The sequence below is a fragment of the Arachis ipaensis genome, chromosome B8 (assembly GCF_059453495.1).
Source record: "Arachis ipaensis isolate K30076 ecotype BB chromosome B8, ASM5945349v1, whole genome shotgun sequence".
In the NCBI taxonomy this organism is placed as follows: Eukaryota; Viridiplantae; Streptophyta; class Magnoliopsida; order Fabales; family Fabaceae; genus Arachis; species Arachis ipaensis.
The window spans coordinates 117,884,592-117,956,680 of NC_142443.1; the positions used below are offsets into that span (position 1 = coordinate 117,884,592).

The 72,089-nt window shown below is 37.7% G+C and overlaps 2 protein-coding genes, 1 non-coding gene and 1 pseudogene across 3 annotated transcripts; 1 reads left to right on the forward strand and 3 right to left on the reverse strand.

The window, feature by feature from the left end:
- Positions 1-3,936: 3,936 nt before the first annotated feature.
- On the reverse strand, positions 3,937-5,034 carry LOC148549387 (uncharacterized). Its single transcript, XM_088497644.1, has one exon. The coding sequence runs from the start codon at positions 4,918-4,920 to the stop codon at positions 3,937-3,939; it is 984 nt and encodes a 327-aa protein (XP_088353770.1). The 5' UTR covers positions 4,921-5,034.
- A 6,661-nt stretch (positions 5,035-11,695) lies between these two features.
- LOC148549388 (uncharacterized) lies at positions 11,696-12,592 on the forward strand (annotated as a pseudogene).
- A 394-nt stretch (positions 12,593-12,986) lies between these two features.
- On the reverse strand, positions 12,987-14,861 carry LOC107611346 (uncharacterized). The gene is made up of 2 exons (XM_016313283.2): positions 14,778-14,861; positions 12,987-14,729 (listed from the first exon to the last, which is right to left on the reverse strand). The coding sequence occupies exons 1-2, from the start codon at positions 14,859-14,861 to the stop codon at positions 12,987-12,989; spliced, it is 1,827 nt and encodes a 608-aa protein (XP_016168769.2).
- A 34,337-nt stretch (positions 14,862-49,198) lies between these two features.
- Positions 49,199-49,306, reverse strand: LOC148549389 (small nucleolar RNA R71). Its single transcript, XR_015897656.1, has one exon. It is a non-coding gene; the product is annotated as a small nucleolar RNA R71 (small nucleolar RNA).
- Between the last annotated feature and the right edge of the window lie 22,783 nt (positions 49,307-72,089).

Below are 72,089 nucleotides of genomic sequence, written 5' to 3' on the forward strand. Positions count from 1 at the left end.
CAACCTAGGGGAAACCCTAAGACAAGGGTTGACTAGGCTCCTAAGAGATAACTCCGATCTCTTCGCCTGGAAGGCCTCCGACATGCCTGGGATAGATCCCGAGCTCATGTCTCAAGCTCTCGGTCTACTCAGGGTCTCGACCTGTACAACAAAGAAGACGCAAGCTCGGCCCAGAGCGAGCCCTAGTAGTAGAAGAACAAGTGCAGGCGCTCCTAGAAGCCGGCTTCATCAGAGAAGTCAAATACCCAACATGGCTAGCCAATGTAGTGCTAGTCAAAAAACAAAATGGTAAATGGAGAATGTGCGTCGACTACACCGACTTAAATAAGGCATGTCCCAAGGACCCCTATCCACTACCAAGCATTGACGCCCTAGTGGACTCTAGCTCGGGGTATCAATACCTGTCATTCATGGACGCCTACTCAGGGTATAACCAAATCCCGATGTACGAACCAGACCAGGAAAAAACATCATTCATCACGCCCAGAGCCAACTATTGCTACGTGGTCATGCCATTTGGATTGAAAAATGCAGGGGCCACATATCAGAGGCTGATGAATAAGGTGTTTGCCCCCCACTTAGGGAGCTTAATGGAAGCCTATGTCGACGATATGCTGGTAAAAACCAAGGAAGAAGTGGACCTCCTATCCGACCTCTCACAAGTCTTTGATACCATAAGGTTGCACGGGATGAGACTAAACCCTGCAAAGTGCGCCTTCGCAGTGGAGGCAGGAAAATTTCTAGGATTCATGCTAACACAAAGAGGGATCGAAGCCAATCCCGACAAGTGAAGAGCTATCCTAGAGATGAAAAGCCCGACTTGTTTGAGAGAAGTCCAACAGCTGAATGGCCGACTAGCAGCTCTCTCCAGATTTTTGGCAGGATCAGCATTAAGATCCCTTCCACTGTTCTCCCTACTGAAAAAGGGGCACCAGTTTGAGTGGACTCCCGAATGCGAGGAGGCGTTCCAGGAGTTCAAAAAGTTTTTGAGCCAACCTCCTATCTTGACCCGACCTATAGCCGGAAAAGACCTCATCCTATACCTCTCCGTGGCAGACAGGGCTGTCTCAGCAGCCTTGATAAGAGAAGAGGAGGTCAGGCAACACCCAATCTACTTCATCAGTAAAGTTCTACAGGGCCCTGAGCTAAGGTACCACAAATTAGAAAAGTTTGCCTACTCCTTAGTAATAGCCTCTCGAAGGCTACGGCCTTACTTTCAGGCTCACACAATAAGAGTCCGCACGAACCAACCCATGAAGCAGATCCTCCAAAAAATGGATATTGCAGGAAGAATGGTACAATGGGTAATAGAGCTCTCCGAGTTCGACTTAAAGTATGAAACTCGGACGGCGATTAAAGCCCAGTGCCTCGCCGACTTCGTTGCTGAATATGCAGGGGATCAAGAGGACAAACCGACTACCTGGGAACTCTACGTGGATGGATCCTCCAATAAAACAGGAAGCGGCGCAGGCATAATATTGGTAGATGAAAGGGGAACCCAGATAGAAGTTTCCCTCAAGTTCGAATTCCCAGCTTCAAATAATCAGGCAGAATACGAAGCCTTGATCGCAGGATTGAAGCTGGCTGAAGAAGTCGGTGCTACGAAAGTGATGGTATACAGCGACTCCTAAGTGGTGACCTCTCAAATAAGTGGGGAGTACCAGGCAAAAGACCCAACTATGAAAAGGTACTTGGAGAAAGCCTCGGAACTCTTGGGGCGCTTTGCAGAAACCGAGGTGAAGCACATAACTCGGGATCTAAACAGCAGAGCAGACGCCCTATCCAAGCTAGCAAGTACCAAGCCAGGAGGAAATAACAGAAGCTTGATTCAAGAGACCCTCCAGGAACCCTCAGTGGTAAAAACGGAAGACACACTAGAAGTCTTTGAAGTGGTCGGATTAAACCTCGGATGGATGAACCCCTTAGTCGAATACCTAAAATTCGACATCCTCCCTAAGGAGGAAAAAGAAGCCCAGAAAATCCGAAGGGAAGCACAACATTATACTTTGGTGAAAAATGTTCTCTACAGAAGGGGGATATCAACACCATTGTTAAAGTGTGTACCGACCTTAAAAACCACCGAGGTGTTGGAGGAGGTACATAGCGGAATCTGCGGGAACCATCTCGGAGCCAGGTCATTGGCCAGGAAAGTAATCCGAGCTGGATTTTACTGGCCAACCTTACAGAAAGATGCCACAGAATTTGTGAAAAAGTGCCAGCCATGCCAAATGCATGCAAATTTCCACGTGGCTCCCCCAGAAGAGCTCATTAGTATCACTTCTCCATGGCCCTTTGCAAAATGGGGAATGGATTTGTTAGGTCCTTTTCCCCAAGCGCCAGGACAAGTTAAATACCTAATAGTGGGAATAGATTACTTCACAAAGTGGATAGAAGCAGAACCACTGGCCACCATCACTGCACAGAGGAGTCGGAGGTTCCTCTACAAAAATATAATCACAAGGTATGGGATACCTTATTCCATTACCACAGATAACGGAACCCAGTTCACCGACTCCACCTTTAGAAGCCTGGTAGCCAGTATGAAAATTAAACACCAGTTCACCTCGGTGGAACACCCACAAGCCAATGGGCAAGCCGAAGCAGCCAACAAAGTCATTCTGGCAGGGCTGAAGAAAAGGTTACAAGACGCGAAAGGGGCTTGGGCTGAAGAGCTCCAACAAGTACTATGGGCTTACAGAACAACTCCCCAATCCGCCACTGGAGAAACACCCTTCCGACTAGTCTATGGCGTAGAAGCCATGATCCCAATAGAGGTCAATGAGCAAAGCCCAAGAGTGATTTTCCACGATGAGATCAGGAATATACAGGGACATAAAGAAGAACTCGACTTGCTCCCGGAAGTCCGAGAAGAAGCTCAGATAAGAGAAGCAACATTGAAACAAAGGATGACTACAAGGTACAACAAAAAAGTCATTCGAAGGAGTTTCACCCCAGATGACTTAGTCTTAATCAGAAACGACATTGGGGTCAACAAATCTGGGGAGGGAAAGCTCGCCGCCAATTGGAAAGGACCATACAAAATCAAGGAGGTCTTAGGAAAAGGCTATTATAAGGTGACCGACTTAGGCGGCACCGAGTTACCAAGGTCATGGCATGCTTGTAATATGAAAAGGTACTACAGTTAAAAGCAAACCCTACTCCCTGATGTACTCTTTTCCCAGCTTCATGATTTTTTCCCAGAATCAAAGGGTTTTTTCTGAAGAAGGGTTTTTAACGAGGCATCACAGTAGGGACTAAGGGAAATAAATTAGCAAAAGCCCTTAGTAGCAATAAGGTACCTCCTCAATTAATAAAGAACTCTTTCATTTTAAATATCTCTTTCAAAATTCCCTTTTAAATTTTCTTTCTACGAAACGCGCCGATTTAAGCTCGACAAAACGTAAAAATCCCATGAACCGACCTAGATGGTCGTCAGGATAAAACGACGAGGTACATGTCGGTGTAAAGAGGCTATAGAAGTCGATCATGATAAACTCGGGAGCAGTCCGACCCACAGGGCGGAATGCGAAACCGAGTAAAATTAAAAATGAATCGCAAAAGTAGCCTAAGTCACGAAAAACTCAATAAAACAAAATTGAGTACTAGGAATACCAAAAGAGATAAGGAAAAACTAAGAAAAAGGCTGCCTTGAGAATCAAGGAAATTCAGAAAAGCAGGCAAATCCCAAAGAAAAGATTTTTTCCAGAAAAGATCAAAGAGTCAAAGGAACCACGAAAAGCATGCGCGCATAAGGTAACTCAAAACCCTTATCCAAAAAGGATATTTATCTAACGATAAATTAAACCCCTATTAAAAAGGGGCATTACTGTTTTGTTTACGACCTTAAAAGGCCAAAAAATTTTTCAAAACACCAACAAATAAATATAAAGAGTTCAAAAAAGAGGGGCCCACAAGCCGGGCCCCGATAGCCAAAAATCACTTTTTTAGATCACCACCAGCAGGATCAGGGGGAACGCCAGGAGTAGGAGTTGAAGAGGAAGTCGGAGGAACGGTAGAAGAACTCGAAGCGTCCTTAGAGCGAGGAGGGGACTCTACGATCCTCTGCCCCCGAGTCTTTAAATCAGACTCAGATTCCACTATGGGGGCAGGAGGATCCACGATGGCACCATCAATAACAATCTTATCAGGGTCCAAAGGAGAAAGGTCCAAGTCAGGAGCAATAACTCCGACCTGTTCCTTGAAAATCCTCCAGGCCTCATCAGCACCATCCGCAATAGAGTCCTCCAACTCGGTGTAGGCCTTCCGAGCGTTCAGTAAGTCGTTCTTTACAGACACAAGATCAGCAAATAAACTATTGTAGCTGGCTTGCGCTGCCTTCCTCAACTCCACCTCCATGTTGCATTGGGCTTGCAACTTTTGCCCCTTCTCTCGGAGGCTGTTCCTCTCCCCCTCCAGTTTGGCGACTTTTCCCTCCAACTCCTTCTCATGCTCCTGATATATACGAAGCCTACCCTCCAGCTCCTCGACCCTCGAGGTCGTCCCTAAAGAGCTGATGGGAGTCTTCTCAAATATATCCAAGAGTTTGCCACAAACCCCCGCCGTCTTGAGACTCTCCTCAACCACAGTAGTGAGGTAGTGCCGAACAGAAACATCATCCATACTCATACGAGCATGAGGATAGATGTTCTTTCGGACGAACGCAAGGGCGTCCGCCTCACCAGAAGCGCCAGACTCTAAGGTCTTGCGCTTCTTTGGCTCTGGTTCGGGAGTAGGTCGGACGGAAGGGGGTGGCAGAGAGGAAGCAGAGGAAGAAATTACAATAGGCTGAGAAGGAGTCCCAACGTTCCGAGGAGGAGGAGGAGGAGAGACAACCATCCTAACACCTCCAGACCTGGCTCGAGACTTTGCCTTGGCTTCCTGAACCCTCTGGTAAGACTCTTGAGCGTTTTTCTTTGCCATCTCTACAAAAAACAAATTGGTAGCCAAAATCAGACAAAGTCGGTAAAAGAAATTGCAAGTCGGAAACAAGCAAGAAACGCAAAAAGCTACCTAATTGTGACTGGACAAAGGACGGCGACCCCTGGAGAAATTTTTTAGTATCCAAGTATGGGGCCCTCCCCCACGCTTCTCGGAGGAACCCCACAATGGCTGCTTCTACCTCAGTTAAATCATCCAGACCATATTTCTCGCAAGGGGAGGCCTCCAGCCAATATAAAGGAAATCGGGGAGAAGAATGATCATCCAGGAAAAAGGGGTGGTGACCCTCTACAGCTTGCACTTTGAAAAAGTAGTTCTTGAAGTCATGAAAGGACTCGTCAAAAAGGGTAAAAAGTCTCCGACCTTGTATGGCTCGGAACGACACCCACTGTTGTTTATTGTTTAGCCCACTGAAGGGTTTTGTCATATGGAAAAGATGGAAGAAAATCTTTAAAGAAGTCGGGAACTCTAAAGCCTGGCTGACAAATTGATAAATTTTCAAAAAACCCCAAGAGTTGGGGTGAAGCTGGGTGGGAGCGACTCGACAGTGACGCAAAACAGATATCTCAAAATTCGAAAAAGGAAGAAAAACACCCAAACGGGTGATCATGCACTCATACATAAAGAAAAAATGAGGGGCCGCCTCATCGACTCTTCCAAAACAAACCCGGTCTTCAGGACCCGGGACTACCAATTCGTATTTTGGTTCGTCATCCTCAGAAGTACAAATTCTGTGATGAGTGCGAAGGTTGGTAATGAACTCAGAATCGACTGAGGGCTCCTCCCCTAAGACCGTGACATCAACCCAGTGAGAGAGAGCATCTACAGAAGCCATTTCTTTTTATAAAAAAGGGGGGTAACAAACCTACAAGGGGAAAAGAAATGTCACCAACACGGTCTCTAAAGGGAGGAGGATGCGAAACTAAAGTCTACAAATCAAATTTATCTACAAAGGCATATTAAAGAACTAACCTTTATCCGGAAATAAGGGTTGGAAGCAAAAAGCCTTTGAGGACGCAAGAACGCAGCACGAACGAAGGCAAGGAAAATTTGAAAGATCGCAGAAACGAAACAACGAAAGAGAGGGAAAATATTTATAAGAACGTTAGGGGCATAACGGTAAAATCGGGGCAATCATTAATGAGGATGCACCGTTACCAAGGCTATTAAATCCCTACGCACACTCCTAACGGACACGACGCTTGATTAGACGTAACTGTCAGAACCAAAAGGTCACGAAAAATCACGTCGGTTCTCAAACCATCACGTCGGTCCTCTCACAAATCGGCTACGACCCCGAGTTGAATACTCGAACCCAACTCTTAAAAATAAATTGGGCTCGAGTAGGGGCACTGTTCATACCCTGACCCAATAAATAGGACCCAGGATCCAAGCAAAGAAGCCCAACCCAGAGGGGTTGGCCCTCCCCCAGTACCGGCCTTCATCCCCAGAAGTCGGTACTGAACACGACCTACTCCAAAGAAGTCGGATACGAGGGTTAGCTGGCAGATAACACTCATTCGAATGAGTAACCGCCCCTAGAAACTCTCTAACCACTTCATAGAGCCATATCTTAACCTCCCTAAGATATGGGAACGGTTATCCACCTAAAAAGGTGGCACTACTTCAGCGGTGGTTATTGGTTCACCACTATAAATACCCTGACATCCCTCAGGTATCACTAAGTCCCAATACTTTCTCAACTTGCTCACACTCTTGCTAACTTAGGCATTGGAGTGTCATTGCAGGTACCACCCCCCATTCTTCCAGACGCACAAGTCGAACGGAGGAACACCGAGTTTCAGGTGCACCAGCTGGCCACCTCCCTCACACGTTTGGGTCAACCAACGTCATCCGGCCCACTAATCTCCGGTTACCCACCGTAACAACAATAATATTTTTATCTAAATAATGCATAAAAAAATAAATAATAATGGTTCTTCTATTTTTGATAATGTCATTTCACATATAATTTTTTATATTGTATATTTGTATTTTTTTAAATGATATTATTAAAATAAAAATGTTCATATTCATTTTTTTATAGAAAATATAGTTATATATATGAATACTTAAATTTAATATTCAATAAGTCTGATAAAAAATAAGGTTCTCAACTTTTTTTATTTCAATTTAACTAAAATTCGCAAATTTTATTTTTCAAAGAAAAACTAAAGAAAAAAATTATTTTTCCTTTTCTATTCATAGTAGATTTGATGATGAAATAGATTTTTTTTTCTTTTAAAAAAAATGTGGTGATAAAATAGATGAATTTAAAATTTTTCTCTCTCTCCGTCTCGCATAGCAGCTGCCCCTTATTGTCCTTTTCATTCACTTTCCAAGGACAAACTGGTCATTTCCTGCATCACTCTAAGACAAAATAAAACTTGCAACATAACCGTACTTGGCATACTGATCTTTAGAAAAACACCCTGGAGCACTTGAAACGTTTCCAATAGTAGTATATAATCAAGAAGGCCAATTATAGTGTACAGTTGCAATTGATAAAGAGAGGCTTTCTAAACCATCGTACTAATGACACATGATTGTGGTGACTTCATAGTGATGCATGCTTTTCTTTTTTAAAGCCCTAATAAGACATATATTTTAGACAGAAGTACATAACGGAATCTAAATATATTAGGGAAGGAAGTTAGAGAGAGATTCTTCAATGGTTCAAAGGATAACTGAAGAGGATGCTAATTCATAAGAAAAAAAAATTTATTATTATTATTATTAGATTTTAGATTTTAGATAAAAAAAAATAGGTAATACATGGCATAATAAGTATGTGCATATATATGCGGAGAAATTATATTTGACAAAAATATAAATTGTTTATTATATGAAATTTGTGGCATAAACAATATCATTTTAAAAAAATAGAATTTTAAGAACAAAATTCAACCTGGCATAAAAAAAATAGTTATAAGGTTATATTTTATAATTTAAATGTCACCAAACTATTATAAAAAATAAAACATTAATTTTAAAATAAATAAAATAGAATGATATAACAAAATTTAGAAAAGATGTTTTTTTCAAGAGATAATTTAATTCCATTCTTATTTTTTTATTTATAAAATATATTTTTTTATATCTATTATTTACTATTTTAGAAAAAAAAAAATCGAATGAAAAATTAACTCATTAAGGATCTAATAAAATTTTATTTTTCTTTAACAAAATATAGCGATTGTTTGTAATTTAGGATTTTGAAATAAATCTTAAATTATATCATAATAAAATTTTCGGTGATATTATATGATTAAATGATTTTAGTAATTAAGTTTAATTAATTGAGTTGATCAAATAATTTAACGATTAACAATAAAAAAATTTAGTTAAAGAAAAAAGAGAAAAAAAAAACACACAAAAAGATAAAAAAAAGGACTTAATTGAATTTAATTACAAAAATAATTGGTTTATTGACCAACATTTCTCTAAAGCTTTATTGGCTTTTGTATTCTTGCTATAAAGGTCATGAAGTAATAAAAGCCAATTTATTTTTTAACTTATATAAAACTATATTTTTATTAAAAAATAATATCTTTTATTTTAAAATATAAAAAATAATTAAACAAGTACGGATAATAATTTATGATATATATATATATATATATATATATATATATATATATATATATATATATGTCTCTGTGTGCAGAGACGGATCTATATACACTATAGTGGGATAAGTGCCCCACTACAATTTAATTTTTTTTGGGGCAAATCACTTAATTAAGCCATGGTGAAAAAAATTTTACACAAATATGCCAAACTAAAATTTGGTTCATGAATCAACCAATGCACGTTTATATGTAATATCCTAATAACTTATTACTTTTTTTTAATAATCTTTTTTTAAAAAATTATTAATTTTTTAACAGCATAATTCGAATTATACCATGAATAATTCGAATCAGTCAAATTCGAATTACTTGAAAACGCGTGCGTGGGTGTAGTTCGAATCACCCTTATTCGAATTACTGTGTGTAATTCGAATTAGGTTGATTCGAATTAGTGTGTGTGCGTGTGTGTATAATTCGAATCAAGGTGATTCAAATTATATGTAAATGGAGTTCGAATTGAGCGGGTTCGAACTATATATAAACGTGCATTGGTTGATTCATGAACCAGATTTTGGTTTGGCAGATTTGTGTAAAATTTTTCTCATCATGGCTTATTTGAGTTTTTTGCCCATTTTTTGAGTAGTATATGATAATAATAGGGTAAAAAACGTATATGTGCCAAGGGGGTTCAAAATTACCCAAATCAGCCAAATGAAATTCTGATACATGAATCCGCCAAAGAACAAGTATATGTAATTCGAATCAATACGATTCGAATTTGATTTCAACGTAGTTCGAATTAATATAATTCGAATTACTCGAAGCAATTCGCAACACGTAATTCGAATCAATATGTAACGAATTATAAACATATAATTCGAATTGAATCAATTCGAATTAGTAGGGAATGGAGCTTTTAAGGTAGTTCGAATCAAATTGATTCGAATTACTCAATGTTCCAAACTAGTAGTAATTCGAAACGATATAATTCGAATTACAAGGGAGTAACCTATATAAGGAGTTCGAATCAAGGTCATTCGAATCACTTTTCCATTCTCACAACCCACCAAATCCCAGAGAAAACGACCCAGAATCGGTTCGAGAAAGAGTGGAGCGGCAAAGTCAGGCGATGGGGGACGATCCGGGAAGGCTGTATCGACTGGATGGAGTTGCTCATATCGCCGGGGTGATCAACGACGAGGTTAGTGGTTTTTGATAGTGGTTTATGATATTGGTTTATGTCAGTGGTTTTTGATAGTGGTATTGATAGTGGTTTATTTTAGCTGATTTGCATGCGGTTTTATTGGCTGTTTATGTTAGTGGGTTGGGCTAGTGGTATTGCATGCGGTTTCTTCTAGTGGTTTTGTTTTCGGTTTTTTTGGTGGTTTATCTTAGCGGTTTATGTTAGCGGTTTAGGGTGGTTTATCTTAGCGGTTTATGTTAGCCGTTTAGGGTGGTGGTATTGGAGGTGGTTAATTGAGTGATTTTGCATGTGGTTTTCTTTAGTGGATTTGCATGTGGATTATGTTAGTTATTTTCTGTATGCAGTTTTAGTATGTGGTTTTGCCAGTGGTTTACCACCATTATTTTGTGCATGTGTTTTCCAGAAAAGGTCTATGTTTGCGGTTTTCATAAGAAATTCTGTTAGTGGTTGACTATATCTGTTATTGCCAGTGGTATATTTTAATTGTTTACGTCGTGAATTTTATCTGTTAGTGGTATTGTAATTCGTAATAATTATGTGGTCAATGTAATGTCTAGCCCCGGTGTTGCATATCGAGCATGCGGCGGCAGCAGGGGATGCGACTAGATGAGAGGTACGTTCCGTACTTGCAGATGGCCGGATTATACCATCTTGCGAGACTGAACGACAGATGGTTCAGATTGGACGAGCCCCTTATGAGTGCCTTCGTGGAGCGGTGGCGTCCGAAGACGCACACATTCAACATGCCGTTCGGAGAGTGCACCATCACACTTCAGGACGTCGCGTATCAGTTGGGGTTGCCAGTAGATGGACGTTACGTCAGTGGTTGCCTGACAGACTTCCACGTATACATAGAGGGTGGCAGGCCAGCTTGGCAGTGGTTCCATGAGTTGCTCGGTGTGTTACCTCCCACGAACCAGATACAGAAGTTCGCAGTGAACTGTACCTGGTTCCAGGAGACCTTTGGAGAGTGCCCCGAGGGGGCAGATGAGGAGACGGTCAGGCACTTTGCCCGTGCCTATATCATGATGTTGTTGGGCACCCAGCTGTTTGCCGACAAGTCCGGCAATCGTATTCACATCAAATGGTTACCGTTTGTGGCTCGGCTTGAGGAGATGGGTGGCTATAGCTGGGGGTCGGCGGCACTAGCATGGTTGTATCGGTGCATGTGCCGAGTGGCCAACAGACATGTCGTGAAGTTAGCTGGGCCGTTACAGTTACTTCAGTCTTTGATCTTTTGGCGGTTTCCTGGTTTTAGGCCTGCTGGGTATGATGCGTTTAGCTGGCCCCTTGCCTCGAGGTACCATTATCTTATTGTACTATTTATCCTTATTTTATGTATTTTCAATTTCGCATGCAATTTTATGCCTTTTAGAATCATTCATGAATGCAATACCATGTTTAATTTCCTATGCAGGTGGTCATGATACAATCCTGGGATTAGCGAGAAGGGACCTCGGGTGCAGATGGCTCGACTGAGGATCGACTTGTTACAGGCTCGGGATGTAAGTACGCTAAGCTCATATGTGTAGTTACTGCTTCTTTCAGTTTATATGGTTTAAGGAATTTGTTAAACGGATTTGATTTGCTTTTTTCAGTTCATATGGATGCCCTACAGCACACCCAACGTCCTCCAGGTTGTCCATCCGGAGGTCTTAGAGCCTCGGCATACGATGTTATGGCGGTGTGTGACGTCCCTGATATATTTTGCGGTGGTTGAGTGGCATCAGGTTGATAGAGTGTTACCGCAGTTCGGTAGCGTACAGCCTCCCCCACATCCGCCCTGAACATCGACTTCTTGATGTCAAAGGTCGGGAGAGGTGGTGACCGTTGGTTCCCGTCCCATTTACAACATTGGCATCTTCACTGGGAGACACGTGCAGATCACGTGTTACGGTTCGATGTTGTTGCTGACCCGGGACCCTCACATGAGTTCTTGGCCTGGTGGCATCAGCATAGAAAGAGGTTCTTGTCACCTGAGATGTACTTGGGGGATCCGAGAGGTATTCCTATTCCGGTTGAGGCGACGCAGAGGGGTGCCGGCCGAGTTCCAGATATGGACCGAGTTGACGACGTTCCTGACAGGCATCGGGTTGAGAGGAGAGCTCGAGTCGGGACACGTCGTAGCCAGCGTAAATGAAGATGGCTTGACCAGGCTATGGAGGAGGGTGATGAGGCCGGTAGGGGCGGTGGTCGACGACGAGGACGTGGAGGCAGGAGGAGGGGGGCTGCTCCTAGGCAGAATAGCCCTGATCGTGGTGATCATGCCGCTGGAGGAGGAGCTCCAGTGGGGGATGTTAGGCCCGCTCATGGCGGACATGGTGGAGAGTGGTATGGATCCGATATGGGAGATCCATCGAGCCATGCTGACACTGGGCTTGGAGAGGGGCCGCTCGGAGATTACTTCGTTGGTGTTCCCGCTGACGACCAGACACCTCAAGAGAATACGCCATGGGTGATTCCGGGATCCATGTTTTCAGAGTTTCTTGCCGGTGATGGGATTGACGTGGATTTTGGTGGATCACATTTCCTAGATGAGATCACCACCATCATGCAGGAGGATGAGGCAGCCTGTCGACGGGGACAGATGACTGGGACACAGGCAGCGCTAGATGTCGATCTGAATGAGCCTCCCTCGGTGGGCCCTATTCAGTCTTTCGCCTTGGGTGGGACCCCAGCATCAGCATGTATTGCTCTGTCACATTCAGTCGCTGGACCATCCTCCTCCAGACCCCTTCATGTCCAGTCTATGGTGCCTGCACAGCCACCCCCAGAGGACGAGGAGGACGAGATCGAGGATAAGAAGCCCATTATCCAGAGAGGTCATAGGACACGGGTCCCACGTCGTTGTGGGACGGGGTCGCACCTATTTAGATGATTTGTGATACGTGGTATATGTTAAATCGTCATCTTTGTTGTATGTTATATATTTCCGTCATCAATGTTCTATTTTATTTTGTTATCTTTGTTGTATGTTATATATTTTTGTTATCAGTGTTATATTTTATATCGTTAGTTCATCAGATCATGCAGCATTGACTTTGGTTTTGCGTTATTGTGTATCAGTGACGGTGATAACATGTGTATTTTTCTTATGTAACTTATTTTCATTATTAGTAACACATTTGACATACATATCTTCTACGAGACGAATTTTTCAGCACTGAAAACCGACTAGTTAGCAAACCTAGTACATCATTTTCTAAAAAAAAAAGTACAGATGATCAAACTAATACAGCAGCAGAACATAAAACCAGACATTACTATTTATTTCACCCTGCATGGCTGGGTCCTCCAGCCTGTGGACAACTCCGACGAGTGTGTCCGGGTTGCCTACAAAGCCCACATCTCTTGGGCCGGTTCGGATCTGCTTCATCCATATTGGTCCATATTCGAGTGGACCGCGGACAACCCTCCCTCGCACGCCTCATACTCGGGTCCGGTATAACGGTCGGCCCATCATAAGGTGGCCAGAATCCCTCCGGAATGGGAGGAGTGAATCCCATCTGATATACACTGAAAACCGAACTAAGTCGATACACCGGGTGGACGTATGGCTGCCAAGTAACACGTGAGTAGGCACAGCATGCCAATGCGTATGGACATGGGAAATGAAGTGCCTGGAAGTATCCACAATCACATGTCTGAGAACCCAGTGAGACCCTGTAGCTTCCTAGTGAGAACGAACCAGTCGGAGTCATCTCTGCCACGGTGTACTCTGAGTTATCTCTGTCGTATACAGTCACCGTGAAGCACCTAGCCGTTTTTAGATTTGCCTCGATACACTTTACCAGGTATTGACTGAATTGTTGTCCGGTACCCAGCTGGGCCTGTGCCTCCCTCCCCTTGCAGACGAATAGTTCAGCCAACCTGCCGTATGTGGCCTTCACCAGCGGGCACACAGGGAGGTTCCTGACACCCTTCAGGATTGAATTCACACACTCAGAGATATTGGTCGTCATGTGCCCGAATCTGCGCCCCTCGTCACAATACTGTGTCCACAACGAATACTCAATCTTGTTCGCCCAGTCACACATCGCCGGGTTCTCAGAGCGCAGAATGTTAAACCAGTAATCGAACTCCACTTCGGTCTTGGCATATGCGGTGTTCACAAGAAGCCTACGAGCATCTTTGCCCTTGAAGGTGAGGGCAAAATTCGCTGCTACGTGTCGAATGCAGAATGCACGGTATGCAGCCGGAGGTAGCCATCCCCCATCAGGAGACTCAAGCGCGGCCTTGATGCCGTTATGCCTATCCGAAATAACTAGCAGACCTGGCTGTGGTGTCACGTGCTGACGGAGGTGAGAGAGAAAGAAGGACCACGACTCAGCATTCTCACCCTCGACAAGTGCAAATGCCACGGGCAGTATGTTGGAGTTCCCGTCCCGTGCAATTGCGACAAGCAACGTTCCCCCATACTTGCCATATAGATGGGTCCCGTCAATACTCACCAACGGCTTGCAATGACGGAATGCCTCGATACAAGGTGGGAACGTCCAGAACAGCCTGTGAAAATAAGCTTGAGACTCGTCGAGCTGTCCCCCAACTCGAACAGGGCATGTCCGAAGGACTGCTACTGAACCAGGCATGGTCAACTGGACTCCTAACACCCACCTAGGGAGCTCGTTGTATGACTCATCCCAGTCACCATAGATGACGGCAACAGCCTTCTGCTTTGCCATCCAGACCCTCCTGTACGTCGGCCTGAATCCAAAGTGCGCGGCCGTGGCATTTTGGAGCACCTTGATGTTGACGGATGCATCAGCCCTCACCATTGGCATAATGAATGTCGATATGACATGATAATCCAAACTCCTATGGTCGCTGGAGATAGAGGTGGCAAGACACGTATGCGGTCCGTTGTACCGTTTCACTTCCCAGATGCCCTTGCGCTGCCGGAGACTCAACCGAATCAACCATGTGCACCCATTCCCAAACTCAGAACACTTTTCCACATACCGGCGATAGTCAGACTCAATTACCTTGTATTGTACCCCTCGGCGGATGCTGTAAGTCTTCACACTCAACAGGGCCTCATCTTTATCCTGGAACTGCTGACCAACCTGGAACTCTGTCATACCAGCAGACCCGTCTGCATCTCTAGCGCCAAATCCAGCGGCTTGCCCAGGAAGCCCATCCTGCCTCATGGCATCCAGGTCCAATGATGAAAAATGGGGTGGGTACTATTGTGTGCCAGAACTAGATCCACCTGCGGCCCCTCTCGGGTCACTCGCTCCGAGGTCATCGCCACTGTCATCGATAATCAGATCCGGCTCAACATCATCGTCATCTGGATCATCAAACAATCCGTCTCCAACACCAGCCGGTGTAGCACAATGTAATGAGGTCGGAAGATGTTCCCCTGTACCAACCTCATCGCCGACATTGCCCCTGAGGTCAACAGCAAACGAAGGGGAGGCGATAGGCTGGGTCGGTGGCTCGTACGCAGGGACAGATGAAGAAGCAACGGCAGGTCTCAAACTAGAACCGGCCACCGTGGCTAAAGTGTGCGTATTCCGGTTCGAACCCCCCGAGCTGGATACCACATCAACCAACTTTGCCAACAGCTCTGGTGTCCTCACCTCGGGAAACTGTCGGCGACAATGATACATGACCTGCAAGTCCTCATCACTCCCGATCGTGAAACAGTCATACTTCACGGTATCTTGGAGCACCGTCATTGGAATGCGATAGAAAAACTTCTTAACCCTTTTCAGACCATCCAAACCAAGCTTCAGCAGTACAGAGCTAACAAGGTCATCATAGCTCGTGGTAGGCCTCACGATAATACAGAGAGGATCCTTATCGGTGAACTTCACACCGAATCGAGTTTTTCTCTTAATCGATCCTATGTGGTGAACCAACACTAGAAAACTATCCTCACTAGCCATCTAACCCCTCTATTGAGAGCAACTCACGTACACATCATATATATAGAGCTCTGCTTCATAGTAATTCGAATCAAGTTCATTCGCACTATATATATATATATATAATTCGAATCATATCAATTCGAATTAGCCTTAGTTAGCAACCAGTAGTAATTCGAATAAAGTAGATTTGAACTCCCTATTTATGCATGTGATACTAGTAATTCGAATTGAGTCAATTCGAACTATGCTTCATTAAATCAATGCATATTGATTCGAATTACTTAGGCACGTTACTTGGGAATAATTCGAATTATATCAATTCGAACTACGTTGAAATCAAATTCGAATCGTATTGATTCGAATTACATATATTTGTTCTTTGGCGGATTGATGTATCCAAATTTCATTTGGCTGATTTGGGTAATTTCGAACCACCTTGGCACATTTGCGTTTTTTACCCTATATTTATTTGTCTCCATTAAATTATTGAATTTGACCCCACAATAATTTTTTACATTACTTTTGATACTTAATAATCAATTTAAGAATTTTATATTAGATATTTATTAGAAAGATTAATTCTCAATTTAAATAAGATTAGTGTTCTTTCTTAAAAATGAACTCAAAAGATATTATTTATCTTTTTTTAAAATTAGTTTTAGTTTTTTCTGTAGTAATTATATTAATTAAAAGAATTTTTTCAGCTATGAATATCACTGAGAGTTGGCTTTTGATTGTATGAGAAGTGAATTTGTAAATAATTGTTAAAAAAATTACTCAATTCTTTTAAAAATATGAAACCTAAAAAATAGAATTATAAATTATATATTATTATTTAAATTATTATTTAGTATTTTAATTTGTAAATTATATACTTTGAAGACTAATCATATTTTACAATAACAAAATATAATTATAACAATAATTATATTATATATACATAAAAAGTAACTATCCATATAAAATATATATTGAAATATAAAATACATATTAAAAATAAATTAAACAATAAAAATATTTATACACAAATACATAATGGTTAATGAACCATTTTATAGCTGATTTTTATGTAATATAATATTTTTATTATAAAAATTATTAGAGTTTACTTATCTTGTGTTCTAAAGGTACATATTAAAATTATAAATTGAGAATATTTTTTGTTGAAAATACAAAAAACTTAAGTTTTAATGTATTTATTTTACATTTATTAAATAAAAAAATTTAAAACCTTCCACTAATACTAAACTTGTCATGTGTCTTTAAGACACATATTAATTAAATCCAAATTATCATTATGTTATATATATTTTGCCTCTACTGTATATCAAAATTTTTTGAATCTGTCACTGTACATATGAATTAGGGAATTTTCTTTTATAGTCTCCAACTATTTTTTTCTTTAAATCCCCTTTTTCACATATAAAGAAAAAATATTCATTTTTTAAACTTAAACTCAAGACTACTGGTTAAAAAAAAAGTGCTTATCATCTTGGTGATCTTATAGATAGTTTTTAAAAAAAAAATTAAGAAATTATTTAAATTAATTTAAATAGTGTAGAAAGAATATATAATTGACGAAAACAATATTAATTTGATATCAATTGATTTTTTTTATATTATCTGTGAATTAATTTAGTTTTCTAAAAGTTATACTATAATATGCACTAGTATTCACACAAAAATCGATTTTAAGTTTTTAATATAGTCATATGTAACTTTTGTGGAGCTAACAGATTGATTTTAACATCATTATTAACATTGCATAATCACACACATGTAAATGTCACCGTTGTACACAACGATTTTATTTTCTCTCTTAATTGCTTCTTAGTTGTTTTTTTTGGTTAGTTCTTTTTTTTTTTTTTACCAAAGATATGAGACTCGAACCCGTAACTTTTTAATTGAGTATGGAGAGACTATGCCATTTGAGCTATTACTCATTGGTAAAAAATTTGGAAAGATATGTGACTCAAACCCACGACCTCTTAATTGAGTAAGGAGAGTCTATGCCATTTGAGCTATAACTCATTTGCTTTGGTTAGTTCTGTTATTAATAGAAGAAATAAATAATTTCATTGAAAATTTAAATAAATAAATATTACAAGATTGAATAAATTTTATTAGTGTACTTATTTATAAAATTTATCATTAAATTAAAATTTTGTTTATTGTTAATAAAAAAATGCAATGCGCACAAAAAATTTATGATTATATATTTATATATAAAATTTATGATTATATATTTATATATAAATATATGTAGTGTTTAACTTATTTTTAATGAGTATTTTATATTTTAATATATTTTTTATATAGATAATTGATTTTTAACATACATGTGTAATATAATTGATTGTTAATTATAGTGATAAAATTTTGTTATTCGAATAATATAGTTATTATGTATTTATATATATATATATATATACTTCACACAATTTTTTAATGAAGTAATCAATAACCAAATTTTTTTTATAACATGATTAAACTTTTTTATAACACCGAATGTGTACTTTTATATAATAGCTGATATATTGTGCATATGTAATATAATTGAAAATTATTTGAGATACCTGTTTTATATATCAAAATTAATAGCATTATAAATTTTAGGGTTAAGTACGATTTTGGTCGTTAAAATAGGGATTGAAAATTTTTTTCGTCTTTGACCTTTTTTTTATAAAATCGTCCCTAATATTTAACTTATTTTTAAAATAATCATTTTTATTAAAATTTTAATTTTTATTATTAAATTACTCCTAATTAAAAAATATAAAAAAGAGAAAAGAAAAACGGATTAAAGGAAAAGGGGGAAGGAATCACGCTGGGGGTGGGGGAGTTTTTCCAGGGAAGAAGAGGGGGAAGGTGGGGAAGAGAAGGGGAAGGAATCCGCCGCCGCTGCTGCTCGTCGTTCGGTCCTCGTCGCTGTTGCTGCTCCTCGTCGTTCGGTCCTCGCCGCCAAATCTCGCCGCTCCTCTTCCTCGCGTTCTACTCCACTGGCAGCGGCATTTACGTCGACGGCTTCAACCCACCGTGACGACGACAGTGGCCAGGCTCCCTTCCAGCGGCCGCGACATGCACGAACGGCGGTAGCAGTTTCTCCCTCTTTGGGTCGCATCGTCGTTTATTCCCAATTTTGCTTCTGTTTCTAGTTTTGTTAATCACAAGTTTCTGATTCTGATTCTGATTTTATTAATCACATTGTTTCCAATTTTGATTCTTTGTTCTTCTACTTCTGTTACTTCCACATCTGGTTCTGCTTCTGTTTCTAATTTTGATGCTTTTGATTTTGTTTCTGTTTCTAATTCTGCATTTGATTTTTTTGTTCTTTTAATTTTGATGCTTCTGTTACTTCAATTTCTGCTTCTATTTCTATTTCCAATTTTGGTTCAACTTTTGTTTTCAATTCTGCTTATGCTTCTGCTTCATTGTTGTTGCTGAAGAAGAAGAAAAAAAAGAAGAAGAAGAAATAGCTTCATTGTTTTTGCTTTTAATTCATTGTTCTTGTGCTCCTGATTCGGATTCAAATTCAGATTTATTGTTCTTGTGCTTCATTGTTTTTTCTTTTGATTCATTGTTATTGATTTCATTGTTGTTGTTGCTGGTGATTTTATTGTTGTTGTTGTTGTTGATGGAGAAGAACGAAAAAGAAGAATAGAAATGAGGTATTTTGGTGAAAAAGGAGAAGGGTATTTTGGTCCGAAAGACGGTTTTAAAAATAAGTTAAACTTTATGGATGATTTTGTAAGAAAAAAAGGTCGAGGACGAAAAAAGTTTTTAGCCCTTACTTCAGAGATCAAAATCGTACTTAACCCTAAATTTTATAACATACATACATTTAAGTTGGTAGGTTATAGTTTTATTAAAGTTCAATTTTAACAAAATTTGGTATAATTAATTTTAATAATGGTGATTATAGTTAAGTGGTTGGATAAATAAACATATTGTTTAAAGTTTAACTTAACTCCTTTTATAATCTCACTTTACAATTAAACTTTTATTACATTTTTTCATTTTATGTATACTTCATATTATAAAAATATTTTTTGAAACATAATCATAACATTTTCAATTAATATTTTAAATTATTTTAAAAATAAATTTATGTAAAAAGTATTTTTTTATTTGATTAAAGTATTTTCTTCACTTCACACATACTTATTTAATCTTAGCATTGTCTGTACTATTTTAATTTAGTTTTTATCTTTAGTAAATATTCTGTTAATAATGAATATTAATTATTGAAAATTATTTTCATACTAATTATATTTAAATACTTAATTCAAAAGTTATTATATAAAATTTGTTTACTATGCCATATTATATTTATAGAATATCCAAAAATATAGTATATAAATACTATTAAACATACAAAAGTTGTGAGAAAAAGAATAATTTCACATATTATTACTATAATGTAACACTCTCACTGCCAGAATATCACGCTTCCGGCTGCGCCACTCTGATAGAAAGAAATATTACGACTACTTTATATACTTAATATTAATATAGGAGCCTGTGACACAACACCGTATCGCTGATTTCTTTGAAAACCGGAAATAAATACTTTATCTTAAAAAAAAAATAAACAGGCATAGATTCATATACAAGACTCCTTACATAATATCTTATAATATAATATACATATAAAACATACAACTCCTATTCCACTTACAAACTTGTGATAACAAAGGCGAGGGAAGAAAATAATCCAATTAATACAACAACATACAAAACCAAACGCAGTTTAACTCTTCTTAATGCTTCTTCATCTGGTTCCTGAAAAAGTAAAGCTGTAGGGGGGTGAGAACCTAACCACACGGTCTCACCACGGAGTTTCAAAGTTGTCATAAGAAGATACTTAATAAGAAAACTGTTTTCAAGTTCAGTGATTATCATTGCCTTATGAATCTTTTAAAAACCAATAGGTAGTCGTTTAAAACCTTTTCGAAGAAACAATGTCTAATTTTTCAAAAATCTGAAACCTTTCCTTTCTTATAAAATAATTTCAATCAGAAACTAACTACGCAATCAAACAACACAATCATTAACTCAGCACCAAAGTTCATTCTCAAATATAGCATACCAGGACAAACACAGACAAGACAAACAAGGAAAGCACAAGTAGGTAGCAGTTACAGCAAATAGTTCAAGTAGCAGTACAAACAGTTTAGCAATTAGGCAAATCAAAATAAGGTCAAACCCAAGCAAAGCAAACAAATGCATATAATGCATGCTTGTCCTATGGCTGATGAGGCTCATCTGTCGATTATCCAGCCAACCCGACAAGTCTGAATTGTCCTTAGACTGTCCCCCGACGTGCATCCCCAAGAGTCTATGCATAGCTTTTTCTCAAATAATCAATATTACTCAATGGGGGTAACATTCCCGGGAATTTATATAGTGCCCGATCACACTTACGTTGTAGGGTCAACAGAGTATCGAGTTTTCAACCTGGTACACGTAGTGGCAAGCCACGACACTTAATCCAGGGAACCTCGTATCTCAGATATTTCAAATTCATAAGCCATATGAATAATTCAAAGATCATATTTCAACATTCTCAATATTATAATCATTCATCAATCCAAATCTCATTTCCAAATTTATTCAAAAACCATATTTCAAAGAAAATCCTCATCAATTTTCATCATCCTTCTTTCCATCACGTCCATTAACAATCCCAATTCAAAACATAATTCTTTCTTTGGTAAATAAATCAATCTTAAAACGTATAATGTTTAAAAACAAATCTTTTTAAGTAATTACTTCAAATAAAACTTAAAATTTCGGCAGCACCTCCTCTAAAACTCGGACACTGCCACCCTTTTCGGGTCCCAACCAAATCAAACCAAACGCTTGTTAATCTTTCAAATCACTTCCAATAACAATTTTTACAACAACCACACTCAACCCAAGAAAATTGCAAAATCCAGAATCCAATCAACCAATCCTATAAATTGCAATCTAAATCAACCTCATTCAACAGCATCAATCAATAATTAAGAACTATCGGTTTTCTCAAACAGTTTCAAACCAAACCGTTTCTCAAACCCTATTCAAACCATTTCCAAAATAGTAAATTATTCTCAATAAACAAACCGTTTTCAAATATCAAGTCCTTTCCAAATTTGTTTTAAAATCAAATTCCGATATCAAATCGGGTTCAATATCAAATTAAATTTTAATACTAAATCTTTTCTAAAATCAAATCATTTCCAAAATTAAACTAAATGCCAATAATAAATCTCTTCCAATAATTCAAGGAAAAACACTTTAACAACATCAATCAACTAATCAAAATACCCAACTTTCTCAATCGATCAATCTATCAATTAAACTAATAATCTCATTCTTCCAAAACAACTCAATTCAATTCATAAGACATACGAAATCACAAAAAATGTATCTCACGCATTAATATAGATTTATAAGAACTCTGGCAGCGCCATTTTCCAGCAACAGAGGCTCGGCCATCCTCCTCCAACAGCGGTGACGGAGCACGCAGCGGTGACGGCACGCAACTCGGCGACGGTGATGTGATGGCTCGCCTCCTTTCTCGCGTCGCACCGTCTCTGTCTCTCTCAATCTCAGCGTCGCTTTCACTTTCTTCTTCGAGCTCGACGACATCAGACCCATGGTGGCGACGGCAGTGAAGATGAACGGCGGTGCAAGTTTCCTCCTTCCTTCTCTGATCTGATAGCGACGAGCTCCACGGCAGTAACACAGGGCTTCGGCGACAGCAGCTTCTCCTTTCCGTGGTGCTTTTTCCCTCTCTGAACAGCGTCAATGGCGGCACGTGGATCTGATGGCGACGGCAACCGGCGGCGACGGTCCACAGACGGCGGGCTCGCGGCAAGGGTTCCTTCTCCCCTTCCTTAGTCGCAGCTTCCCCTCTCTTTTCTCTTTTTGATTTTCCGTGGGTGAGTGTGGCAGGGGCTTTGTGTGCTAGGAGTGAAGGTGGTGAAAGTGAGGAGTGGCGGTGGAGGGTTAGGTTAGAAGGGATTAGGGTTTTGTGTTTTATTTTTAGGATTAGGGTTTAATTTGAGACAAATGTGAAATTAGGAATTTTTGGACAAATTGGGATTTCGTTAAATTTTAATAAAATTAAGAGATATTATATTAAATTAAATATAAAATATCCATCTATAAAATACCTTTCAATTACAAATTTATAAATTAGTTTCGATTAAATGCTAATTAAATAAAAATTAGAGACAAATAAATTAATTCTTCTTCATTTATAAAATAAGGTTAAAAATATAAATATTTAAAATTAAGGCATATAAAATATTCACTATTTTTCAATTATAAGAACTTTAAATAAAAAATAAGAGTTTACTCAACTTTTATATAAAAATCTCCGAAATACAGTCTTAAATAAATATAATGCATTGTAAATAATTAATTAATAACTTTTAAAAATTTAGAGGTCTTACATCCTACCCCACTTATAAAAATTTTTGTCCTAAAAAATTAACTTAATACACAGCATTCTAAAATAGTTTTGAATACTTTAAAAAAGGAGAGATCTTGGCAGATATATGTATTAATTTTCCAAATATCAAATAATTTGTAAAACATAGGTGTAAGGAAAAAGTGTGGTCTAAAGCAAAAGTTACAAGGTGGTTTAAAACAAAAATGTCACATGGGTCTGAAGCAACAATACTTTACTTTCTAAATACGTTTTAGATAAGCAAAAAGGTTTAGCATATTTATACATATAGAGTTCAAATACTGAATAACTATAAGATTTAAATATAAGAGTAAAGTATGGTATAAGGCAGGAGATACAAGATAGGCGTTCACAAAGCAAAGTTATAGTTAATGTGGCAAAATGGCTACAAAGCAAGCTGGTATTTAAACAACGGGTAAAATGTTTGCTTACCAATGTCGTATCCACTTCAGAACTTCAATTTGCAACTCCATCAATCACTTCGCAACCCAAAAAAAAGTTGATCACAAGCCTATCATCTATAAATTTTCACATAGAAACAAAACTACCACAACCCCTTATAATGTCACACACTTACTGCTTCATCTTTTCACGCTCATGAGCAGCATTCTAAGGAGACTAACGTTTCATTCGCTATGCCCAAAGGTCATACGTGACTCTAAAGCAATCCCTGAGTTATTTAGAAGGTTACATGACATGAGATAAAGTCAGGTGACAAGGACGACGTTCACTAGAATTTAAGAGACAACCTTGAGGATTAGAAAACAATACAACGGTCTGAAACAAATTCAAGCTGAGTCAAGGAGTATGCGATTTATAGAAAAGAAAATCTAAGGCCAAAGACAATCCACAAGATTCGAGTATGAATGAAACTATTTTGAATGCATCGTTTACAAGAATCAGAACTTAAGAAAATCATTTTACATTCCAAAGGAAAAGTATACAACAACATATTTGTAAAAAAAAAAAAACGAAAACATAGATGTGATCTTACTTGAATACAATTTCAGGTTGTAAGAGATTATGTAAAGTTTGAAAAAGTATGAGTAAAAATATTTAAGCGCTTCACTAACCAAACGCATGTATAAAACTGGCATATAGTCAAAAGAAAAATCCAGTTATACTTCATCAAAACATTTTCCCAGTTTAAAAACGGAATGGAAGAGTTTCAAGAAGTGGAAGCCATAACCAATCCCCAGTATTCCAAGTCTAGTTCAATCTCAATCAAGGTTTTAAACTCATTCATTGTTATGCGGCAATCTAAACAATCGATCTTAGTTCGAAAACTTAGCAACCTGACACGTGCTCAAACATATCAGTGTAAAATCAAACGCCATAACCTGCGACATTTCAAACTCACCAAATTTACTTCTTGCATCAACAAGCTGTGTACTAAAAAACTAGCATATTGTTACCCATGTCTAGGGGTCTTATATGACACCGAAGCACTCAAGTTTACTTAGAGGGATAAAATACCTAGGAAGAGCAAATCAAATGATAAGGGCAACGTTCGCATAAAGTCAAAATGATGAATAGAGTCGCAATTTAACAGGAATGCACAATAACAATGAAATATTTCAGAAGGAGAGTCAATTTACATTTTTCTTAGGAGATCTGAATCGAAGAAAATAAGAAAAGTTAACATATTTAGCCGAAACAAATTTAGGCCGAATAAAGGACATACAAAGTTTGCAAAAGAGATGATAATATGATTCAAGACAATGTTTATAAGATGTTAAGCGGATGATATGGAACACACTTAATTAGGAGATCCATTAATAATGGACAAAACAAAGAAAATCATTCCACCTTCTTAAAGGAAGATACGAGATAAACGTTTCTTAAAGAAAATTTTAGAAACATAAGTGTTGCTTTATGCCAAGATAAGTTTGAGTCAAAATAAGGTATAAAAAGCTTGTTAATTTTAACTAGAGAAAATGAAAAATCTTGGAAGATACTCAAGTATATAATCAAGTAAGAATTTGCATAGAAGACTGTAGTATGGTTGGAAAAATTTAAGTTGTATTCAAACCACATAAAAGCTTTCAAAATCCACATAAGAAAGTGCATGCAAAGGTAAAGACAATCTTGTTGAGATTTTCAAAGAATAGTTGTGGGCTTAATCGAATAGAGAAAAATAAAAGTAAAATTCCTTTAAAAGATCCTAAGTAAAAATTCAAAAAGAATGCTATAAGACGCAAAGTATCACAACAGAACATAGAGCGAAAGGATCAAACCGCATAATTAGTTCGCTATGACAATAACTCTCAGAGTTCAAAACTATTTAAAATTAAAGGGTTGTGCATGTACTTCTTAAGAGAGATATTTCAAAAGATTCAAGCAAACTTACAGGAATACATTAAAACAGAAAACAAATCAAATCAAAACTTCTTTAGAAATGTCTGAAACAAAATTTCCGAGAGGATTAAATAAATTATTGTACATCGCAACGGTGCAGGTTCGAGTCACTACAAGGGTTTTCCTAGCTCATGTAAAGGAATTTAAAATCGATGACCACATTGTAAGAATCAAAAGAGAAAACTAAGAACCAATCAATTAGATTATGCGTAAGAAAATTTAAATTACCTTTCAAGATGTAGTCAAGCAAGTGATTCCAAAATGAAGAAAAGAGAAATAAATGATATGTCAGATAACATGGCACGATTCACAGCACATCCGTTGACACTATCCAGTTAAAAAGAAATACAAAGCTTACAAGTGAGGGTAGCTAAAATCAATCATTAATGTTTCCAGAGATCTATGAATCATTTGTGACACCAGAATAAATTCAAGATCAAGTTAAGGAGTACATAATTTATAAAGATGGCTATTAACAGTGATAAGGATAAATACCTCAAAAGTTTCAAGCAACAATCGAATACAAAACCAAGCAAAGACAATGTATGAATGGTAAGATAAGGTTGGCAGTTAAATCAATCACATTTCATGAAGGAAATAATGAATAAGGAATTCCAATGCAAATGATAGAGAAGGAGGTAATACTAGGCACGATTAAAGGATTATACGTCGATACGGAATTAACTTCAAAATTAATTGCTAATGCTCTCAAAGCCCATGAATCGTATCACTTATCAATCTTACTTTATCTATGATAACCCATTAACTTCTTCGTAGACATAACTTTTAACATTAAGTTGGCTAGACTTAACATCAGCAGTTATGCAACAATAAGCTAACAGCATTAATCAATAGACAGTCATGCTCATAAAACTTTAATTCTTGTTATTTGAACAAAACCTCCAACATGACAAACACTCAGAGTATTCAATGAAGCATAATCAGTCCATTCTCAAGGCTCTAATCAGGATGAACTGCTCTGATACCATAATGTAACACCCCACTACCAGAATGTCACGCTTCTGGCTGCACCACTCTGATAGAAAGAAGTATTACGACTACTTTATATACTTAATATTAATATAGGAGCCTGTGACACAACACCGTATCGCTGATTTCTTTGAAAACCGAAAAAATACTTTATCTTAAAAAAAACAAGCAGGCATAGATTCATATACAAGACTCCTTACATAATTTCTTATAATACAATATACATATAAAACATACAACTCCTATCCCTCTTACAAACTTGTGATAACAAAGGCGAGGGAAGGAAATAATCCAATTAATACAACAACATATAAAACCAAACGCAGTTTAACTCTTCTTAATGCTTCTTCATCTAGTTCCTGAAAAGGTAAAGCTGTATGGGGTGAGAACCTAACCACACAGTCTCACCACGGAGTTTCAAAGTTGTTATAAGAAGATACTTAATAAGAAAACTGTTTTCAAGTTCAGTGATTATCATTGCCTTATGAATCTTTTAAAAACCAATAGGTAGTCGTTTAAAACCTTTTCGAAGAAACAATGTCTAATTTTTCAAAAATCCGAAACCTTTTCTTTATTATAAATAATTTCAATCAGAAACTAACCACGCAATCAAACACAATCATTAACTCAGCACCAAAGTTCATTCTCAAATGTAGCACGCCAGGACAAACACAGGCAAGACAAACAAGGAAAGCACAAGTAGGCAGCAGTTACAGCAAATAGTTCAAGTAGCAGTTACAAACAGCATAGCAATTAGGCAAACCAAAATAAGTTCAAACCCAAGCAAAGCATACAAATTCATATGATGCATGCCTATCCTATGGATGATGAGGCTCATCTGTCAGTTATCCAGCAAACCCGATAAGTCTGAATTGTCCTTAGACTGTCCCCCGACGTGCATCCCCAAGAGTCTATGCATAGATTTTTCTCAAATAATCAATATTGCTCAATGGGGGTAACATTCCCGGGAATTTATATAATGCCCAGTCACACTTATGCCAAAGGGTTAATAGAGTATCGAGTTTTCAACCTGGTACACGTAGTGGCAAGCCACGGCACTTAATCCAGAGAACCTCGTATCTCGGATATTTCAAATTCATAAGCCATATGAATAATTCAAAGATCATATTTCAACATTCTCAACATCATAATAATTCATCAATCCAAATCTCATTTCCAAATTCATTCAAAAATCATATTTCAAAGAAAATCCTCATCATCCTTCTTTCCATCTCGTCCATTAACAATCTTAAAACGTATAATGTTTAAAAACAAATCTTTTTAAGTAATTACTTCAAATAAAACTTAAAATTTTGGCAGCACCTCTAAAACTCGGACACTGTCACACTTTTCGGGTCCCAACCAAATCAAACCAAACGCCTGTTAATCTTTCAAATCACTTCCAATAACAATTTTTACAACAACCACACCCAACCCAAGGAAATTGCAAAATCCAGAATCCAATCAACCAATCCTATAAATTGCAATCTAAATCAACCTCATTCAACAGCATCAATCAATAATTAAGAACTCTCGGTTTTCTCAAATAGTTTCAAACCAAACCGTTCCTCAAACCCTATTCGAACCATTTCCAAAATAGTAAATTATTCTCAATAAACAAACCGTTTTCAAATATCAAGTCCTTTCGAAATTTGTTTTAAAATCAAATTCCGATATCAAATCGAGTTCGATATCAAATTAAATTTTAATACTAAATATTTTCTAAAATCAAATCGTTTCCAAAATTAAACTAAATGCCAATAATAAATCTCTTCCAATAATTCAAGGAAAACCACTTTAACAACATCAATCAACTAATCAAAATACCCAACTTTCTCAATCGATCAATCTATCAATTAAACTAATAATCTCATTCTTCCAAAACAACTCAATTCAATTCATAAGACTTACGAAATCACAAAAAATGTATCTCACGCATTAATATAGATTTATAACAACTCTGGAAAGTAAAACAAGTTTAAGGAAAAGCGCCCCTACCTCGAATAATCAAAACCCATAGATCAAATACGTCAAAGAAACCTTTTCCCTCGACTTGCACTCAACGGTAGCTGCATCCGTCGCTCTGTTTACTTCCACAACGACAGAAACGACTTTAATTTCAGCCATGCAATTACCAGAACTCGACCCTAGAACATCAACATCACAAAATTCTTAAAAATCTATAGAAGAACAATAGCAGTAAGGGTTTCAAGGCTAGAATAACTCACTGTGTCTAAAATGAAATGAGGTAACGGAGCGGTAGCAGCTCTGGCGGCTACCTCAAGTGACGGCGGCGGCCCGAGTCTCTACTGATAGCAACTGAAATATCCAAGCAGCGACACTAATGTTTTCGGAATTCAAGAGAATAGAAACTAAACTCAAAAACCTTACCGGTAGTGGCCCTCAACTACGGCAGCGCCATTTTCCAGCAACAGAAGCTCGGCCATCCTCCTCCAACAGCGGCGACGGAGCACGCGGCGGTGACGGCGCAAAACTCGGCGATGGTGATGTGACGGCTCGCCTCCTTTCTCGCGTCGCACCGTCTCTGTCTCTCTCAATCTCAGCGTTGCTTTCCCTTTCTTCTTCGAGCTCGACGACATCAGACCCATGGTGGCGACGACAGTGAAGATGAATGGCGGCGCAAGTTTCCTCCTTCCTTCTCTGATCTGACAGCGACGAGCTCCACGGCTGTAACACAGGGCTTCGGCGACAGCAGCTTCTCCTTGCCGTGGTGCTTTTTTCCTCTCTCAACAGTGTCAATGGCGGCACGTGGATCTAATGGCGACGACGACATGCAGCTCGGCGACCGGCAGTGACGGTCCACAGACGGCGGGCTCGCGTCAAGGGCTCCTTCTCCCCTTCCTTAGTCGCAGCTTTCCCTCTCTTTTCTCTTTTTGATTTTCCGTGGGTGAGTGTGGCAGGGGCTTTGTGTGTTAGGAGTGAAGGTGGTGAATGTGAGGAGTGGTGGTGGAGGGTTAGGTTAGAAGGAATTAAGGTTTTGTGTTTTATTTTTAGGATTCGGGTTTAATTTGGGACAAATATGAAATTAGGAATTTTTGGACAAATTGAAGTTTTGTTAAATTTTAATAAAATTAAGAGATATTATATTAAATTAAATATAAAATATCCATATTTAAAATACCTTTTAATTACAAATTTATAAATTAGTTTTGATTAAATACTAATTAAATAAAAATTAGAGATAAATAAATTAATTCTCCTTTATTTATAAAATAAGATTAAAAATATAAATATTTAAAATTAAGGCATATAAAATATTCACTATTTTTCAATTATAAGAACTTTAAATAAAAAATAAAATTTACTCAACTTTTATATAAAAATATTCAAAATACAATCTTAAATAAATATAATGCATCGTAAATAATTAATTAATAACTTTTAAAAATTTAGAGATCTTACTGTCACGGCCTTGGATACACTCCAACGCTACCGTGCCGGCACTCGGACTTACTCAACCTCTTGAGTTAAGACCAAGTCAGCCACCCTCAATACTTAGCAAGAAAGCTAAGAATACAAGAGAACACAAGAGAAAGGAAGCTTTGGTGGAAGAACACTTTATTGCTCAAGTGTGGTTACAAATGATTCACACACCCAAACTCTAACTCTCACCCCTATTTATAGCCATCCACCTCCTCAATGGATGGTTAGGATTAAATCTAATCAACGGTCTAGATTAATCATCCAGAACCTTCTTTACAAATATCTATCCTACCACAACTCTCTAAATGTTTCTAGATTATTCCATACCACTCTTTATACTTCTATATACATCTACACTCTTCTAGAATACTCTATGACCTTCCAGAGTCTTCTAGAAACTTCTAGGATATTCCGGGACCTTCTAGGACATTCTAGAATGTTCCGAAACTATCTAGAGTATTCTCAAACACTCCAGAAAACTATACAAACACTGTTAAATCTAACCTTCTAAAATTTATCGTGACATTCTCCCCCACCTAATGCGCAGACGTCCTCGTCACGTTCTATTCATGATAGCGCTCTAGGTGTTCTTGGAATTGCCACAGATCTTCGCGAGTTTCCCACGGTCGCTCTGATGGAGGCAGAGATTCCAACAATCCGCTTGGTGTCTTGTTTTCAATCTTATCTTGTTGGCACACAAGACAAGTCTTCACATAGCTCTCCACTTCATCTCTCATTTGGGCCAATAATAAGAAGATTCAATGAGTGCCAAGGTCCTTCGCTGACCTTGGTGACCAGCCCACTTGGTGTCGTGGCATTCCCTCACTAATTTTCTTCTTAGATTTTCCGATTTAGGGATGTATAGTCTTCTCCCTTTAGTGTAGAGAAGGTCGTTTTCTAACCAAAATCTTTTGGTCTTACCTTCTCTAGCCAACTCCACCAACTTCTTAGCTAATGGATCGTGATGCAACCCTTCCTTGATGATATGCATAATATCTCCTTCAACCATAGAAATGGCTGCTAACTCAGCCTTGCGACTCAGCGCATCTGCTACCACATTAGTCTTGCCTGACTTTTATTCGAATTCGAAATCAAACTCAGCTAAGAAGTCTTGCCACCTAGCTTGTTTGGGGCTTAACTTCTTTTGAGTTTGGAAGTAGCTTGTAGCCACATTGTCTGTGTTGACGATGAAGTGTGAACCAAGCAAGTAGTGACGCCAAGTTCTCAGACAATGCACCACCGCGGTCATCTCCTTCTCTTGGACAGTGTATCGCCTCTCTGTATCATTCAACTTGCGACTCTCAAAGGCAATAGGATGTCTTTCTTGCATCAGAACTCCTCCAATAGCGTAGTCAGAAGCATCAGTGTGGACTTCAAACACCTTTGAGTAGTCGGGTAGTGCTAGTACTGGTCCTTCTGTGATAGCAGCCTTCAACTCATCAAAAGCCTTTTGACACTCCTATGACCATTCCCAAGAGTGGTTCTTCTTGAGAAGATCAGTTAATGGTGCAGCCTTGGCGGAGTATCCCTTGATAAACCTCCGATAGTAATTAGCCAACCCAAGGAATGACCTCAATTCAGATACCTTGTTTGGAGGTTCCCACTCTTTGATAGCCTTCACTTTTCCTTGATCCATGCAGAGAGTTCCATTTTTAATGATGTGTCCCAAGAAGTGGACTTCGTCCCTTGCAAAGGAACACTTTTCCTTCTTCACATATAGGTTATTCTCTCGCAAGATCTTGAACACGGTTCGTAAGTGTTCTACATGTTCCTCCAAAGTATTGCTATAGACAACAATGTCATCCAAGTAGACCACTACAAACCGATCAAGGTAAGGTCAAAAAATCTCATTCATCAAGGTACAGAAGGTCACAGGAGCATTGGTCAAGCCAAAAGGCATCACCAACCACTCATACGATCCATACCTCGTGACACACGTGGTCTTAGGTTCATCACCATCGGCAATTCTCACTTGGTGATATCCTGACCTCAAATCTAGCTTTGAGAACCACTTAGCTCTACCAAGTTGATCAAACAAATCGGCTATCAAAGGAATGTGGTATTTGTTCTTGATGGTTACCTTGTTAAGTGCTCGATAGTCGATGCATAGTCTCAATGAACCATCATGCTTCTTTTGGAACAAGACTGGTGCGCCATAAGGTGCCTTCGATGGACGGATGAACCCAGCATCTAGCAAATCCTTGAGTTGCTTCTTCAACTCATCGAGTTCTGGCGGTGCCATCCTATAAGGTGTTGAGGCGGGCGGCTTTGCTCCTAACTCCAATTCAATCTTGTGGTCCACCTTCCTCCTAGGTGGTAGTTGTTTTGGCAACTCGGGAGCCATCACATCTTTATTTTCTTCAGGGACTTCCTTGATTTTGGGAGGAACGTCTTCTCTTTCGGATGTTGACTCCTCTTGTAATAGAGCCAAATATGTAGTCTCTCCCTTCTTGAACCCTTTCTTGAGTTGCATGGCAGACAGTATCGGCGGTCCGCCAACTTTAGAGACTGTAGGGACCATGCATGGAGACCCTTTCTCCATGACACATACTACGTCGTAGTATGGCATAGGTATTATATTTGCTTTTCTTTGCAAATCGAGTCCGATGACTATTTTAAAATCGTCCATGGGTGCTACTGAGAAATCCACAAGGCCCTTCCAAGAACCAAGAGTCATCTCAACCCCTTTTGCTACTCCCTTAAGGGGTTCACCCTTGGTATTCACGGGTTTGAACCAGCCATTCTTTTCGGTGATCTTCAACCCAAGCCTCTTTGCTTCATCAGGCGTGATGAAGTTGTGTGTAGTACCAGTGTCGATCATAGCCATGACGGATTTTTCATTGATAAAGGCTTTGACATACATCAAGCCTTTCTTTTCTGTAGTGCTTGCCTCTTTGCCCTTCACAGCATTCATGTGTTGGATAAATCCAACACACTCAATTACTTGAGTTTGAGCTTCTCGTTCCTCGGCGATAGATGCCAAAGTCCCTAGCTTGGGACAATCCTTCATTTGGTGTGGTCCCTTGCACACGAAGCATCCTCCTTTGGGCACGAAAGCCTTTTTCTTTTCTTCGTACTCTTTCTTTGAAGAGTATTTTCCTTCCTTCTTGGTTGAGAAACTCTTTCCCTTGTCTCCCCCACCTTTAGTAGAACTAGGCTTGGAGGATGACTTGGGTTTAGAGTCTCCCCTATGATACTCAATGAGTGATTCGGCCACCACGATGGCCTCATCGACATCCTTAACATTCCTTCTTTGTAGTTCTTGCTTTGCCTAAGGTTGGAGTCCATCAATGAAGAAGAACAATGCATCCTCTGATGCTAAGTTGGGGATTTGAAGCGTGAGAGTAGTGAACTCCTTTACGTAGTCGCTAATCGTACTCTTGTGCTTCAACTCCCTCAACTTCTTCCTTGCTTCATAAACCACATTCTCAGGAAAGAATTGTCTTTTCAACTCCCTTTTGAAATCTTTCCATGTGGCTATGTTGCAAGTACCCTTTTTCATATCTACGCACTTTCTCCTCCACCACAAAGTAGCATTATCAGAAAGGTAGAGAGCTGCAGTGCGTACCTTTATTGCTTCTTCGACCACCCCTTGACCTTCGAAGTACCTCTCCATTTGCCATAGGAAGTTCTCCACCTCGCGAGCGTCCCTTGCGCCCTTGAACTCCTTTGGCTTGGGGAGATCAATCTTTGTCGTCTCCCTTATAATGGTTGGTCGAGATTTTACCTCCTCGAACCAAACTCGAACTTCCTCAAATAGCTTTAAGGAATTCTCAAGCTTCTCTTAGATTTGAAGCATGCTTTCTTTGAAAGCATCTAGTTCTCCTAACACGTGAGTCTCGAGGGTCACTGATGAGCGGATAATTTATACGCTTTTTGGCATTGTTTTTACTTAGTTTTTAGTATGATTTAATTGGTTTTTAGTATATTTTTATTAGTTTTTAATTAAAAATCACATTTCTAGACTTTACTATGAGTTTGTGTGTTTTTCTGTGATTTCAGGTATTTTCTGGCTGAAATTGAGAGAGCTGAGCAAAAATCTGATTCAGGCTGAAAAAGGACTGCTGATGTTGTTGGATTCTGACCTCCCTGCACTCAAAGTGGATTTTCTGGAGCTACAGAACTCCAAATGGCGCGCTCTCAATTGCGTTGGAAAATAGACATCCAGGGCTTTCCAGCAATATATAATAGTCCATACTTTGATCAAGAATAGACGATGTAAACTGGCGTTCAATGACAGTTTCATGTTGCAGTCTGGCGTCCAGCGCCAGAAACAAGTTACAAGTTGGAGTTCAACGCCAGAAACAGGTTACAACCTGGCGTTGAACGCCCAAAAACAGCCCAAGCACGTGAAAAGCTTAAATCTCAGCCCCAGCACACACCAAGTGGGCCCCAGAAGTGGATTTCTGCGCTATCTATCATAGTTTACTCATTTTTCTGTAAACCTAGGTTACTAGTTTAGTATTTAAACGACTTTTAGAGATTTATTTTGTACCTCGTAACATTTTTAGATCTGAATTTTGTACTCTTTGACGGCATGAGTCTCTAAACTCCATTGTTGGGGGTGAGGAGCTCTGCAGCGTCTTGATGAATTAATGCAATTATCTCTGTTTTCCATTCAAACACGCTTGTTCCTATCTAAGATGTTCATTCGCGCTTCACTATGAAGAAGGTGATGATCCGTGACACTCATCACCTTCCTCAATCCATGAACATGTGCCTGACAACCATCTCCGTTCTACATCAGATTGAATGAGTATCTCTTAGATTTCTTAATCAGAATCTTCGTGGTATAAGCTAGAATTGATGGCGGCATTCATGAGAATCCGGAAAGTCTAAACCTTGTCTGTGGTATTCCGAGTAGGATTCAAGGATTGAATGGTTGTGACGAGCTTCAAACTCGCGATTGTTGCGCGTAGTGACAGACGCAAAAGAATCAAGGGATTCTATTCCGACATGATCGAGAACCAACAGATGATTAGCCGTGCTGTGACAGAGCATTTGGACCATTTTCACTGAGAGGACGGGAAGTAGCCATTGACAACGGTGACACCTTACATACAGCTTGCCATGGAAGGAGCCTTGCGTGTGTGAAGAGGAGTACAAGAGAAAAACTGAAATAAAGAAGACAAAGCATCTCCAAAACCCCAACATATTCCCCATCATTGCACAATAAGTATTTATATTTATGCCCTTTGACTCTTTACAATTGAAGTTGAAAAAAACTGTTGTTGGCCTCCTGACTAAGAATAATAAGATAACCATAGCTTGCTTCAAACCAACAATCTCCGTGAGATTCGACCCTTACTCATGTAAGGTATTACTTGGACGACCCAGTGCACTTGCTGGTTAGTGGTACTAGTTGTGAAAAGTGTGATTCACAATTCGTGCACCAAGTTTTTGGCGCCGTTGCCGGGGATTGTTTGAGTTTGAACAACTGACGGTGAATCTTGTTGCTTAGATTAGGAAAAAAATTTCTTTTTGGTTTAGAGTCTTCTAATATTGTTTTTGGTTAAAATTTTAGAATTCTTATTTTTCTCTTTCAAAAATTTTTTTTTCGAAAATTATATTTTTATAATTGAATTTTTTTTCTTGTTTGATCTTTAGTTTTTCTTGTTTTTCTTGTGCCTTTTCAAAACATTAGTTTTCAAAAAAATAATTTTTTCATTCTTAGTTATTTAAAAATACTTCTTCAAAACAAGTGTTACATTTATAACTCAGTTGGCTAGAGCGTTAGTTTGTGTTCTTGGCAATTGGGTCAGAATCTTTTATATTCTTTTCAAAATCTTCTTTTTCAAAAATAGTTTTTCTATCAAATCTTGTGCCAAACTTTAAGTTTGGTGTTTTCTTGTTGATTTTTCTTTGTTTTTCGAAAATTTTATTTTGGTTTTCTAAAAATTTTAAGTTTGGTGTTCTTTCTTAATGTTCTTGTGTTCTTGTGAGTCTTCAAAGTGTTCTTGAGTTTTCCTTGTGTCTTGATCTTAAAATTTTTAAGTTTGGTGTTCCTTGGTGTTTTCCCTCCAAAATTTTCGAAAACAAGGAGCATTAGATCTAAAAATTTTAAATCTTGTGCTATCTTATTGTTTTTCTCTTTCCTCTTTAAATTCAAAAATATCTTTTCTCTCTATTTTAAAACAAATTTTCGAAATTTATTTTTAAAAAATTCAGATTTTTATTTCAAAATTTAAAATCTTTTTCAAATCATATCTTTTTCAAAACTCCCTAACCATTTTTTTTCTTTTCTCTCTCTCCATTTTTCGAAAATCTTCACCCATTTTTATTTATTTTATTTTAATTTATTTTATTCTCGAAATAAATAATAATTAAATAAATAAAAATAAATTTTTTATTTTACATCATCTCCCTTTCTCCATCATGGATCTAAGTGGAAATGAACAGTTCAGAAGGACTCTGGGGTCATATGCTAACCCCTCTACTGCTTCATATGGGAGTAGTATCTGCATACCCTCCATTGGAGTCAGAAGCTTTGAGTTGAATCCTCAACTCATTATCATGGTGCAGCAAAGTTGCCAGTATTTCGGTCTTCCACAGGAAGAACATACAGAGTTTCTGGCACATTTTTTACAAATTGCTGACACAGTACATGATAAGGAAGTAGATCAGGATGTCTACAGATTATTACTGTTTCCATTTGCTGTAAAAGACCAAGCCAAGAGGTGGTTAAATAACCAACCTAAGGCTAGCATAAAGACATGGAAACAGCTGACAGAGAAATTCCTGAATCAATACTTTCCTCCAAAATGGATGACACAGCTAAGGCTGGACATCCAAGGCTTCAAACAAGGAGACAATGAATCTCTTTATGATGCCTGGGAGAGATACAGAGAGATGCTAAGAAAATGCCCCTCTGAAATATTTTCAGAGTGGGTTCAGTTAGACATCTTCTATTATGGGCTTGCAGAAAGAGCTCAGATGTCTCTAGACTACTCAGCTGGTGGATCTATCCACATGAGAAAGACAATTGAAGAAGCTCAAGAGCTCATTGATACAATTGCCAGAAATCAGCATCTGTACTTAAGCAGTGACCCTTCCATGAAAGAAGAGGCTAAAACAGTGACTACTAAACTCAGTCCTGCTGAACAAGCTACTGAATTCAATCAGCAATTAGATTTTCTAACAAAACAGTTAGCCAAATTCAAGGAGAGACTACAAGAGACAAGGATGGCTAATATAAATATGGAAGAACAATTAAAGCAAACAAAGCAGCAGCTGTCAAAACAAATAACAGAAGAATGCCAAGCAGTTCAATTAAGAAGTGGGAAAACATTAAATACCCCACCTCAAGGCAGCAGGAAGCCAAGAAATGAGCAAACTACCCAAATTCTATCTGAGGACAGTAAGAGCCCAGGGAAAAATAATTCTGGCGCTAAAACGCCAGAAATTGGGTGGAAGGCTGGCGCTGAACGCCCAAACCATGCTCAGGACTGGCGTTCAACGCCAGAAACAAGCAAGGAACTAGCATTGAACGCCCAAAGGAAGCACAGTTCTGGTGTTCAGACGCCAGGAACAGATGAGGAGTTGGCGTCTAACGCCACTCCAGCTTCCAACCCTGGCTTTCAAATGCCAGTGAGGGATCAGACACCTGCAAGTGCTGATAATAAATCCCTCAAGAAGGCTTCTCAACCTACCTCTGTAGGAAATAAACCTGTAGCAACTAAGGTTGAGGAATACAAAGCCAAGATGCCTTATCCTCAAAAACTCCGCAAAGAAGAGCAAGATAAGCAATTTGCCCACTTTGCAGACTATCTCAGGACTCTTGAAATAAAGATTCCGTTTGCAGAGGCACTTGAGCAAATACCCTCTTATGCCAAGTTCATAAAAGATATCTTGAGTCATAAGAAGGATTGGAGAGAAACTGAAAGGGTTCTCCTCACTGAAGAATGCATTGCAGTCATTCTGAAAAGCTTCCCAGAAAAGCTTAAAGATCCCGGGAGCTTTATGATACCATGCATATTAGAGGGTAACTGCACCAAGACAGCTCTATGTGATCTTGGGGCAAGCATCAACCTAATCCCTGCATCCACTATCAGAAAGCTTGGCTTGACTGAAGAGGTCAAACCAACCCGGATCTGTCTTCAACTTGCTGATGGCTCCATTAAATACCCATCAGGCATAATTGAGGACATGATTGTCAAGGTTGGGCCATTTGCCTTCCCTACTGACTTTGTAGTGCTGGAAATGGAGGAGCACAAGAGTGCAACTCTCATTCTAGGAAGACCATTCCTAGCAACTGGACGAATCCTCATTGACGTCCAAAAAGAGGAGATAACCCTGAGAGTCAATGAGGATGAGTTTAAGTTGAATGTTGTCAAAGCTATGCAACATCCAGACACATCAGACGACTGCCTAGGTGTTGATATTATTGACTCCCTGGTGGAAGAGGTCCATATGACTGAGAGTTTTGAATCAGAGCTAGAGGACATTTTAAAAGATGTTCAGCCTGATCTAGAGGAACCAGAGGAAATAAAAGAACCTCTGAAAACTCCTCAGGAAGAGGAGAAACCTCCTAAACCCGAGCTCAAACCACTACCACCATCCCTGAAATATGCATTTCTGGGAGAAGGTGACACTTTTCCTGTAATCATAAGCTCTGCTTTAGGGCCACAGGAAGAGAAAGCACTAATTCAGGTGCTAAGGACACACAAGACAGCTCTTGGGTGGTCCATAAGTGATCTTAAGGGCATTAGCCCAGCCAGATGCATGCACAAGATCCTATTGGAGGATGATGCTAAGCCAGTGGTTCAACGACAGAGGCGGCTAAATCCCGCCATGAAGGAGGTGGTGCAGAAAGAGGTCACTAAGTTACTAGAGGCTGGGATTATCTATCCTATTTCTGATAGCCCCTGGGTGAGCCCTGTCCATGTTGTCCCTAAGAAGGGAGGAATGACAGTGGTTCATAATGAAAAGAATGAACTGGTTCCTACAAGAACAGTTACAGGGTGGCGTATGTGTATTGACTACAGAAGGCTCAATACAGACACCAGGAAGGATCATTTTCCTTTACCATTCATAGACCAGATGCTAGAGAGACTAGCAGGTCATGAATATTACTGCTTTTTGGATGGCTATTCCGGTTAGAACCAAATTGCAGTAGATCCTCAGGACCAAGAGAAAACAGCATTCACATGTCCTTCTGGAGTGTTTGCCTACAGAAGGATGCCTTTTGGTCTGTGTAATGCACCTGCAACCTTTCAGAGGTGCATGCTCTCTATCTTCTCTGATATGGTAGAGAAGTTTCTGGAAGTCTTCATGGATGACTTTTCAGTATTTGGAGACTCATTCAGCTCCTGCCTTAACCATTTAGCACTTGTTCTGAAAAGATGTCAAGAGACCAACCTAGTTTTAAACTGGGAAAAATGTCACTTTATGGTGACTGAATGGATTGTCCTTGGGCATAAAATTTCAAACAAGGGAATAGAGGTGGATCAAGCTAAAGTTGAAGTAATTGAAAAATTACCACCACCTGCCAATGTTAAGGTAATCAGAAGCTTTCTGGGGCATGCATGATTCTATAGGAGGTTAATAAAGGATTTTTCAAAAATTGCAAAACCTCTGAGCAATCTGCTAGCTGCTGACACGCCATTTGTGTTTGACACAAAGTGTCTGCACGCATTTGAGACCCTGAAAGCTAAGCTGGTCACAGCACCAGTTATTTCTGTACCAGACTGGACATTACCATTCGAACTAATGTGTGATGCCAGTGACCATACCATTGGTGCAGTATTGGGACAGAGGTATAACAAGCTTCTACATGTCATTTATTATGCTAGCAGTGTTTTAAATGATGCCCAGAAAAATTACACAACCACAGAAAAAGAATTACTTGTAGTGGTTTATGCCATTGACAAGTTTAGATCCTACTTAGTAGGATCAAAAGTGATTGTGTACACTGACCATGCTGCTCTTAAATATCTACTCACAAAGCAGGATTCAAAGCCCAGGCTCATAAGATGGGTGTTGCTTCTGCAAGAGTTTGATATAGAAATAAGAGACAGAAAAGGGACAGAGAATCAAGTAGCTGATCACCTGTCCCGGATAGAACCAGTAGCAGGAGCATCCCTCCCTCCTACTGAGATCTCTGAAACCTTTCCGGATGAGCAATTGTTCGCTATTCAGGAAGCTCTGTGGTTTGAGGACATTGCAAACTATAAGACACAAGGTTCTCCTTCTGTAACCATGGAGAGGAAGCATGAAAAGCTTCTCTCACTGCAAAGTCAACCAAAGCCCCCACAGTTAAACTCTAAGTTTGGTGTTGGGAGGTCCCAACCTTGCTCTGATTATCTGTGAGGCTCCATGAGAGCTCACTGTCAAGCTATTGACATTAAAGAAGCGCTTGTTGGGAGGCAACCCAATGTTATTTAATTATATCTATTTATTTTCCATTGCTATTTTATGTTTTCTTTAGGTTGATGATCATGTGAAGTCACAAAAACAAATGGAAAATAAAAAACAGAATGAAAAATAGCATGAAAAACAGCACACCCTGGAGGAAGATCATTCTAGCGTTTAAACGCCAGAAACAAGCATCTGTCTGGCGTTTAACGCCAGAAAAAAGCACCAACCTGGCGTTTAACGCCAGAAACAAGCATCAGTCTGGCGTTAAACGCCAGAAACAGGCTACATTTGGGCATTTAACGCCAGAAACAGGCAGCAGTCTGGCGTTAAATGCCAGGATTGCACAGTAAGGATATTTTGTACGCCTAATTGGAGCAGGGATGCTAAATCCTTGACCCCACTGGATCTGTGGACCCCACAGGATCCCCACCTACCTCACCATTCAAATTCAAACCATTTCCCCTCTCAAACCCACCCATTCACACACTTCCATCTCCTCCACCTTCTCCACCTATTTCTTCTTTTGCTCGAGGACGAGCAAACCTTCTAAGTTTGGTATGGTAAAAGCATTGCTTTTGTTTTTCCATAATTCAGTGGTAGAGCAATTGACTGCAGATCAAAGAGCTATGAGGAAAGAGCAACAAAGGCAAGGAAGAGACATAGAGGAGCTCAAGAGCACCATTGGTTCTTCAAGAAGAGGAAGACACCACCCTCATTAAGGTGGACCCATTCCTTAATCTCCTTGTTCTTATTTTCCTATTTTTTGTTTACTATGCTTCATGTTTAATTATGTTTGTGCCTTTACTATATGATCACTAGTACCTAAGTGTCTATGTCTTAAAGATATGAATGTCCTATGAATCCATCACCTTTCTTAAATGAAAATTGTTTTCTGAAAAAGAAAAAGAAGTACATGAATTTCGAATTTTAAAATAGTTTAATTATTTTGATGTGGTGGCAATACTTTTTGTTTTCTGAATGAATGCTTGAACAGTGCATATGTCTTTTGAATTTGTTGTTTATGAATATTAAAATTGTTGGCTCTTGAAAGAATGATGAAAAAGGAGAAATGTTATTTGATAATCTGAAAAATCATAAAAATGATTCTTGAAGCAAGAAAAAGCAGTGAAGAACAAAGCTTGCAGAGAAAAAAAATACGAAAAAAAAAGAGAGCAAGAAAAAGAAAAAGCAAGCAGAAAAAGCCAAAAGCTCTTTAAACCAAAAGGCAAGAGCAAAAAGCCAATAGCCCTTAAAACCAAAAGGCAAGGGTAATAAAAAGGATCTAAGGCTTTGAGCATCAGTGGATAGGAGGGCCTAAAGGAATAAAATCCTAGCCTTAGCGGCTAAACCAAGCTGTCCCTAACCATGTGCTTGTGGCGTGAAGGTGTCAAGTGAAAACTTGAGACTGAGCGGTTAAAGTCGAGGTCCAAAGCAAAAAACAGAGTGAGCTTAAGAACCATGGACACCTCTAATTGGGGACTTTAGCAAAGCTGAGTCACAATCTGAAAAGGTTCACCCAGTTATGTGTCTGTGGCATGTATGTATCCGGTGGTAATACTGGAAAACAGAGTGCTTAGGGCCACGGCCAAGACTCATAAAGTAGCTGTGTTCAAGAATCAACAGACTGAACTAAGAGAATCAATAATACTATCTAAATTCTGAGTTCTTATAGATGCCAATCATTCTGAACTTCAAAGGATAAAGTGAGATGCCAAAACTGTTCAGAAGCAAAAAGCTAATAGCCCCGCTCATCTAATTAACACTGATCTTCATATATGTTTTTGGAATTCATTGTATATTCTCTTCTTTTTATCCTACTTTATTTTTAGTTGCTTGGGGACAAGCAACAATTTAAGTTTGGTGTTGTGATGAGCGGATAATTTATACGCTTTTTGGCATTGTTTTTACTTAGTTTTTAGTATGATTTAATTGGTTTTTAGTATATTTTTATTCGTTTTTAATTAAAAATCACATTTCTGGACTTTACTATGAGTTTGTGTGTTTTTCTGTGATTTGAAGTATTTTCTGGCTGAAATTGAGGGAGCTGAGCAAAAATCTGATTCAGGCTGAAAAAGGACTGCTGATGCTGTTGGATTCTGACCTCCCTGCACTCAAAGTAGATTTTCTGGAGCTACAGAACTCCAAATGGCGCGCTCTCAATTGTGTTGGAAAATAGACATCCAAGGCTTTCCAGCAATATATAATAGTCCATACTTTGATCAATAATAGATGATGTAAACTAGCGTTCAACGCCAGTTCCATGTTGCAGTCTGGCGTCCAGCGCCAGAAACAAGTTACAAATAAAATTACTTCAAATAAAACTTAAAATTTTGGCAGCACCTCTAAAACTCGGACACTGTCACCCTTTTCGGGTCCCAACCAAATCAAACCAAACGCCTGTTAATCTTTCAAATCACTTCCAATAACAATTTTTACAACAACCACACCCAACCCAAGGAAATTGCAAAATCCAGAATCCAATCAACCAATCCTATAAATTGCAATCTAAATCAACCTCATTCAACAGCATCAATCAATAATTAAGAACTCTCAGTTTTCTCAAACAGTTTCAAACCAAACCGTTCATCAAACCCTATTCGAACCATTTCCAAAATAGTAAATTATTCTCAATAAACAAACCGTTTTCAAATATCAAGTCCTTTCCAAATTTGTTTTAAAATCAAATTCCGATATCAAATTGAGTTCGATATCAAATTAAATTTTAATACTAAATATTTTCTAAAATCAAATCGTTTCCAAAATTAAACTAAATGCCAATAATAAATCTCTTCCAATAATTCAAGGAAAACCACTTTAACAACATCAATCAACTAATCAAAATACCCAACTTTCTCAATCGATCAATCTATCAATTAAACTAATAATCTCATTCTTCAAAAATAACTCAATTCAATTCATAAGACTTACGAAATCACAAAAAATGTATCTCACGCATGAATATAGATTTATAACAACTCTGGAAAGTAAAACAAGTTTAAGGAAAAGCACCCCTACCTCGAATAATCAAAACCCATAGATCAAATACGTCAAAGAAACCTTTTTCCCTCGACTTGCACTCAATGGTAGCTGCATCCGCCGCTCTTTTTACTTCCACAACGACAGAAACGACTTTAATTTCAGCCATGCAATTACCGGAACTCGACCCTAGAACATCAACATCACAAAATTCTTAAAAATCTATAGCAGAACAATAGCAGTAAGGGTTTCAAGGCTAGAATAACTCACTGTGTCTAAAATGAAATGAGGTAACGGAGCGGTAGCAGCTCTGGCGGCTACCTCAAGTGACGGCGGCCCCCGTGTCTCTACTGACAGCAACTGAAATAGCCAAGCAGCGACAATAATGTTTTCGGAATTCAAGAGAATAGAAACCAAACTCAAAAACCTTACCGGTAGTGGCCCTCAACTACGGCAGCGCCATTTTCCAGCAACATAGGCTCGGCCATCCTCCTCCAACAGCGGCGACGGAGCACGCGGCGGTGACGGCGCGCAACTCGGCGACGGTGATGTGACGGCTCGCCTCCTTTCTCGCGTCGCACCGTCTCTGTCTCTCTCAATCTCAGCGTCGCTTTCCCTTTCTTCTTCGAGCTCGACGACATCAGACCCATGGTGGCGACGACAGCGAAGATGAACGGCGGCGCAAGTTTCCTCCTTCCTTCTCTGATCTGACAGCGACGAGCTCCACGGCAGTAACACAGGGCTTCGGCGACAGCAGCTTCTCCTTGTCGTGGTGCTTTTTTCCTCTCTCAACAGTGTCAATGGCGGCACGTGGATCTAATGGCGACGACGACATGCAGCTCGGCGACCGGCAGTGATGGTCCACAGACGGCGGGCTCGCGTCAAGGGCTCCTTCTCCCCTTCCTTAGTCGTAGCTTCCCCTCTTTTTTCTCTTTTTGATTTTCCGTGGGTGAGTGTGGCAGGGGCTTTGTGTGCTAGGAGTGAAGGTGGTGAATGTGAGGAGTGGCGGTGGAGGGTTAGGTTAGAAGGAATTAAGGTTTTGTGTTTTATTTTTAGGATTCGGGTTTAATTTGGGACAAATATGAAATTAGGGATTTTTGGACAAATTGAAGTTTTGTTAAATTTTAATAAAATTAAGAGATATTATATTAAATTAAATATAAAATGTCCATCTTTAAAATACCTTTTAATTACAAATTTATAAATTAGTTTTGATTAAATACTAATTAAATAAAAATTAGAGATAAATAAATTAATTCTCCTTTATTTATAAAATAAGATTAAAAATATAAATATTTAAAATTAAGGCATATAAAATATTCACTATTTTTCAATTATAAGAACTTTAAATAAAAAATAAAAATTTACTCAACTTTTATATAAAAATCTTTAAAATACAATCTTAAATAAATATAATGCATCGTAAATAATTAATTAATAACTTTTAAAAAATTAGAGATCTTACTGTCACGGCCTTGGACACACTCCAACGCTACCGTGCCGGCACTCGGACTTACTCAACCTCTTGAGTTAAGACCAAGTCAGCCACCCTCAATACTTAGCAAGAAAGCTAAGAATACAAGAGAACACAAGAGAAAGGAAGCTTTGGTGGAAGAACACTTTATTGCTCAAGTGTGGTTACAAATGATTCACACACCCAAACTCTAACTCTCACCCCTATTTATAGCCATCCACCTCCTCAATGGATGGTTAGGATTAAATCTAATCAACGGTCCAGATTAATCATCCAGAACCTTCTTTACAAATATCTATCCTACCACAACTCTCTAAATATTTCTAGATTATTCCATACCACTCTTTATACTTCTATATACATCTACACTCTTCTAGAATACTCTATGACCTTCCAGAGTCTTCTAGAACCTTCTAGGGTATTCCGGGACCTTCTAGGATATTCTAAAACGTTCCGAAACTATCTAGAGTATTCTCAAACACTCCAGAAAACTATTGATGAGCGGATAATTTATACGCTTTTTGACATTGTTTTTAGTATGTTTTTAGTAGAATCTAGTTACTTTTAGGGATGTTTTTAATAGATTTTATGTTAAATTCACATTTCTGGACTTTACTATGAGTTTGTGTGTTTTTCTGTGATTTTAGGTATTTTCTGACTGAAATTGAGGGACTTGAGCAAAAATCAGATTCAGAGGTTGAAGAAGGACTGCTGATGCTGTTGGATTCTGACCTCCCTGCACTCAAAGTGGATTTTCTGGAGCTACAGAACTCGAAATGGCGCGCTTCCAATTGCGTTGGAAAGTAGACATCCAGGGCTTTCCAGCAATATATAATAGTCCATACTTTGGCCAAGAATTGACGACGTAAGCTGGCGTTCAACGCCAGCTTTCTACCCAAATCTGGCGTCCAGCGCCAGAAAAGGATCCAAAACCAGAGTTGAACGCCCAAACTGGCACAAAAACTGGCGTTCAACTCCACAAATGGCCTCTGCACGTGCAACACTTAAGCTCAGCCCAAACACACACCAAGTGGGCCCCGGAAGTGGATTTATACATCAAATACTTACTCATGTAAACCCTAGTAGCTAGTTTATTATAAATAGGACCTCTTACTATTGTATTAGGCATCTTTGGATTACCTTATGATCCTTTGATCACGTTTTAGGGGGCTGGCCATCTCGGCCATGCCTGGACCTTCACTTATGTATTTTCATACGGTAGAGTTTCTACACTCCATAGATTAAGGTATGGAGCTCTGCTGTTCCTCAAAGATTAATGCAAAGTACTACTGTTTTCTATTCAATTCTTCTTATTTCTCTTCTAAGATATCCATTCGCACTCAAGAACGTGATGAAGGTGATGATTATGTGTGACGCTCATCATCCTTCTCCCTTATGAACGCGTGCCTGACAAACACTTCTGTTCTACATGAATTAAGCTAGAATGAGTATCTCTTAGATCTCCTAACCAGAATCTTCGTGGCGTAAGCTAGAATGATGGCGGCATTCAAGAGAATCCGGAAAGTCTAAACCTTGTCTGTGGTATTCCGAGTAGGATTCAATGATTGAATGACTGTGACGAGCTCCTAACTCGCGATTGCAGGGCGTTAGTGACAGACGCAAAAGGATAGTAAATCCTATTCCAGCATGATCGAGAACCGACAGATGAATAGCCGTGCCGTGACAGGGTGCGTGAGCATATTATTCACTGAGAGGATAAGATGAAGCCATTGACAAGGGTGATGCCTCCAGACGATTAGCCGTGCCGTGACAGGGTATTGGATCATTTTCCCGAGAGATGACCGAAAGTAGCCATTGACAGTGGTGATGTATCACATAAAGCCAGCCATGGAAAGGAGTAAGACTGACTGGATGAAGATAGCAGGAAAGCAGAAGTTCAGAGGAACGAAAAGCATCTCCATTCGCTTATCTGAAATTCTCACCAATGAATTACATAAGTATCTCTATCCCTATTTTATTATATAATATTCGAAAACACCATTATCACTTTATATCTGCCTGACTGAGATTTACAAGGTGACCATAGCTTGCTTCATACCAACAATCTCCGTGGGATTCGACCCTTACTCACGTAAGGTATTACTTGGACGACCCAGTGCACTTGCTGGTTAGTTGTATCGAAGTTGTGACAACTATGTATTGAGATCAGAGCACCAAGTTGCTCACGTGCCAGGAATAGTTTGAGCCTGGACATCACAATTTCGTGCACCAAGTTTTTGGCGCCGTTGCCGGGGATTGTTCGTGTTTGGACAACTGACGGTTCATCTTGTTGCTCAGATTAGGTAATTTTCTTTTTGTTTTATTTTCAAAAATTTTTCAAAAATCTTTCAAAATTTTCTCCTTTGTTTTCGAAAAAAAAAAATGTTTTCAAAAATAAATTATTCTATGGCTTCAGAATTTTTAAGAATGAATTCTAGTGTTTCATGAAGCATGTTGAAGCCTGGCTGGCTGTAAAGCCATGTCTCAATCCTTATACTCAAGAGAAGAGCTTCTTTATCTTTCTTAGCCAATTGGCTGTTGAATGTAAGGAATGTCAGGCGTGTCATGTCTGAGTTACATACTAAAGCTTGGCTGGCTATTAAGCCATGCCTGACCCTTTGATTGGAGCTTTAGAGCATAAGATTCCTGGAATTCATGTTAAAAATTTTGGAATCCTTATTTTTTCTTTTTCATATAATTTTTCGAAAAATATAAAATAAAAATCCAAAAAAAATTTAGAAAATCATAAAAATCAAAAATATTTTTGTGCTCTTGTTTGAGTCTTGAGTCATATCATAAGTTTGGTGTCAATTGCATGTGTATCTTGCATTTTTCGAAAATTTCATGCATTCATGGTGTTCTTCATGATCTTCAAGTTGTTCTTGGTAAGTCTTCTTGTTTGATCTTGATGATTTTTTGTTTTGTGTCTTTTCATGTTTATCATATGCATTCTTGAATTCTTAGTGCGTAAGCATTAAAGAATTCTAAGTTTGGTGTCTTGCATGTTTTCTTTGCATTAAAATTTTTTCAAAATTGTGTCTATGATGTTCATCTTGACATTCATGGTGTTCTTGGTGTTCATCTTGACATTCATAGCATTCTTGCATGCATTCATTGTTTTGATCTAAAAATTTCATGCATTGCATAATTTTCATGTTTTTCATAAAAATTTCAAAAATCAAAAAAATATCTTTCCCTTTTTCTCTCATCAAATTCGAAAATTTGAGTTGACTTTTTCAAAAATTTAAAAAAAAAATCAAGTTATTTCTTATGAGTCAAATCAAATTTTCAATTTGAAAATCTTATCTTTTTCAAAATCTTTTTTCAAAAATCAAAGCTTTTTCAAAATTCTTAGTTATTTTCGAAAATTAAAAAAATATTTTTCAAAAATCTTTTTCTTATTTTTATACCAAATTTTCGAAAATAACATAAACAATTAATGTTTTGATTCAAAAATTTGAAGTTTGTTACTTGCTTGTTAAGAAAGATTCAAACTTTAAGTTCTAGAATCATATCTTGTGATTTCTTATGAATCAAGTCATTAATTGTGATTTTAAAAATCAAATCTTTTTCAAAACTAATTTCAATCATATCTTTTCAAAAATATCTACTTATCTTATCTTTTTCAAAAAATATCTTCTCAAAATATCTTTTCTAACTTCCTAACTTCTTATCTTTTCAAAATTTGTTTCAACTAACTAACTAACTTTTTGTTTGTTCCTTAACTTTTTCAAAACTACCTAACTAATTCTCTCTCTCTCATTTTTCGAAAATATCTTCCCCCTTTTTCAAAATTTCTTTTTAATTTATTAATTATTTTAATTTTTAAATCTTAATTTTCGAAAATTACTAACATTTTTCAAAAACTATTTTCAAAAATCACTAACTCTTTTTCAAAAAATTATTTTCGAAAATTCTCTTCTCTCTCATCTCCTTCTATTTTTTTTTATTTATTCATCTACTAACATCTCTCCCTCATTCAAAAAAGAAAAAAAAAAGGATCTCTATTATTATTATTTTTCTGTGCCTTCTTCTTTGTCATATGAGCAGGAGCAAGGACAAGAATATTCTTGTTGAAGCAGATCCAGAACCTGAAAGGACTCTGAATTACAACTAACCAGTAAGCACCTGTTAGGAATTTTCAAACAAGAAGAGGAGATGGCAGCCGAAAATAATAATAATGCAAGGAGGATGCTTGGTGACTTTACTGCACCTAATTCCAATTTACATGGAAGAAGCATCTCCATTCCTGCCATTGGAGCAAACAAATTTGAGCTGAAACCTTAATTAGTTTTTCTGATGCAGCAGAACTGCAAGTTTCATGGACTTCCATCTGAAGATCCTTTTCAGTTCTTAACTGAATTCTTGCAGATATGTGATACTGTTAAGACTAATGGAGTAGATCCTGAAGTCTACAGGCTCATGCTTTTCCCTTTTGCTGTAAGAGACAGAGCTAGATTATGGTTGGATTCTCAACCCAAAAACAGCCTGAACTCTTGGGATAAGCTGGTCACGGCTTTCTTAGCCAAGTACTTTCCTCCTCAAAAGCTGAGCAAGCTTAGAGCTGATGTTCAAACCTTCAGACAGAAAGAAGATGAATCCCTCTATGAAGCTTGGGAAAGATACAAACAGTTGACCAAAAAGTGTCCTTCTGACATGCTTTCAGAATGGACCATCCTGGATATATTCTATGATGGTTTTATCTGAGCTATCAAAGATGTCACTGGACACTTCTGCAGGTGGATCCATTCGCCTAAAGAAAACGCCTGCAGAAGCTCAAGAACTCATTGACATGGTTGCTAATAACCAGTTCATGTACACTTCTGAAAGGAATCCTGTGAGTAATGGGACGCCTATGAAGAAGGGAGTTCTTGAAGTTGATACTCTGAATGCCATATTGGCTCAGAATAAAATATTGACTCAGCAAGTCAATATGATCTCTCAGAGTCTGCATGGAATGCAAGCTGCATCCAACAGTACTCAAGAGGCTTCTTATGAAGAAGAAGCTTATGATCCTGAGAACCCTGCAATAGCAGAGGTGAATTACTTAGGTGAACCTTATGGAAACACCTATAACTCAACATGGAGAAATCATCCAAATTTCTCATGGAAGGATCAAAAGCCTCAACAAGGCTTTAATAATGGTGGAAGAAACAGGTTTAGCAATAGCAAGCCTTTTCCATCATCAACTCAGCAACAGACAGAGAACTCTGAACAAAATGCTTCTAATTTAGCAAACTTAGTCTCTGATCTATCTAAGGCCACTGTAAGTTTCATGAATGAAACAAGATCTTCTATTAGAAATCTGGAAGCACAAGTGGGCCAGCTGAGTAAAAGGATCACTGAAATCCCTCCTAGTACTCTCCCAAGCAATACAGAAGAGAATCCAAAAGGAGAGTGCAAGGCCATTGACATAAGCGCCATGGCCGAACCTGTGAGGAGAGGAGAGGACGTGAATCCCAAGGAGGAAGACCTCCTGGGACGTCCAGTGGTCAATAAGGAGCTTCCCTCTGAGGAACCAAAGGACTCTGAGGCTCATCTAGAGACCATAGAGATTCCATTGAACCTCCTTATGCCCTTCATGAGCTCTGATGAGTATTCCTCTTCTGAAGAGAATGAGGATGTTACTGAAGAGCAAACTGCCAAGTTTCTTGGTGCAATCATGAAGCTAAATGCCAAATTATTTGGCATTGATACTTGGGAAGTTGAACCTCCCTTGTTCATCAATGAACTAAGTGATCTGGATCAACTGACATTGCCTCAGAAGAGACAGGATCCTGGAAAGTTCATAATACCCTGTACCATAGGCACCATGATCTTTAAGGCTCTGTGTGACCTTGGTTCAGGAATAAACCTCATGCCCCTCTCTGTAATAGAGAAACTGGGAATCTATGGGGTGCAAGCTACTAAAATCTCATTAGAGATGGCAGACAGCTCTAGAAAACAGGCTTATGGACAAGTAGAGGACGTATTAGTAAAGGTTGAAGGCCTTTACATCCCTGCTGATTTCATAGTCCTGGATACTGGAAAGGAAGAGGATGAATCCATCATCCTAGGAAGACCTTTCCTGGCCACAGCAAGAGCTGTGATTAATGTTGACAGAGGTGAAATAATCCTTCAATGGAATGAGGACTCCCTTGTGTTTAAAACTCAAGGATCTCCCTCTGCAACCATGGAGAGGAAGCAGAAAAAGCTTCTCTCCAAGCAGAGTCAACCAGAGCCCCCACAGTCAAACTCTAAGTTTGGTGTTGGGAGGCCACAACCAAACTCTAAGTTTGGTGTTGAACTCCCATATCCAAACTCTAAGTTTGGTGTTGGAGAGTCTCAACAAAGCTCTGCACACCTGTGAGGCTCCATGAGAGCCCACTGTCAAGCTATTGACATTAAAGAAGCGCTTGTTGGGAGGCAACCCAATGTTTATTTATCTAACTATATTTTTCTTAGTTATGTGTCTTTATAGGTTCATGATCATGTGGAGTCACAAAATAAATAGAAAAATTGAAAACGGAATCAAAAACAACAGAAGAAAAATCACACCCTGGAGGAGCATCTGTCTGGCGTTCAAACGCCAGAACAGAGCATAGTTCTGGCGCTGAACGCCCAGAATGGGAGCATCCTGGCGCTGAACGCCCAGAACAAGCATGGTTCTGGCGTTCAATGCCAGAAATGGCAGCAAAGGGCGTTGAACGCCCAAAATGGGCACCAACCTGGCGCTGAACGCCCAGAGTTGTGTGCAAGGGCATTTTACATGCCTAAATTGGTGCAGGGATGTAAATGCCTTGACACCTCAGGATCTGTGGACCCCACAGGATCCCCACCTACCTCATCATCTCTCTTTCCATTCATGATCATCCCTTCTTTTTTTCCATTTACCACTCACATCCATACACCCACTACCTTCAAAAATTCAACATCTCTCTCCCACCCAATCCCACCCATATGGCCGAATACACACTCCCATCCATCTCCTCCATATCTTCTTCTTATTCTTCTATTCTTTCTTCTTTTGCTCGAGGGCGAGCAACATTCTAAGTTTGGTGTGGTAAAAGCATAGCTTTTTTGTTTTTTCCATAACCATTGATGGCACCTAAGGCCAGAGAAACCTCTAGAAAGAGGAAAGGGAAGACAAAAGCTTCCATCAAGGGTCTATAGCTCAGTGGTAGAACATTTGACTGCAAATCAAGATATCCCTGAGATACCTCAAGGGATACATTTTCTTCCACACAATTATTGGAAGCAACTAAGGGTGGAACATCAAGAGCACTCCATCATCCTTCATGAAATCAGAGAAGATCTAAAAGCACTGAAGGAGGAGCAACAAAGGCAAGGAAGAGACATAGAAGAGCTCAAGGACATCATTGATTCCTCAAGAAGGAAATGCCACCATCACTAAGGTGGATTCATTCCTTGTTCTTAATTCTTCTGTTTTTCGTTTTCTATGTTATGTGCTTATCTATGTTTGTGTCTTCATTACATGATCATTAGTAGTAATAACTATGTCTTAAAGCTATGAATGTCCTATGAATCCATCACCTCTCTTAAATGAAAAATGTTTTAATTCAAAAGAACAAGAAGTACATGAGTTTCGAAGTTATCCTTGAACTTAGCTTAATTATATTGATGTGGTGACAATGCTTCTTGTTTTCTGAATGTATGCTTGAACAGTGCATATGTCTTTTGAATTTGTTGTTTAAGAATGTTAAATATGTTGGCTCTTGAAAGAATGATGACTAGGAGACATGTTATTTGATAATCTGAAAAATCATAAAAATGATTCTTGATGCAAGAAAAAGCAGCAAAGAACAAAGCTTGCAGAAAAAAAAAAATAGGCGAAAAAAAAAATAGAAAGAAAAAGAAAAAGCAAGCAGAAAAAGCCAAAGCTCTTAAAACCAAGAGGCAAGAGCAAAAAGCCAATAACCCTTAAAACCAAAAGGCAAGGGCAATTAAAAAGGACCCCAAGGCTTTGAGCATCAGTGGATAGGAGGGCCTAAAGGAATAAAATCCTGGTCTAAGCGGCTAAACCAAGCTGTCCCTAACCATGTGCTTGTGGCGTGTAGGTGTCAAGTGAAAACTTGAGACTGAGCGGTTAAAGTCAAGGTCCAAAGCAAAAAAAAAAAAAAAAAAAAAAGAGTGTGCTTAAGAACCCTGGACACCTCTAATTGGGGACTTTAGCAAAGCTGAGTCACAATCTGAAAAGGTTCACCCAATTATGCGTCTGTGGCATTTATGTATCCGGTGGTAATACTGGAAAACAAAATGCTTAGGGCCACGGCCAAGACTCATAAAGAAGCTGTGTTCAAGAATCATCATACTAAACTAAGAGAGTCAATAACACTATTCGAAATCTGAAGTTCCTATAGATGCCAATCATTCTGAACCTCAATGGATAAAGTGAGATGCCAAAACTATTCAAGAGGCAAAAAGCTATAAGTCCCGCTCATATGATTGAAGCTCTGTTTCATTGATAGTTTGGAATTTATAGTATATTCTATTCTTTTTATCCTATTTTGATTTTCAGTTGCTTGGGGACAAGCAACAATTTAAGTTTGGTGTTGTGATGAGCGGATAATTTATACGCTTTTTGACATTGTTTTTAGTATGTTTTTAGTAGAATCTAGTTACTTTTAGGGATGTTTTTAATAGATTTTATGTTAAATTCACATTTCTGGACTTTACTATGAGTTTGGGTGTTTTTCTGTGATTTCAGGTATTTTCTGGCTGAAATTGAGGGACTTGAGCAAAAATCAGATTCAGAGGTTGAAGAAGGACTGCTGATGTTGTTGGATTCTGACCTCCCTGCACTCAAAGTGGATTTTCTGGAGCTAAAGAACTCGAAATGGCGCGCTTTCAATTGCGTTGGAAAGTAGACATCCAGGGCTTTCCAGAAATATATAATAGTCCATACTTTGGCCAAGAATTGATGACGTAAACTGGCGTTCAACGCCAGCTTTCTACCCAAATCTGGCGTCCAGCGCCAGAAAAGGATCCAAAACCAGAGTTGAACGCCCAAACTGGCACAAAAACTGGCGTTCAACTCCACAAATGGCCTCTGCACGTGCAACACTTAAGCTCAGCCCAAACACACACCAAGTGGGCCCCGGAAGTGGATTTATACATCAAATACTTACTCATGTAAACCCTAGTAGCTAGTTTATTATAAATAGGACCTCTTACTATTGTATTAGGCATCTTTGGATTACCTTATGATCCTTTGATCACGTTTTAGGGGGCTGGCCATCTCGGCCATGCCTGGACCTTCACTTATGTATTTTCATATGATAGAGTTTCTACACTCCATAGATTAAGGTGTGGAGCTCTGCTGTTCCTCAAAGATTAATGCAAAGTACTACTGTTTTCTATTCAATTCTTCTTATTTCTCTTCTAAGATATCCATTCACACTCAAGAACGTGATGAAGGTGATGATTATGTGTGACGCTCATCATCCTTCTCCCTTATGAACGCGTGCCTGACAAACACTTCTGTTCTACATGAATTAAGCTAGAATGAGTATCTCTTAGATCTCCTAACCAGAATCTTCGTGGCGTAAGCTAGAATGATGGCGGCATTCAAGAGAATTCGGAAAGTCTAAACCTTGTCTGTGGTATTCCGAGTAGGATTCAATGATTGAATGACTGTGACGAGCTCCTAACTCGCGATTGCAGGGCGTTAGTGACAGACGCAAAAGGATAGTAAATCCTATTCCAGCATGATCGAGAACCGACAGATGAATAGCCGTGCCGTGACAGGGTGCATGAGCATATTATTCACTGAGAGGATAAGATGAAGCCATTGACAAGGGTGATGCCTCCAGACGATTAGCCGTGCCGTGACAGGGCATTGGATCATTTTCCTGAGAGATGACCGAAAGTAGCCATTGACAGTGGTGATGTATCACATAAAGCCAGCCATGGAAAGGAGTAAGACTGACTGGATGAAGATAGCAGGAAAGCAGAAGTTCAGAGGAACGAAAAGCATCTCCATTCGCTTATCTGAAATTCTCACCAATGAATTACATAAGTATCTCTATCCCTATTTTATTATATAATATTCGAAAACACCATTATCACTTTATATCTGCCTGACTGAGATTTACAAGGTGACCATAGCTTGCTTCATACCAACAATCTCCGTGGGATTCGACCCTTACTCACGTAAGGTATTACTTGGACGACCCAGTGCACTTGCTGGTTAGTTGTATCAAAGTTGTGACAACTATGTATTGAGATCAGAGCACCAAGTTGCTCACGTGCCAGGAATAGTTTGAGCCTGGACATCACAATTTCGTGCACCAACTATACAAACACTGTTAAATCTAACCTTCTAAAATTTATCGTGACATTCTCCCCCACCTAATGCGCAGACGTCCTCGTCGCGTTCTATTCATGATAGCGCTCTAGGTGTTCTTGGAATTGCCACAGATCTTCGCGAGTTTCCCATGGTCGCTCTGATGGAGGCAGAAATTCCAACAATCCGCTTGGTGTCTTGTTTTCAATCTTATCTTGTTGGCACACAAGACAAGTCTTCACATAGCTCTCCACTTCATCTCTCATTTGGGCCAATAATAAGAAGATTCAATGAGTGCCAAGGTCCTTCGCTGACCTTGTTGACCAGCCCACTTGGTGTCGTGGCATTCCCTCACTAATTTTCTTCTTAGATTTTTCCATTTAGGGACGTATAGTCTTCTCCCTTTAGTGTAGAGAAGGTCGTTTTCTAACCAAAATCTTTTGGTCTTACCTTCTCTAGCCAACTCCACCAACTTCTTAGCTAATGGATCGTGATGCAACCTTTCCTTGATGATATGCATAATATCTCCTTCAACCATAGAAATGGCCACTAACTCAGCCTTGCGACTCAGCGCATCTGCTACCACTTTAGTCTTGCCTGACTTGTATTCGAATTCGAAATCAAACTCAGCCAAGAAGTCTTGCCACCTAGCTTGTTTGGGGCTTAACTTCTTTTGAGTTTGGAAGTAGCTTGTAGCCACATTGTCTGTGTTGACGATGAAGTGTGAACCAAGCAAGTAGTGACGCCAAGTTCTCAGACAATGCACCACCGCGGTCATCTCCTTCTCTTGGACAGTGTATCGCCTCTCTGTATCATTCAACTTGCGACTCTCAAAGGCAATAGGATGTCTTTCTTGCATCAGAACTCCTCCAATAGCGTAGTCAGAAGCATCAGTGTGGACTTCAAACACCTTTGAGTAGTCGGGTAGTGCTAGTACTGGTCCTTCTGTGATAGCAGCCTTCAACTCATCAAAAGCCTTTTGACACTCCTATGACCATTCCCAAGAGTGGTTCTTCTTGAGAAGATCAGTTAATGGTGCAGCCTTGGCGGAGTATCCCTTGATAAACCTCAGATAGTAATTAGCCAACCCAAGGAATGACCTCAATTCAGATACCTTGTTTGGAGGTTCCCACTCTTTGATAGCCTTCACTTTTCCTTGATCCATGCAGAGAGTTCCATTTTTAATGATGTGTCCCAAGAAGTGGACTTCGTCCCTTGCAAAGGAACACTTTTCCTTCTTCACATATAGGTTATTCTCTCGCAAGATCTTGAACACGGTTCGTAAGTGTTCTACATGTTCCTCCAAAGTATTGCTATAGACAACAATGTCATCCAAGTAGACCACTACAAACCGATCAAGGTAAGGTCAAAAAATCTCGTTCATCAAGGTACAGAAGGTCACAGGAGCATTGGTCAAGCCAAAAGGCATCACCAACCACTCATACGATCCATACCTCGTGACACACGTGGTCTTAGGTTCATCACCATCGGCAATTCTCACTTGGTGATATCCTGACCTCAAATCTAGCTTTGAGAACCACTTAGCTCTACCAAGTTGATCAAACAAATCGGCTATCAAAGGAATGGGGTATTTGTTCTTGATGGTTACCTTGTTAAGTGCTCGATAGTCGATGCATAGTCTCAATGAACCATCATGCTTCTTTTGGAACAAGACTGGTGCGCCATAAGGTGCCTTCGATGGACGGATGAACCCAGCATCTAGCAAATCCTTGAGTTGCTTCTTCAACTCATCGAGTTCTGGCGGTGCCATCCTATAAGGTGTTGAGGCGGGCGGCTTTGCTCCTAACTCCAATTCAATCTTGTGGTCCACCTTCCTCCTAGGTGGTAGTTGTTTTGGCAACTCGGGAGCCATCACATCTTTATTTTCTTCAGGGACTTCCTTGATTTTGGGAGGAACGTCTTCTCTTTCGGATGTTGACTCCTCTTGTAATAGAGCCAAATATGTAGTCTCTCCCTTCTTGAACCCTTTCTTGAGTTGCATGGCAGACAGTATCGGCGGTCCGCCAACTTTAGAGACTGTAGGGACCATGCATGGAGACCCTTTCTCCATGACACATACTACGTCGTAGTATGGCATAGGTATTATATTTGCTTTTCTTTGCAAATCGAGTCCGATGACTATTTTAAAATCGTCCATGGGTGCTACTGAGAAATCCACAAGGCCCTTCCAAGAACCAAGAGTCATCTCAACCCCTTTTGCTACTCCCTTAAGGGGTTCACCCTTGGTATTCACGGGTTTGAACCAGCCATTCTTTTCGGTGATCTTCAACCCAAGCCTCTTTGCTTCATCAGGCGTGATGAAGTTGTGTGTAGTACCAGTGTCGATCATAGCCATGACGGGTTTTTCATTGATAAAGGCTTTGACATACATCAAGCCTTTCTTTTCTGTAGTGCTTGCCTCTTTGCCCTTCACAGCATTCATGTGTTGGATAAATCCAACACACTCAGTTACTTGAGTTTGAGCTTCTCGTTCCTCGGCGATAGATGCCAAAGTCCCTAGCTTGGGACAATCCTTCATTTGGTGTGGTCCCTTGCACACGAAGCATCCTCCTTTGGGCACGAAAGCCTTTTTCTTTTCTTCGTACTCTTTCTTTGAAGAGTATTTTCCTTCCTTCTTGGTTGAGAAACTCTTTCCCTTGTCTCCCCCACCTTTAGTAGAACTAGGCTTGGAGGATGACTTGGGTTTAGAGTCTCCCCTATGATACTCAATGAGTGATTCGGCCACCACGATGGCCTCATCGACATCCTTAACATTCCTTCTTTGTAGTTCTTGCTTTGCCTAAGGTTGGAGTCCATCAATGAAGAAGAACAATGCATCCTCTGATGCTAAGTTGGGGATTTGAAGCGTGAGAGTAGTGAACTCCTTTACGTAGTCGCTAATCGTACTCTTGTGCTTCAACTCCCTCAACTTCTTCCTTGCTTCATAAACCACATTCTCAGGAAAGAATTGTCTTTTCAACTCCCTTTTGAAATCTTTCCATGTGGCTATGTTGCAAGTACCCTTTTTCATATCTACGCACTTTCTCCTCCACCACAAAGTAGCATTATCAGAAAGGTAGAGAGCTGCAGTGCGTACCTTTATTGCTTCTTCGACCACCCCTTGACCTTCGAAGTACCTCTCCATTTGCCATAGGAAGTTCTCCACCTCGCGAGCGTCCCTTACGCCCTTGAACTCCTTTGGCTTGGGGAGATCAATCTTTGTCGTCTCCCTTATAATGGTTGGTCGAGATTTTACCTCCTCGAACCAAACTCAAACTTCCTCAAATAGCTTTAAGGAATTCTCAAGCTTCTCTTCGATTTGAAGCATGCTTTCTTTGAAAGCATCTAGTTCTCCTAACACGTGAGTCTCGAGGGTCACTGATGAGCGGATAATTTATACGCTTTTTGGCATTGTTTTTACTTAGTTTTTAGTATGATTTAATTGGTTTTTAGTATATTTTTATTAGTTTTTAATTAAAAATCACATTTCTAGACTTTACTATGAGTTTGTGTGTTTTTCTGTGATTTCAGGTATTTTCTGGCTGAAATTGAGAGAGCTGAGCAAAAATCTGATTCAGGCTGAAAAAGGACTGCTGATGTTGTTGGATTCTGACCTCCTTGCACTCAAAGTATATTTTCTGGAGCTACAGAACTCCAAATGGCGCGCTCTCAATTGCGTTGGAAAATAGACATTCAGGGCTTTCCAGAAATATATAATAGTCCATACTTTGATCAATGATAGACGATGTAAACTGGCGTTCAACGCCAGTTTCATGTTGCAGTCTGGCGTCCAGCGCCAGAAACAAGTTACAAGTTGGAGTTCAACGCCAGAAACAGGTTACAACCTGGCGTTGAACGCCCAAAAACAGCCCAGGCACGTGAAAAGCTTAAATCTTAGCCCCAGCACACACCAAGTGGGCCCCAGAAGTGGATTTCTGCGCTATCTATCATAGTTTACTCATTTTTCTTTAAACCTAGGTTACTAGTTTAGTATTTAAACGACTTTTAGAGATTTATTTTGTACCTCATAACATTTTTAGATCTGAATTTTGTACTCTTTGATGGCATGAGTCTCTAAACTTCATTGTTGGGGGTGAGGAGCTCTGCAGCGTCTTGATGAATTAATGCAATTATCTCTGTTTTCCATTCAAACACGCTTGTTCCTATCTAAGATGTTCATTCGCGCTTCACTATGAAGAAGGTGATGATCCGTGACACTCATCACCTTCCTTAATCCATGAACATGTGCCTGACAACCATCTCCGTTCTACATCAGATTGAATGAGTATCTCTTAGATTTCTTAATCAGAATCTTCGTGGTATAAGCTAGAATTGATGGCGGCATTCATGAGAATCCGGAAAGTCTAAACCTTGTCTGTGGTATTCCGAGTAGGATTCAAGGATTGAATGGTTGTGACGAGCTTCAAACTCGCGATTGTTGCGCGTAGTGACAGACGCAAAAGAATCAAGGGATTCTATTCCGACATGATCGAGAACCAACAGATGATTAGCCGTGCTGTGACAGAGCATTTGGACCATTTTCACTGAGAGGACGGGAAGTAGCCATTGACAACGGTGACACCTTACATACAGCTTGCCATGGAAGGAGCCTTGCGTGTGTGAAGAGGAGTACAAGAGAAAAACTGAAATAAAGAAGACAAAGTATCTCCAAAACCCCAACATATTCCCCATCATTGCACAATAAGTATTTATATTTATGCCCTTTAACTCTTTACAATTGAAGTTGAAAAACACTGTTGTTGGCCTCCTGACTAAGAATAATAAGATAACCATAGCTTGCTTCAAACCAACAATCTCCGTGGGATTCGACCCTTACTCACGTAAGGTATTACTTGGACGACCCAGTGCACTTGCTGGTTAGTGGTACTAGTTGTGAAAAGTGTGATTCACAATTCGTGCACCAGTCTCCTTATCATGTTCTATCCTTTGAAAACGCTCATCCATAGAGGATAGAACATTCTCCAACACAGAAACTCTCTCTTCTAGGAAGTTAGAGTCCTTACCTCTAGGCTCACTTGAAGAACGGATCTTCTTGCCTCCCCATTGAGAAGGAATAGCATTCCTTCCCCTTTGAGACTCAATATGCTCCATGGTGATACTAGAAGCCATACCCACAAATCACTTGTGCTCCCTCTCGAACCTTGCTCGGATACCAAATTGTCACGGCCTTGGACACACTCCAATGCTATCGTGCCGGCACTCGGACTTACTCAATCTCTTGAGCTAAGACCAAGTCAGCCTAACCCTCAATACTTAGCAAGAAAGCTAAGAATACAAGAGAACACAAGAGAAAAGAAGCTTTGGTGGAAGAACACTTTATTGCTCAAGTGTGGTTACAAATGATTCACACACCCAAACTCTAATTTTCACCCCTATTTATAGCCATCCACCTCCTCAATGGATGGTTAGGATTAAATCTAATCAACGGTCCAGATTAATCATCCAGAACCTTCTTTACAAATATCTATCCTACCACAACTCTCTAAATATTTCTAGATTATTCCATACCACTCTTTATACTTCTATATACATCTACACTCTTCTAGAATACTCTATAACCTTCCAGAGTCTTCTAGAACCTTCTAGGGTATTCCGGGACCTTCTGGGACATTCTAGAACGTTCCGGAACCATCTAGAGTATTCTCAAACACTCCAGAAAACTATATAAACACTATTAAATCTAACCTTCTAAAATTTACCATGACATTACGCTACAAAAGGTCTAAAGAACTCGGAAAACATTTATTATCAAATGACCAATTTACTAGAATAAGCACGTCGGGGAAGTGATATTTCTCACTAATAAGTAATGACATTTACCCGGCTATAGTTACGGTTTCAAGACAATGCCGTTAACAAGCTTAATTATTAGTAGAGACTAGAGAGCTATACCCTACGTTCTATACAACAAACATGTCACATCACAGTAGTGGTCACAAAAAAAAAATATGTATTCTCTCTATAAATTTTATTCTGTATCCGAGTAATTTCAATTTAACAGTTGAAACATAGTCACCATAATTTTAAGGGAGCCACACGTGTAAAATGTCTTTTTTTTTTAAATATTTTTTAATAATTAAAATTTAATATATATATATAACTGATTAAACTGTGTTATTTTTATCAAGATTAGATCAGACAAATTAATTTGACCAAAAAATTGATAAACTAAATCTTGAACCGATCTAAATTAATATTTTTTATAAAAAATAACTATAATACCTTTATTATAGAAAATAACAAAATATTCTTATTATATATATTAATTTTGAGAATTCTAAATCCTAACCTTTCTATTCTCTCTAAGCTGTAATGTGGTGTATATATATATATATATATATATATATATATATATATATGAGTATTTTAGTCATTTGCTATAATAGAAGTATTATAGTTATTTTTTATAAAAAAAATATTAATTTTGATTGGTTTAAAATTTGGTTTTCGATTTTTTGGCCAAATCGGTTTGTTCGATCTAATTATAACAGAAATAATATGGTTTATTCGATTACATATATTAAATTTTAATTGTTAGAAAACATCTTAAAAAAAAAAAAGACGTTTTAGGCATCTTTATTTGAGTGACTCTCTAATTGTAATAGTGTTATATTAATTTAACTAAAAGAATTATTGTAAAGTATATTTTTGTTCTTTAAAATTTGTCAAAAATTTATTAATATTTTTAAATTTTATTTTGTTTTAATTTTTTTTTTAAATTTTTTATTTGCTATCCTTATTACTATTGTTTTTCTATAGATGCTGAATCTAGAGATCAACATAACAACATTTTGTTTTATTATAGTGAATATTATTTTAAATAAAATATGATTTCATAGATGACATAAATGTATTTGTAGAATGTAGTAATTTTAGGCATGACTTGCTAAATCAAGACTGTAAAAGTAGTAGTTTAGTTGCTAAATCAGAAGAGCAAGAAAGATCATATATATATTTTAGCCCTGGTTAGTTACAACAACATATATATAGGATTATTACATGAGTTCTAAGCTAGTTTAAGTGTAATTATTCAATTCAATTTGGTTTTGAATATAGGAAAAGATCATTCAGTTTAAAATTCTCTTGCTCTTTTTTTCTGAACTTAGCAGAATTACAATTGTAGTTTCTTATAATATTTACATGTTGGCAGATAATTCACGTATAAAAATTTTGATAGTATTTAAGAGGATATTTTTCGCATTTTAGAGGTAAAGAGCATAATGATAATTTTATCAGGTTTAATAATATGTATACTAGAAGAATTATACTATGTCGGTCTTAATTATCAAAGAGATCAATAGTTTGTCTCAGAAATCGTGGTGTTATAAGATTTATTAGGTTAAATTAAGATAACAAGAAGCTTAAGAGTGCTCTTCAAGTTCATGCACAAATTTAGCATTAATTTTTAAAATTATTTAGTCCATATTTTAATTTGATTTGTTGTTAAGATTTGTCAAAAGACTTAATTTGGTTTTAATTTGCCTAACAATAATTTTAGAATTTATAAATTTAAATCAAATCTAATCTAATCCAATGAAGTTATGAGATCAAATTTGATTTAAATTAGTTACCATATCTTTTAGAATCTTTAATTTAAATCAGGCTAATTTAAATTAATAGGACTTATTTGTTAGGGGTTTATTTAAATATTTTTTTGTGAGATAATTTAAACACTTTTGATGAATAAAAATCTCTGAGTTGCTTTATGCATGTTTTGTCTTATATGATCAAATGAGATAAGTGATTTGCTTTGCTTGTTGCATGAAGAAATTGAAAGATCCAGTTTAAGATCATTTTTAGTGTTCGTTCTCTCAATTTCAGTCCTTTGATCTAAGTTGTTAAGAACAAATTTTTTGAAAGTCTAATAGAAAAAGCTCATCCGATGACTTAGGTTGTTAAAAATAAATTTCTTAAACGTCTAGTAAAAAAATTTTTATCTGTTTGTCTGTATTTTTGTTATTTCTTTTCTTATCTTTTATATTTGTTCTTATTTTTTCCTTAGAAGTCTATTTTTTTTTCTAGTTTATATTTTCTTATCAAATTTTGTAATGAGTCGTCTAACAAAGCCACCAACATTTTATTAAGGGATTATAATTTAGCATTTTTATTATAATATAATAATATATATAGGGTTAAATTTTAAAATGATGATCTTTGTATTTTTATTTGAGTTTTAAATGGGACTCTAAAATTTTAAATTATCTCTATTTAGATTCAAATTTTCACTTTATAATTCATGTTAGATTATGTGTCAGTTAGTATCTGACCTATCGACATAGATAGTAGTGCCATGTGTCATAACAAGATTTGTCTATGCACTATAAAAAAAAAAAAGATCTATGGTCAATAATTAGTGAAAAGGGTGACCATAGATCTATGGTCACGGTTTTTAACCTATGGTCACGGTTTTTTACCGTGGCCTATTCTATCGTGGCCATAGACCTATGGTCATGATTTTTTTTTTATCTATGATCACGGTTTCTATGGTCACAGTTTTAGCGTTCAAATTCTAGCACTTTAGGCCACATTTTTTTTACCGTGGCTATAGGTTAATCTATGGTCACGCGTAAAAACCGTGACCATAGCCTAATCTATGGTCACAGTTTTGAGCGTGACCATAGCCTCTATAGTCACCCCGCTTAAAACCGTGACCATAGCCTTATCTATGGTCACAGTTTTTACCGTGGCCATAGTTTAGCTATGGTCACCCCTCCTTAAAACTGTGACCATAGCCTTATCTATGGTCACAGTTTTTCGCCGTGACCATAGCCTTATCTATGGCCACGGTTTAGCTTATCTATGGTCACTCTATTTTTAAATGATGATCATAGCCTGTTTTATTTTATGAGATTTAATTTTTTTAAAGCATAATCACATCCCAAAATAATGATAATCACAAAATAAATCTAAGAATTAGAAATTCAATAAATCTAAATCATAAAAGTTTCATTAAAAACTAAATATCCATTACAACACTAATCAAAATAGGGTGTAATTTATCCATTACATGTAATATCGGATAAAGTCTCTTATCAAAAGGTAAAGAACAGATCAAAATAATACATTTAGATAACCAAAATCATTATAAGACCCATCCCATTTTATATTTGTATAGAACATATATTTTCTTCACATCATGTCCTCCTGCTAGCAAAAGAAATAAACATATTAGAATAGAGCAAAAAAATTTTTGATGATACAATACAGTTGAGTAACGAATATGAAGCACAAGTTTAATAAAAGAAAAAAGATAAAAGAAAAATGCATTCCCTACATAGTTTTCTCCATCAAGATACAAGAACTTAAAACCTAATTGCATGATTGTAATTAAATTATCCCAACAGAAAAATGAAAAAAAAAAACCTGCATAAAGACTTTAATTTTTCTTCTCTTCTTTGTTGTACACACCCTAACCTTTGAAATGATAAAAGTGAAAAAAAAGGGAGAGAGAACATAGAATGATACCTTCACTTTCAGCAAGGTCAGGTTCTACTCCATTGACATGATGATGATCTCATATTCTCATTAGATTAAACCAAATAATGCCCAATTTTAAGCTCTTATATTTTGAATCACAGCAATGTACTATAAAAAATTAGTAAATCCACAAAAAAGGAAAAAAAGAAAATAATCAAGTTCAGATATATATATATATATATATATATATTATATATAAAGTTATGGTTGTGGTTGTGGTAATATGGTATTAAGCTATTTCTCTAGTAAACTACTCATTATTTTTCCTTTCTCTAGTAAAAAATATTGCAAAGACAATACAGAGGTTAAATTTGTTCAATAACAAAGATTATATGTGATACTCACGTGGGTTATTTCCTTGGTTCTCGAAGTTTATATCCCTTTTATCATGTTAGAATATAATTAGGATCAATTAGGACCAATTAGTATTATTTAGTATATTTGAATATTTATTATAGGAAATTACGTCTTTATTATTACGATTCTCTTAGTACCTATAAATATCCTTTTATATTGTATCATTCCAGACAATTCGAATAGACAACTTGAATACACTCAACAATATACCATCTTTTCTCCAGTTTAGTCTCTTGTTTCTAACATGGTATCAGAGTCATGGTATCCTCCTTGAAGAGCATAGGTTGTTTTCCTTGTGGTGAAATCACCATAGTTTTTGCATTTTTTTTCTATGCAATTTTTCTTTACCTTTTGTCACTCCTTTGATGCTTTTTCACCTCACCGACTAGCCTATTCTCTCCGTCTTGTATCTATTCGAGTCGAATGATCAAACACTAATGTCATCCGCTGTTTTTTTATTCTCATGAAGAAATCATATAATTTTTGCTCTCTTTCGCCAGTTCCGTCTGCGTTCTCTCGTGGCAGTTTCGTTTGCGTTCTCTCGTGGTAATTCCCTTCAGACAAGCGGCAGTTCCGTCTGCGCTTCCTTCAGACTAGCGGCAGTTCCGTTTGCGCTTCCTTCAGACAAGCGGCAGTTCCATCTACGCTTCCTTTCGACAGTTCCGTCTGCACCTGTTTTATCAGTTTATGCAGTTTTTTTTTCTCTTTATTTCGTTGTTTTAAATAAGTTTCAAACTTAAGTTGTCACTTGAGTTTGAGAGGGGATGCTAGAATATAATTAGGATCAATTAGGATCAATTAGTATTATTTAGTATATCTGAATATTTATTATAGGAGATTACGTCTTTATTATTACGATTCTCTTAGTACCTATAAATATCCTTTTATATTGTATCATTCCAGACAATTCGAATAGACAACTTGAATACACTCAATAATATACCATATTTTCTCCAGTTTAGTCTCTTTAGAATATAATTAGGATCAATTAGTATTATTTAGTATATCTGAATATTTATTATAGGAGATTACGTCTTTATTATTACGATTTTCTTAGTACCTATAAATATCCTTTTATATTGTATCATTCCAAACAATTCGAATAGACAACTTGAATACACTCAATAATATACCATCTTTTCTCCAGTTTAGTTTCTTGTTTCTAACACATCTCATGCATCTTGCCATTCCCTATGCTGCAGCGACAAATAAGTTAGCAGCCATGCCATACATGTTCAAAAGAAGTCAACAATGCACACAACAGCTCCAGCACCATTACCTCATCCTAGATGATGTTTGTTTGACCTGAAATTTAACAGGTTTCAATTTGTTAGCTGAATACATTCTCAAATATAGAATGGGCTTAGTACGTTATATATTTAAGCTATAATACCCAAAGAGAAAGTCTAGGGGGCCAGCAGATTTTGTGGTTTTTAGCCATCAATTAGCCATCACTGATATTTTTAATGGTGTGAGATTGCATCTAATGGTGTAAAATCATTCAATTTTCTTTTGATGGTTAAGTGCTGGCCAAAATTTAACAAAAGTGCTGGCCTCCTAGCACTCCTCATATCGAAATTTGGGTTCTTGGCTATCAAGTTCCTCGGTATACTTTGGGAATCAATACTTCAACATTAAGAAATAATATATACGCTCCATTCAAATATGTAAAAAGATTTTAAGGAAGATGAAAAAAAAAACCCAAGTAACTAATTCTAAATACTGCCAAAGTGCCAATGTCTCACTGTCACATATAACATAACGGTGTTTTTCCAAAGGTGTTATTGTGATGGCTCAACCTTAATCCTCTGTTCTGTGCGCTCTGCATTAGAACTTGCAGAGATGCTTACACCTATTTTGTAGTCTGACTCGTCAAGTTACAATCATTGGTGTTCTGCATAATTGGCATTGGATCATTTTGGTTAGATGTTGAAGCGGGATTCTCAGTTTCCGTAAGTCCTGCTGTTCCACAAGCATTTGGTCGTAAGGCTGGTGAGTTTGCAACAGGCTCTCCCGGATAAGAAAACATTGGAGCACGCGGCATAGTTGGAATTGGAAGTCCCTGGCTAGGCAGGCCAAACACTGGAGAAAACAATGGTGATTTTTCCAATAACAACATCTGATATGAATCAAAGTGAAATCAAATAAGAACAACCTAATAATAAGAAAAATATAATAATATGATTTAAATCTAATGGACACTAATGGGAATTATTTTAAATCTAAAATAGGTATAATAACAACAACCTAATAATGCTTTTTTTGTTGAAAAATTGTAATGTTGGTTTATAGCCACGCTTTTAAAGCATGGCAATAGCATTGAACCTTTCGTCACATTTTAAAGCATATCTAGTTTGGAACCTACTGCCACACTTTTAGATGTAAATTTATTGTCATACTTTTTGAATCGTGCCTAGATGTAAGTGCAATATGCATTGCTAAAAATCTTTTGCATCATTCTAGACTAAAGAATATACAAGTTAAGTATCAATGCATCATCATATTAGATATCATATTCAGAAAGAGCACATGTAACTCAAATTATTAAAATTGAACTTCAAATTGTTAATATATTTACAAAGCCTTTTGCTGAGAATGGATATGAGTTTTTTAAGTCTCTTGTGAACTTGATAAGTGCTTAAAACATACATTTTCTGAATGTGGAATCGACTAAGCATGACAGGGTGTTTAATTGTGCTAACCTAATTTTGTTTGAAACAAGTGAACCATTGATGCCTATCAAGTCTTTGGACTTGTCATCAATTAGTTTTAGAGGTCCTATAATAGGTTGTTCTAAAAAAACTCTTTCAGTTTAAGTATTTACATGGTTATATCATGGTAGTTATTTAAATCAATAAGATATATTTATGTTGAAAGTGTTATTTGAGGCACTTTAGATTGTCTGGTTGTTTCCAAGGTCTACAAAGGACTTCAGATTGAATTAGAGAGGAATATGAGGTATTACCGAAACATAACTAAACAAATCTTAGCAAGCATAAATTTTAAGGCATAAATATAAAGATCTAAGTATTCAAAAGAAGCACATATTAATGCATACTGATTTGAATAAAATGCTTATATCCAGTTCTCAAGAATACTTGAGAGTTCTACTATTAGAATAATTGTACCAATGATATTATTTGCATTGAGCCTCAGATTGTACCTCTCACAACCTGACAACTTTAGATATTATTTTCTTAAGCCTTCCAAGGACTTCAAAGAGACTTAGATTGAATCAAAACTCAATCTAAAAATCTTAGATATTCTACTGACCTTCTCATGCAAGACTTAGATTCGATACCGAAACAATCTAAGAACATTAGATATTATTGTTTCAAACCTTCTCAGGCTAAGAAGTAACTTGATTGGATATCCCATCAACCAAGAATCTTAGATATACTCCTGACTTTCCTAGGCAGGACATAGACCCTCAAGCTTTCCAGGCTAAGAAGCGACTTGTTTAGATGCACCGGCTACCAAGAATATTAGATATTCTCTTGACTTTCTTAAACAAGACTCAGACCAATTGTAACTTGACCTAAGAACTTTAAATATTTTTTTTCTCAAGCCTTCTTAGGACTAGAAAGACATTCTCAACTTCTAAAACTGAGTTGAGAAATACTTTCTAGACTCTGAGACTGTACTACGATGATACAATTATATACAGATAAGTCTTAGATATTCCCAAATGTTGATGAGTATTGAGATTTACAATAATGTAGGAATGTTGTGAAAATTTTCAACCTCACAACTTTGAGACACTAATCATATCCCATTCTTAGATATAGCCTAACAATAGTCAATATAAAACAAGGCTTTCTCAACTCACATAGTAGTAATCTACAACAGATATATAATAAAAATCTACATTGTAGTTGTCTTTACAAAGTTTTCATAAGTTTAAAACTTATGGAGTGAAAAAGAAAGGTTGCACCATGAGCAGATTTTTTAATATGGGGTTCTCTCTAAGATTTTTATCAACTTTAGAATATTTAGGAATTTGCTTATATTGTCTTGAGATAAATTGGAGCCTTTGAGAACCCTTTTTACTTATATCTTTATTCAGTTATAAGAAGAGTGATGTGCCTTTTACTTATGCAAGTCTTCTTTGCTACTTTTAGAAGTTTCGCAGTGTACTTTACACCAAATGAGATAAGAAGCTTCTTTAAAAGTGCTTGGCTCGTAGAGTAAGTTTGAATTCAAAAGTAGGACCAAAAAGCATCATTTCATAATGGGCAATTCTGATTTAATCGATTTACGCGCCTTCTTTTTTGAAACTTGAGACAAGACGACGAGTTTTTGATGTGTTCTATTTCCTTTGGAGGCAAACAAACCAGTTTCTAAGGTAGTTTGATTACATAACTTGTCTTTTAAGGTAGTCTGATTACATAAGCAAAGTTCTTTGGTGCATTGTCATATTTCATCAAATGTTAGATAACACATCAATGAATTTGTGAATTTATATTTGATTTTATTAATCATCAAAACTTAATATGAGATACATTGAAGCTAACATTTTCTTCAATTATATGCTTGCTGAGAACCTCTGAAACCAATATGAGAAGATATGTGACCAAATATGAACTTATGGTTGAGAAAGTTGAGTGCATCCAATTTTTAATTGACCGCAGACACTGTCTTTCATATTAACTCTCAAACATGTTTCAACCTTTTTGTACCCGTGGTAAATGTGATTCTTTAACTCTTGACCACGTCGTATTACTGCCCTCGCATGTTTTGGGTAAACTGTTGAAAACTAAGTTTTAAGGATCCACGAATTTATGTCTCGAAAATGAAAATCATTAATTTTTGGAGTTAAGTGTATCACTGCTAACTCACTTAACTCTCATCCCTTTGCCTATATAAGGTGTGCTGTATTTTGTTATTTTTCATCCATTTCTTTAAGCCTCACCCTTTGATGAACGTATAGTTCTAACAAATGACCATCTGAATGGGTTTTTCTTTGATCTTTGAAAGTGAATATATATTTCTCCTAATATATTAAATTATTAAACCCTTAGAGAGTTATTATGTCCCTTCAAGGATACATTCTTTCTTGTCATGCTTTCTTTATTTGAAGAAATCTCACCTAACATTTATCCCTCTACTTTAGTGTTAAGCTCTCTAATCACTTTGGATCATTCGATCTTATCCAGCTTGAATTTATCTTTCAATGGATGAAAAAATGATCAATAGGGATATCAAGGTATCTGTCATAGTTGAATTTAGAGAAGATCTTGAACTTTCACTAAATGAGTTCAAGTATTGTCTTAGATCCTTGACGCTCATGCCTCGAGTCAAAGATGGCTGATGATCCTCCCTTTTTTTATGATGACAAGTGTGGGAGAATTTGGGAAGATGAGAAGCTGGAAGTGAGCCATAGCCAATTGAAAAACTTCCCATTATCTCTTGAACTAGGAATTATTTCTTAAGTATTAAAAGTAAACTAGGTACCATCTGAATTTGAATAAGTTAAATTAAAAGAATATAACCTTAGAAGCTAACTTGAGTAACAATGACTGCCTTAGAAAGAGTCAAGCCATCTCAGAAGTTGAGTAGCTATCTTAGAAATAGACTTACACAAACCTGACTACATCAGAAGCCACATTTGCTACCTTAGAAACTCAATCATCCCACTTTCACATATGGAACCTATGAAATTGGGAAATCACTTACCTTAGAAAAAAATGTCTCTATTTCTAACATTCAAATTTAAAGCATATTCAAGAAGTTATGTTTTTTGGAGAAGCTTTCTCTCAACTAAAAGGTATAATACGAAGCTACCGTTCTTGGCAAAAGACACTGATACAAGTTAAAAGTGATTAACTTTCTTTACTACTTTAAAGAAGGTACAGATAGAAACGAGGATTTTCAGTGAATCCTTAATGCTATCTACCTATATAAAGCTGATCCAAACGCTTAAATGAGTAAGAAGAATCATTTGAGAACAAAGTGATGCTCTTTTCATATCTCTATTTTTCTTAGTTTATTTTTCTTCTTTATTCTTCTGTGTTAGAAGAATTTTCAGTTCTTTGAGTTATAATCTAGGCAGTTATTTGATTCATATCATTAGATTAGATTACATTCTTATAATTCTAAGATTTTTCTGTATTTAGTTGTATCATCCTAGTATAGTCTCAGAGAACCTACAAAAAATTTGTCAACTTAGTTATAGATTCTGCTGGTTCACCTTATGAGTCTCTAAACTTTACACACTTGATCATTTTGTGCTCCCTAATTCTTAGAAGGCTTAAGAAAAGAATATCTACGATTCTTATATTAAGTTTCGGTTTGATATGAGTCTTGTTTGAGAAGGCCAAGAAAATATCTAAGGTTCTTGGTAGCTATGGTATCCAATGGAGTCACTTCTTAGCCTAAGAAGGTTTGAAGCAATAATATCTAACGTTCTTAGGTTGGTGGGGCATCTTATTTGAGCCTTACTTAAGAAGATCAGTTGAATATAAAGTTCTTGACTAGTGGAGTATCCAATCGAGTCACATCGTAGTCTTAAGAATGCTTGAGAAAATACTATCAAAGGTTCTTAGGTTGAATTGCAGTGCAATCTAAGTCAAAAGTGTAGCTTGGGAAGAGTATCCAAATAATATCTTTGTACACTTATTTTATTAGTGAAACTCTCTAGTTATTTAATTAGTGACTAGATGTAGGCATTTTAAGTAAAACCAATATATATATATACTTGCAGTTATAATTCATTTATTGTTTAATAGTTTATTTAGAGAAATAATATTTTTATTTAAGTATCTAAGATATTTTAAAAACCAATTTAATAGTCTATCTAAAGTAAGTAAAATACCTTAAAAGATATTTTATAAATGTTATATCTTAGAATTTGTTTTCAATGAAATTAAAAGTTAAAGTAAGTTTGGAATCTGAACAAAATGACACATATTTTCGCTGCATATAAGTCAAGAACTTGATAAGTTTTTTAAGTTTATTTTCAGATAAAAATATTTAAAGCATGATTCAACTCTTTTTTTGTGCAATTTTCTCGAATTCAGCTGGTACTTTGTCCTTTGTCTCACCTTGTTTACTAGATAGGTACCTGGTACCTACCTACTTACCTCCTCGTGGGAGAAATCCCCTCTGTATGCATTCTTCTGAGAGTAAATCTCCACAGATACCTGTCTCATTAAGAAAAATCGTCATCCTTAGTTAGTCATGTTTTGCAATTCTTGTTTATTTTTGGTCTATTGAAAATATTTTTTGTTGCTAACAAAATTTGTTGTAATGTATTTTCTTTTATAAATACATATTTATTTTCACTATATATGTTATGTGTTCCAT

Coding starts and splice junctions, on each gene's coding strand:
- LOC148549387 (XM_088497644.1), bottom strand. CDS start 4,920: ATGGCAAAGAAAAACGCTCAAGAGTCTTACCAGAGGGTTCAGGAAGCC.
- LOC107611346 (XM_016313283.2), bottom strand. CDS start 14,861: ATGAGGCAGGATGGGCTTCCTGGGCAAGCCGCTGGATTTGGCGCTAGA. Junction 14,730..14,777: donor CTGGTATGACAGAGTTCCAG/GTTGGTCAGCAG, acceptor TTGAGTGTGAAG/ACTTACAGCATCCGCCGAGG.